A 72,089-nucleotide genomic window follows, 5' to 3' on the forward strand; every position below is an offset into this window, starting at 1 on the left:
TTCATCAGGTGATTGTGGAGGGCTCGAAATATGTTGAAGGTGTTAGCCCCCTGTGTTCTCTGTCTATGATTCTAATCTAAAAAGTGAGATAACAGAGTTTTACATAAATTCATGCAGTTTTTGAGCTCAGAGTTCTACGTGAATGTATGCTGTTTTTGTGCAAAGTGCAATGTAACTCTGCAAGTACAAATGCACCACACAAAATATGTGTGCATGTGGGTCTTTGTCTGTCTATGTGTGTGTCTGTCTGTCTGGAGTGGGGGTTGTGAGTGTGAGAAAGTGTGTGTGTGTGAGTGCAGTGTCTTAAGTCTGTGAAGGGGTGCATGTGTCTATAAGGGTGTGTGTGGGTGTCTGTATGCGCATCTGTGTACCTGTGTCATGTGTATGTGAGAGTGTGTGTGTATAGTGCAATGGTGATCACCTGTAATGTGACATGAAACCAAGGTCCCAGTTGAGGCCCTCCCTATGGGTACCGAACTTAGCTATCAGCCTCTGCTCGGCCATTTTCCTCTGCTTCCTGTCCTGAAGTCCAACTTGAAGGATGGTCATCTGAAGGTGCGAGGCTGAATGACCTGGACCACTGAAGTGTTCCCCAACTGGGAGGGCCACCCTCCTGTCTGTTGATTGATTGTTGTGCAGTGCCCATTCATCCATTGTCGTAGTCTTTGCTCGGTTTCCCTGTATCACTTTATTCTAACAGATGAAAGGCTTAACAGACAATCAATTTTTCAATGTATAATTTCAGTTACATCACACTGCAGATTTTTGCTATAAATTCTGTTACGATCGAGCCCTCCACAATCACCAGATGAAGGAGCATCGCTCCGAAAGCTTGTGTGCTTCCAATTAAACCTGGTGTTGTGTGCCTTTTTAACTTTGAAACTCCCGAATTACCATAGATATGGTGGACGAAGACAGATTGGCAATCCACTTTGCTGACAGGAACCTGAAGGTCCTGATTAATGTAATGATGCTGAGGAGGGCAGCCCTCTTCCCTCAGGACCAGCAGAGAAGAACATGCCACCAGATCCCGCTGAACTGGTCCAAGGCTCCCACTCAGGTTTCCATAGTCTGGAAGAACACATAGAATGTGCCATCCATGGTAAGTGCCACCATCTGCTCCCTGCAACCTCACACTCACTCAAAATTTGCAACTGCACCTACTTCCCACTGAGGCTCATGGTCTACCACTCTTACAATTCCATGTTCACTCATGCTCACCCACAAGACCACTAACCCTGCATGACCTTTGCACATTCTACTCACTTAGTTCACCTCACCAACTCCACCCCACCCCCTCCAGCATCATCACCCACCTGCTATAGCAGCACTGACAGCTGTGCTAGATGCTTCATCTCATGCAATCCCTTTATTTGCCTCATTCAAGGAGAAAACAGCTCTAATAACAATAGGGAAGAAAGAACCAAGATGGATGATCAGCTCCTCAACATTTGTCTTCTCACTTCCCATGAGGAGAGGATCCTTGCTCTAACTGATGAGTATGAATATTTCCAAATAAAAATCAAAGCCTGCTGCTGTGCAGCTCTTCCATTACTGCCCCCGTGAATGTACTCTTAACATGCCCAAACTTCTACCCCTTTTTGCAATGTATTTTCTCGCTAGTCTCTTGCAGGCATCAGTAGAAATTGCACAGCGTCCTAAGTCAAGAGGGGGGTCCCACTAAACATAACCATCCTCATAAAGAAGGCACAGATCACTCTGAGAATGTATCAGCAAGGCCACCTCCTACACCCTCCATCCACTCAGATATTGGCACCTCATTTGGTATTTTAGCTAGATTAGATTCAGGAGCATGGGCCAGTGAGCACATCACTTCCACAGACAGTCGAGGAAGAAACGCCCAGGTTGTTTGCACTTGGAGGACTGCAGGAGACCAGGCATCTATTCAGCCCCAGGCAATCAGCAACATCCTAGAAGCACAAGGAGACACAAAAGAAGCAGGCATGTTTGTTGGGGCACTGGGCAAACTGACTTAAAGGTTAGAGGTCTCTACCAGTGCTGTTTGTATTATCCTGTCTATGCCATATGAGCATCTGACTACCTCCATGGACAGGTTAGTAGCTGTCATTGGAGAGCCAGATCCAGCACCCTCAAGGTCTGCTGAATATATGTACAGACCTGCACTCCATTGTTCTAGCCAGTTCTCAGCACGAGAGGAGTTCAAACCAATGACAGTGAACCAATCTCTGAGCAGGAGAAAGTGAGGTCTGCAGATGCTGGAGATCAAAGTTGAAACTTTATTGCTGGAACAGCACAGCAGGTCAGGCAGCATCCAGGGAACAGGAGATTCGACGTTTCGGGCACAGGCCCTTCTTCAGGAATGAGCAGAGAGTGTTCAGCAGGAGAAGATAAAAGGTAGGGAGGAGGGACTTGGAGGAGGGGAGTTGGAAATGTCTTCTTCTTGACCTCTCCGCCTCCACCCTACTCCGACCTATCACCCTCACCTTGACCTCTTTCCACCTATCACATTTCCAACGCCCCTCCTCCAAGTCCCTCCTCCCTACCTTTTATCTTCTCCTGCTGAACACTCTCTGCTCATTCCTGAAGAAGGGCCTGTGCCCGAAACGTCGAATCTCCTGTTCCCTGGATGCTGCCTGACCTGCTGTGCTGTTCCAGCAATAAAGTTTCAACTTTGATATCCAAATGAATCCAACAAGAACTGGACCAAGCATATGTGGTACTCATAATCTTCTTCATCCTAAGTATACGCATGATTTTACTACAACTGCTAAGTATTTCATCAGTAATATTTTCAGCAACATAACACAAAACATCGCAGATAAGAAAAACTGCAGCATATTAACATGCCAAATTTCCCCTAAAGTAAATGCATTAAAATTCCATCAAATTTGACAATATTGTTATGTATTTGGCTTTAAGGGGTTAACACGTAGGGGGTTCCATACAACAGCCAAGCAGGGTGAGATCAATAGTTGTGATGTTGAGAAGATATGCTCTTCTTCATTAGGGTAAATAAAACCACAGAAAGTAGACAAAATCAAACACAAAATATTGCTGAGGAAAGGAGTGAACAAAGACAGAAATGGGAACTATTTAAATGTAAATCTATGATTCGCTCCAGTAATAATATCTAACAATATTCAATATCTAGGATCATACCAAAAGAGTACTTTGAAGTATTAAAGGGATTTTCTGCTATCTAGTGATCTCTGAGGCATGAAGTTTCCCTTTCTTGATATGTGCAAGATCAAGACAAACACTAGGCATACAGTAACAGTGATATCACCGCAGGGAGTTGGCAGCCAATTACACTGAAGTATTCTCAAACAGCAAATCAGAAAGTAAAATGCAGTAAAATCTTCTACTCAATTAAAATTTCCACAGAGTAAATACAAATCATCAGTGATACACATGGGATTAAAGTAGCTGAAATATCATAACTTTTTTTTAAATTTGAAAAAAACATTATTGCCATAATAATGGCAAAAAAGCATCCCAGTGATATAACATTAGATTTCTATGAGTAACTATTGAGTTATTAAAATTAAATTGCATTTATATAGTAACTGTTATGGCCACAGAAAGATCCAAAATGCTTTACAGCCAATAAAGTACTTTGGAAGTACAGTCAGTGTTGACACATAGCAGGCAATTTACATGTAGCAAGCTCCCACAAAAAGAAATGCTGTACTAATTATTGAAAAAATATTGACTATGACACCTGGAACAACTTTCTCATCAGTGGTGAGGTTCTGGAACCCACGAGTTCAAAGGGTAATACAGGCAAAAACCATAATCACATTAAAACATGCGGTGGAACAGTCAATGGGTTTAGGAATCAAAATTTGGAGAGTGGGATTAGTGTGACGAGGTATTCATCGACTGGTATGGACATAATGTGCCAGACGACTACCTTCTGTGCATGAAATCTTACTGTGTTTTCTATGTATCTATAACTCTTATTAAAAATAGTGCCATTGGCTCTTCTATGTCTACATTAGAGGACAGACAGGCCTTCACTTAGTAGGCTCTCGTCAAAAAGATAGCAGCTTAAATCTTCCAACTTCCCTCACTGGATTGGAATGTGTTGCTGGAAAAGCGCAGCAGGTCAGGCAGCATCCAGGGAACAGGAGAATCGACGTTTCGGGCATAAACCCTTCTTCAGGAATGAGGAAAGTTTGTCCAGCAGGCTAAGATAAAAGGTAGGGAGGAGGGACTTGGGGGAGGGGCGTCGGAAATGTGATAGGTGGAAAGAGGTCAAGGTGAGGGTGATAGGCCAGACTGGGGTGGGGGCGGAGAGGTCGGGAAGAAGATTGCAGGTTAGGAAGGCGGTGCTGAGTTCGATGGATTTGACTGAGACAAGGTGGGAGGAGGGGAAATGAAATTTTCAGCTCTGATCTCCAGCATCTGCAGACCTCACTTTCTCCTAGCCATAGTGAAGCCACACAGTGTCTAACTCAATGACTCGTCTCTGGTAAATACGAACGTTGTTGATCTCCTCTTGTGTTGAAATCAGAAACAGACATGAAGGTGACAATTGGAAGCCACCCACCCTGCACTGAGACTGAAGCCAGCCGTCTCTGGTTTGATGTTTTCAAGAAAGACCTTTATATCTGCGATGGGAAGATTTGGGTGTCAATCTTACAAGGTAATGCAACAATATCATTAAGGTAGAGATGGATTGTTTGTAGTGCCACCCCTCAGTGAAGTTGTTAATGAATAAATAGAATACATAAAGAAAGAAAGTCACATTTGTATGAACCTCAGCAAGGCTCATTACGGTCAATGAAATTTTTTTTACTCAGCCAATGAAACAGGGCACAATAAGCTCCCACAAACAGCAATATGATAGTTGCCAAGTGACCTGCTTTTGCAATGTTGATTGGTCAGGACTCCAGGGTTAACTCCCTTACTATTCTTTAAAATTGTGCTATGGTATCTTCTCCCTCCACTTGAGAGGATAGAATCATAGAATCCCTACAGTGTGGAAACAGGCCCTTCAGCTCAACAAATCCACACCAATCTTCTGAAGATCCATTCCCCTATCCTATTATCCTATACTTACCCGTGACTAATGCACCTAACCTGAACATTATGACAATTTAGCATGACCAGTTCACGTACCCTGCATGTCTTTGGATTGTGGGAGGAAACCTGAGCACCCAGAGGAAACCCACACAGACATGGGGAGAATGTACTGTCGCCCAACGGTAGAATCAAATGCAATACCCTGGTGCTGTGAGACAGCAGTGCTAACCACTGAGCTACCATGCCAGATAGATGCGACCTTTTTTCTTAACAATTCGCCTCTGACTGCACACCCCTGCTCAGGACTACACTGGGGTATCAACCCAGATTAGAACTTTCTAAAGAGGCATTTTGCCCACAATATTGTAAATCAGCGTTCAGGGTTCAAGTAGTGAGTCACGCTAATTCAGAGTGCATCAGTGCTGAACGGTACTGTCTTCCATGTGCGTCAATGATCAGATAAAGGTCTCTGAGTGTTGAATAAATTATCCCCTCCCCACACAACACATACACACACACCCACTCTCTTTCTGTTTCACACACACACGTATACACACACACACACAGCAGATGCGGCGGGCCGCCTTCCTGACCTGCAGTCTTCTTCTTGTCCTCTCCGCCTCCATCCTACTCCGACCTATCACCCTCACCTTGACCTCTTTCCACCTATCACATTTCCAACGCCCCTCCTCCAAGTCCCTCCTCCCTACCTTTTATCTTCTCCTGCTGAACACTCTGCTCATTCCTGAAGAAGGGCCTGTGCCCGAAACGTCGAATCTCCTGTTCCCTGGATGCTGCCTGACCTGCTGTGCTGTTCCAGCAATAAAGTTTCAACTTCAATCTCTGAGCAGGAAATACTCAGCATGTTGGGTTCCTCTATTTACAGATGCCTGCAAAGGCTGCTTAACCAAAAATTAAAGGCCCATAGACTCTACTGTTTGGCAGGTTTCCTTTATCCCATTCACAAAGCCTTGGACTGCACTGCAATACAATGTAAGGGAAAGGACAAAAGACCTTTCTGAGGGAACATAGGCGGCACGGGCAAAACATTGTTCTAAACACCTTCTCACATTTATAAATATATGTTCACTTTTTAATGATCACCAATGTGAGCAAATGTCATTCTATCTATAACTACAAGAACAAACAGGGTAGCTATCCTTAGCATTACACAATATTTTATGTTCCAAGGTGTGAAGTGTGCAGCCCCTACACCATGTGCAGCCTATAGGACTGTTGCTTTGGCAACTGAGGTTGACCTTTTCAGACTGCAATACGTTACTTGTGTATCACACCAATAACGGGATTGATTTGTGATATCAGAGGATGTGGTCAAGGATCTGTACTCCACACAGTAGGTCAATGCTTAAGGTTCACATTCAGCATTTTGTAATCACAGATGTCTTCAGCTGTACTGTTTATCATACTATCCTTTGAAGGGCATCACATTGCACAAAACTGGAGCTCTATCCCTCAAAGGATGAAACGTGCTTATTTTGGTATTGGATAACAATGGAAGGAAATGATGATCGAACCTCAATGAGTCAATCAGCAACCTCTCAGTCTGTGATTCTACACCCCCCACCGATCTTCATATTCCCTTCTTAGTAGCCTCTGCCATAATCCCATCAGCTTCAATTTTCCCCACCTTCTCATCCTAACCATTTATTTAACTCCCCATCTCCACACTTTACCCTGCTGAGCCCCAGGCATATCACGTTGTCATGCAGACATAGGAGTGCACCATTCCCTCATCAAAACCAGAATGGTGGTGACAGTTGATGGGCCACCCCTTCCGAATTTCCCCTTTCTCTCCCATGTTCTATTCTCTCCCTCCACCTATATGTTGCCCCCATTCACAATTGTTATTGTTTTTGCATCCCAACATGCTGCCCCCATTCCCCACAATTGAGTTCCCAGCTTCCCTCACACATTAGTAGCCCCTAATAACTTTCACTCCTTGACCTTTAGTGGGAAGACCCCCAGAACTAACTGTGGGCCCAACCCCTTGACAAAATTTGACAAACAGCCCTGACTAATGATTGACACGATCCTTCTCTGATCTCAATGCAGCTTCCTGACTGACTTACCATGATTCCATAAACTGGTTACATTGCATTCAAACAGCTGACCCTCACTCACTCCATAGACTGCAGAGGGGTATGGAGCCTCTGACCCTGACTGCCCCAAATGACTGATTGGATACCTGTTCCTGCATGCAAAGTGGCCTGGCCTTCATTGCAATGAAAGGTGCCAGTTCATTCGAATTGGATCAGAGATGTGTCATGAGGGTGCAGTGAGGCTGATGCCAATATCTGAGGACAGGTGGTTCAGACTGTCACTGCCCATGGAGTGGGCCCTCAAATGCTGGTGACTGCTGTCCAAAATGGAGTGCGAGAGGAGCAAGCGGCAAACTGGATTCACCAGTTAATTTCTTCAAAATCCATGTTGGGAATTGTCGGTGTCTAGTTTCAATCTGATGGCAGTTTAATGGGAAACAACAGAATAATGAGGCAAGATTAGGTAATAGCATGCAAATGGAAGCAATAGGCCTCTAGCAAGATTCTTGTTTTGCTGTTCAACACTTGGTTGGAGAAGCAGACTTCAGCTCAAGAATTTCATTACTGCCGATCTCACACTATTTTCCCAACTTTCTCATCAATGCACACTTTATTCAGAAGCTAGGAAGAATCCATTCTAATGGTTCAGGTTGGTTCAGGTTAAGCCTCCAGGAATACAGAGCAATTGTTGAAAATGGATAAACAAAAATAATCAGTTGAAGGGTAGAAAACAATGAGTGCTTTTCAGTAGAATGATATGAAGATGGAGGTGAGTTTCTGAGTGAGGTACTCTGGGTCTCAATGTTATGAATATTTGACAAGCAGTCAAATACTCAGACATTTTCTCCTTTGGCTCCATTCAGATTTGCACTGTTGTTTCCATTCAACTTTGTACATTCAAATTGTCATTCTTCACGTAATTGTGGTGATAGTTTGCAGAATATCCAATTTTATATCCTTCATATATTCCACATGTTCTAATCTACTGCTGAAGAGAACATCAATTATAACCCAGTGGGTGTGATTCCACAGAGATAATCATTTGAATGACCATTTGTCAAAGTACTTGGGTTGGAGAATGACTGGCAACCGATGTCTTATATAACCAATTAAATTTGTGAACATTAGGAACATAGGAGCAGGAGAAGGGAAGTTAGCCTCTCAAGCCTGTTCCACCATTCAATGAGATCACGGCTGGCCCATGATTTAAATCCATATACTTGCTTTTGCCCCTCATTATTAATGCTTAAAGAGCACACGATATAGCTTTTGTACTGCTTTAAGTCTCAAAGAGGCAGCAATCATTGTATAAAACGAAGGCATTTTATTTCCATTTTTTTCCTAAGATCAAATTTAGTCAAAACAAGTAAACAAATAATGATCTTTCTGGTAGGATAATATTTGGTTACAAAGCAGACAGAATTAGTTGAAGTATAAAATCTTTTACGATCATGAGATAGGTATTGAACTTACAACATTACTACCTAAATTATAGTTTATCACAGGCTTTCTGACTGAAAGGTTAAAAAAAAGGAGGTAAAATATATAGCTTCTTCAGGAAGAAGGGCTTATGTTCCTTGGATGCTGCCTGACCTGCTGCGCTTTTCCAGCAACACATTTTCAACAGTTTCCTTTTGTTTACTAGTTTGCCTATTTTTCATTTTAAAGAGATATAAACTGATGCATGATGTTTATCTCAAAAATCTTCTGGCAGATCTGTGCCAGATAAACTATGGTCCATTTAGATAAAACCACCTTCTGTAACAGATGCATTTTGTATAGACAAACAAAAGTAGTTTATGTGATAGCCGGCATCCAGAGGTTCTTCAAAACTGGCAAGCTCTTCAATTCAATGATAAATTGACATGATTATAAAGAAACAGAAAGAGAACAACTCACTTCCAGTTCCTGTCCATACGATTGACTGAACAATATGGCACATTTATGAGCAGTCACAACTGTCATACATTGACAAAGTGTTTTGAATAATCATTCAAGTCATAGATTGATCATGCAAAGAGTCAATCAGTACCCTCTTATGTGGGAAGGAGTCCATATGGAATGGCTTTAGGCAAACAGTATGTGCTTTAAGTAATGGTTAAGTAATAGGTCTGACATTGAAGGTGTATGGTTCTTCTGTGGTTTAAACATGTCATCTTCTTATCTTGATTCCACATTTGGCAATAAGGAGCCAGTGAGAGAATTCAAAAAAGTAGAACAATGTTTTAAATTTATCAAACTGTTCAGAGAAACCAAATGTCAATTCCCCATTCTGCAGTTGGCCACTATGAGGCTAGTCCAACCAGTGCCCATTAAACTATATCTCTAAGTCTATTATTTGTAAGAACAGGTGACTATTAATAACAAAAAAACTTAACACTGACATTTCATTTAAAAAAAAAACTAGAATTAGGGCTATTAAAATAGAACGAAACTGTCCATATATAAAAAATGGTTAATTTTGCTCTTTCAACAGGCACATTGAGAAAATGATAACTAGTTTTATCCTCCCCCCAGGAAATGAGTCACCCCCTCAAAAGAAATGTAATTGTGTAGACTTGCTATAGGAAGGGAACAATAATTACATTATCACGTTGTTTTGTAAAGGTCCCAACATTAAAAGTAAAGTTAATTATTTATAAAGTAAATTTAATCTCACCACAAAAGAACTAGAGGATAAGCTTATGAGGTGAGATAAAGACAGTGAGCAAAGCTGTTGTGTTGAGAAGCCTTGGAAAATATGACTAACCACACAATGAGCTTTTAATAAACATTTCAAAAACAGATATAATGGCTTTATTGCTAAAACTAGGACTATATCTAAGAATGAGTGCACTTTAAAAGTGCTGTGCTCACTTTCACATAAAAAAAGAATGATTTATTGAGCTACAGGAACAAATTTTTAGATAGTTTCATTAAATATGGACAACACTCAAGCCATCAACTGAAAAGCCTGTAGCATGAATTTACGGATTGTATTTATTTATCTTGCCACATCAATCACAGCAACCTAATATCATTGGGCCTAGCATCCAAGAGCAATGTCTCCAGCCATGTTGAGTGATAAACAATAGCACATGGAGACCAATAATTGTGTTGCCAGCTGTGCATTCAGACTGACTGGCTAATTTGATGATCATTTAGAATCCTCAAGAATGCACAATGTGGGTGTGAGCTGTGGCTTGCAATGAGTAGCACTTTTGTCACAAAGTTACAGATTCTAATCCTTTTTTAGGGCTAGAGCACAAAAATCAGGAGCAATACTGTAGCATAGGACTGAGTGCTGCATTGTTGAAGGAGCCATTTTTCAAATGAGACATTGAATTGTTGAGTTTGTTGTAAAAGATTCAATTGTGTTATCCTGAAGAGAAGGAGAGATATCCCTGGGGTCCTGGCCAATAGTTAATCCAAGTATCAACTTCACAAAAATAGATTATCTGGTCATTATCAAATTTCAGTTCAGGGGAATTTACAGTGTGCAAATTGGCTGACATGATTCCTACGTTACAGCAGTGACTACACTTCAAACTCATTTAGTTGAATGCAAAGCTCATTGGAATGTCTGAGGGTTGTGTAATATGTTATATGAGTGCAATGTGTTACTATCAAAATGAAACTGAAATAGGGAATAATCAAAATGTCCATCTGTTTAATACTCCTCAGTAGTGAAAAAAATGAGCAGATACAGGATAAGATGCTCCAGGGAAAAGTCACACTTGGAATTTCCAAAGCAACTGCATATTTGGCATCCCACCCAACACCTTCAAAGTTGACTTCCTACACTGCTAACACAGTGTACCATCTACAAGACGTACTTTAGCAAGTCATCTTGAAAATACCTTTGAAGCCTGCAACCTCTACCACCTGGAAGGGCAAGGGCAGCAAATGCATAGGAACATCATCAACTGCAGGCTCTCTTCTCACTATCCTTCAATACAACTGAGTGAACATTCTGGTACTCCCTCCCTACAGCACTGTGGGTTTACCTACAGCACATCGACTGCAGCAGTTTATGCAACTCAAGGGCCAGTAGGGGGTGGGGGAACAAATGCTGACCCAGCAAATAACACCACATCCTGCAAAAGAATTTTTAAAAATTGAATGATTGGTTAGATAATTCCTTTTCCAAACTGAATGCTGTTCAAAATAGACTCAGCTTTGCCATTATTAGTTATGATAGAGCAGCAAATGTCTTATATGACCAGAGTCATATTTTGGGAACACAGAGCAATGGACAACTTTTTTTTTAAAAATTGGGCAACGAAGAAAAAAATAGAAGTTTGTAAAGCTAAGAAGAATAAGAATAATTTGACTTACATGTCAAATGAGGTAAATCAATAAATGAGGTAACAAGCACAAAATGTTAACTCTAATTTCTCTCCACAGATGTTGCCAGACCTCCTAAGATTTTCCAGCAATTTCTGCTTTTGTTTCAGATTTCTTGCATCTGCCGTTTTTTTGTCAGTTTTTTTTTGTCTCGTTATAATTAGCCATTTCACAAGTAACTCAAATTATTCTTATGACCAACTAATGAGTGCAAGGAATGTGTCCTGCACTGCTGACCAGTGTTGCTCAGGATTTACTACCACTCACATAGACAGCTTGGAACTGAGAGAAGAAATAATCGATGTTTAGATTGCTGGGAATGTTTGTACTCTGAGCTTCAGATCAAACAGAAAGGCTACACACATGAATTAAAGTGTCAGAGAGTAGTGAGCATACACTCTGATAGTTTAATCACTTGTACAGCTTTTCTGTTCAATCGAGAGCAGTACGCAGAAGCTGTTCATTTTTCAGCAAGCTATCACTCAACACAATAAGGCAAATTTACTGATTCGACAGTCCCAGCAGGGAGCTGCGATATTACTACCTTGGGCAATCCAACAGGATCTACTTCCTATTTCAAACACTTAGGACTGAGAAATTCTTTCACTTGATTTTCAGAATTCTATAATACAAAGGATACTCAAAAATGAGTATATTTAAGGCAGAGATCATCAGATTTTGGAACATTAAGGAAGTTAAGTGACAGGCAGTTATAGCAGGATATTAAGTTGAGGTAAATGATCAGACATAATTTTATTGAATGGTGCAGTAGGTTCAGATTGTTATATTCAAGATTAGTGTGGTGCACCATCTAAGCTGAAAGTTATATCTCTAACACAAGGAACCCATAGACAGTAGCTAAATTTCATTACTTATCATAACAATCGATGTGTTACGATGATGTCACAGAGATGTGCTTAAATCTACAGGGTACTGCATTCAAACTAGTATTACCCCATTAGACAAATCCAATAATTGCAATCTGTTTGAACAGACTACTCCTCAACATCATAACTATGTACAAGGTGCAAATATTAGCAGGTTTAATTTGATGCTAACTTGTTTTTAGAGTGTTTGTGTAAAGAAATTTATAAATGCTACTCATCTAACAGTGCTTCATTTGTTATTTTAAAATGTATATGTTATCTAAACTAGCACAAATAAATTTGAAATCCAAATGGTTAATTTGTTGCAGGATAAATTTTAGAATGTGTATTTTCTGACCGAGGAATATAAATTGATGGAGAGTGGTCAGCCTTTCTGCCTCTTAAAGAAAGGAAAATGTGCACTTATAACACAATTTTGACATCCTTATGTGCTTCACAATTATCTACCTTTGCTCTTTAGTTAATGTAGGCAAAATGAAGCCAAGTTGCACAAAGTAAGCTTCCTCAAGTAAAAATTTCCCTGCTTTTCTTTGAAATGTAGCTCTGAAATTTTGTATGTCCACCTGAACAAGTAGAAGGAGCCTTGACTGAACAACGTATTCCAAAAACAGTTCTTCGAGGACAATGCATTCCTTCAATACTGAATTGAATTGTTAGCCCAGATTATGTACTCATCTTTTGCAGCTTGGCTTGGTCGATCAAGTGTCTTTTGATTATGAAAAACCGCCAAATTCTAAACATACCATTGTTCAGAGCAAACTGCCTCAGCCTTCAGAGCAACATAGACCACAATACTGTACAACCATGTTATTGCAACCACTGCAAGAGTATCAGAGTGTCAACATGGATACCATCATTACCCGTAGGGACACCATCCACCATGTACGCTGCAGGTACTCCTGACTCGGCCAACATTATCTATTTCATACGCTACAGGCAAGGATGCCCCGAGGCATGGTACACTGGCGAGACCAAGCAGATGCTACGACATTGGATAAATGGACACCGCGCAACAATCAACAGACAGGGATGTTCCCTCCCACTTGGGAAACAGTTCAGTAGTCAGGGACATTCGGCCTCGGATCTTCGGGTGACCATTCTCCAGGGCAGACTTCAGGATATGCAACAACGCAGAGTGGCCAAATAAATGCTGAAAGCCAAGTTCAGTACCCATGAGGATGGCCTCATTTGGGACCTTGAGTTAATGTCACATGACAGGTGACCCCGCTACACTATACAGTCTCTTACACATACACACAAGCACACATACACACACACTTACTTACTCAGACACTCATGCAGACCCTTTCTCATACACACGCTCTCTCTCAGACACACACATACACCCCCCACACTCACCGATGCACACACCCTCTCACAGTCTTCTATTTTGTTACTCATGCATACACTCTACCAAGCATGTACACAATCTCACACGCAATTACACTCACACTGTCTCCCACACACACACTCTCTCTCCCTCACATGTACACACACACACACACACACATATAAATCTATGGGGTGAATTTGCATTGCAGAATTGTAATTGCAGATACATTCTATTTTGTTCAAAAAGCACAGAATCTGCAGGCAGTCAATCCATTTAACATGATATAAGTTCCTACTTTGGAAATAGATCCAGTCTGACACTTATAGGGTGGATGATGTTCCTACGTGTAATGGTGGTATCTGTGTCAACACTCTGACACGTTTTGCAGCTACTGCCATGACAGGGTTATATGGTGTTGTCCTGAAGGCCAGGCAGTTTGCTGCGAACAATGATCTGTTTCAGGTTTGGCGGTTGTTTAAAGGCGAGAAGTGGAGACGTGGGGAAGGTTTTGGTGAGGTGCTCATCCTCATCAATAATTTTTTGCAGGCTGCGAAGAACATGGCATTGTTTTTCAGCTCCCAGGAAGTACTGGACAACGAAGGGTACCCTATTAGTTTTAGCTCGTGTCTGTCTCCTGAGGAGGTCATTACGGTTCTCACTGTGGTATGTCAGAACTGGCGGTCGATGAGTTGAGCATTGTACTGCCAGTTCCGATGTGCCCACAGTGAGAAACTGTAATGACCTCCTCAGGAGACAGACATGAGCTGAAACCAATAGGGTACCCTTCGTTTGATTAGATTAGATTCCCTACAGTATGGAAACAGGCCCTTCAGCCCAACAAGTCCACACCAACCCTCCCAAGAGCAACCCACCTATTCCCCTAAATTTACCCATGACTAATCCATCTAACACTATGGGCAATTTAGCATGGCCAATTCACCTGACCTGCACATCTTTGGACTGTGGGAGGAAACCGGAGCACCCGGAGGAAACCCACGCTGACACGGGGAGAATGTGCAAACTCCACATCCAGTACTTCCCGGGAGCCGAAAAACTATGCCATGTTCTTTGCATTCTGTAACTCTCACTTTAGAAATAATATCAGTCTGACCTAACATTGTGTTATGGACTAGGCCAGACAGTTCAAACATTCTTGAGCAGGCAACCCAGACCATAACTTTGCAATTTGTTTAGGTTAGTGTACAGTGAAAGTTACCCAAGTAAGCTAGCTACATTGACTGCCAAGGTTTAAAACAGACAAAAAAATGTATTCACAAAATTACATAATGAAACACAAAGAACAGAATAAAGAACTCCTACAGAATTCAGACTATCCAGACCAGAATTAATTATGCTGTTCCGAATATACACATCAATCCCAATAAGTAAACCCCCTTAAAAACAGTAAAAAAAAGGAACAGATGCTTACAGGTTTGAAGTTAGAAGCGCAGAAGGCGAGAAAGAGTTTGTTTCCACACAACTCACTGTTGAACTCCTAACTAATTCTGGACTGAACTGCTCAGCTAGAGAGCTGACCGCTCCCCTTTCATTCTACAGGTCACTTCTAAAACACGACCACTTTAGCCTGAAGTCTCATCTGTTTACATATAAACAAAAAGGCCTCTCAATACTCTTTAATCTCCATACCAAACCAATCTAATCGGCACTGGGAGCGTTTATGACCTCTCTGAAAAAAAAGCAAGGACACAGTACCCTTGGGAAAAGGAACCAGCTTTGTGACAATTGGGACATAGACAAAGTTTAACTTCACACCTTCAATGCATTATTTGAGCTGAGAAGACACGTAATGTTAAAGCTATCTTGAACACGTAACTTTAAAAAAATTCTGGGATTTACATATGAAGAAACCAAAACTAACATGGTCATTCTAAAACATGAAAGATGTAAGCTAAATTTATTTGACATTAGACTTTATAGCAACAGGATTGCAGTGTATGTCTTATGATTCTTCTCCATAACCACCTGATGAAGAAGCAGCACATCGAAAGCTAGTGATTCCAAATAAAGCTGCTGGACTATAACCTGGTGTGATTTTTAATTTGGGATCCATGCCAGTTCAACACCGGCACCTCCAAATCTTGAATTACATCAACATTCTTCCTGTATCTCATTTTGCATCATTGGATCTAAGTACGAATTTATACAAGGAAAATGAAATCTACCCACGTGGAAAGGGGTTTCTTCACTGGCACAATTTATCCAGCTAACATGTGGCACCTATTCTGACAATTTTCAGTCATGTAGTGCCCCCCTGTGGCTGCTGTTGTGTTTTGAAAATTACAATCAGTATCTCCACTGTCCTTCAGTATTAGTTTGGGTTTCTTAATTTTTATAGCATGAGCTTCTCCTTCAAAAAAAATAAGGTGAAAGGTGTCTGTTTTCTCATCCAGAGCAAAGAATACAAGTAGGAATTAGAAAATGGTTTTGAAGGAGTGAATGCTTAGATTTATTGAGCCTACAGCTCAAAATGCAAACCAATCAGTTGATGTTTATGCCCCGTGCAAAGCATGTCTTATTCCAATTTGTCAAACTGTATTGGAATCTATTGACTGTACTTTCATAAATACATTTTTACAATAAATTGCTAATACTATTGTACAGTTCTATTCACAACATTCAAGATAATGAAGTAGTCTGAGCTTGTAAGCAACAAGAGCTGAGCAACATTTAGCTTAAGTTAATAAGTGACAAGTAACAGTTACACTACAAAAGATACAAGCAATAATTATCTCCAATAATAGAGAATCTGATCACTTCCCCTCAAAATTCAATGGCATAACCTTCATCAAATTGCCCACCACCAATATCCTCAGAGTGGGGTGGCACGGTGGCTCAGTGGTTAGCACTGCTACCTCACAGCGCCAGGGGCCCAGGTTCAATTCCCGCCTTGGGCAACTATCTGTGTGGAGTTTGCGCATTCTCCCCATGTCTACGTGGGTTTCCTCCGGGTGCTCTGGTTTCCTCCCACAATCCAAAGATGTGCAGGTTAGGTGAATTGTCCATGCTAAATTGCCCGCAGAGTTAGGTGTAGGTGAATGGGTCTGGGTGGGTTGCTCTTCAGAGAGTCAGTGTGGACTTGTTGGACCGAAGGGCCTGTTTCCACACTGTTGGGGAATCCAATCCAATCTAAATATTGCCCAAAACATTAACTGGACCATCCATTACAAATACTATGGAAACAAGAGCAAGCCAGGGCTGGAATTTTGCGGGATCTGACTTCCTGACTTTCAAAGCTTGTGCACCACCCACAAGTCTGGAGTGTGGTGGAATAATTGCCATTTGCCTCGTTGAGTGCAGCTCCCACAACATTCAAGAAGGTTGACACCATCCAAGACAAAGCAGCCCGCTTTCTCAGGACTCCATAACTATCTTGAACGTTTTCTCCTTCTGCCACCAGCACGCAGTACAGCCAAGTGTGCCATCTGCAAGATCCACAGTAACAATTCGCCAAGGCATCCTCACTGGACTTCTATATTTGGGGTTCCATATCCATTAGTCTGCCAACTAGAAGGAAGGGCAGTTGGTGCACTGGAACTCCCCTATCTCCAAAGGTCCCCTCCGAAGCACACATCATAACTTGTTGCTGTTTCTTCATTGCCACTGGACCAACGTCTAGAGCTCTGCAACCAGTGACAGCAGCAGTTAGAGAAAGCAGCGCACCACCAATTTCATTCAGGAAAAGCAATAAATTCCAGCCTTGCTAGTGATGTACACATTCCATTAATGAAAAACAACTTCATATTCTTAGAGAGCTCTTTTCTGTCACAGTTGATTGTTGAAATAGAATCCTAATGGTTCTCTTAAAATTAAATTTGCTGCTTAAATAAGAGGATCACTAAAGTGTACAGATAGTTTGTATGACCAGGTCAGGTGGCTTATATGGAGAGAAGTGATAGTTCAAACTTGTCTAGTCAATATCATCAACTTGCTTGACATCCCATTAAGCCCTTAAATATTTTCTCCACACTGGAACAAGGTTGCTGCAGTGTGGTAGACTTTCACAAGGGTGACTATTGCTCATAGTGAAACCAAACATAGCGTCTTTTAACATTGGCTGGCTATTGTGCTGCAGTTATCACATAGTTCTGACTGACCAGCAATCTTATACTCTTACAGCCTGCCAAAAGCATATTAGAGAGATGTTACAGATTGATAATCATCCTGTTTGATGAGGTGGCCATCAACATCTGAGGTGGCATTTGAAACTATTGTTGCAAGACTGCCACAAGATCTCCCGCACTGTAATGTGTGGCATCTACAGGATGCTGACCTGCTCTTGTAGTTACAGTACTTAGGTGGTTGGTCCAGTTAATATTTTGACCAACAGGTGACCATACAGTGTTGATGGTGAGGGATGTTGATGATTGTAATGTAATTGAACGTCAAGGTAAAATGATTAGACTGTCTCGATGGAGTTGGTGATTGATGATATCAATGTTACTTGTCATTTATCAGGTGAAGACTAATGCTGTCTGCCTTGCTGCATGTATGTTGTAATATTCTTATTCTGCTCCATTGTTCCTCCTAGTAGCTGGAAATTAAAATATGAATGAATATATTTTCCTTTGTAGAAACATTTTAATGAAAAAGAAGCAAATATTCCCTGTAACAGATATTTACTGAAATTAATCACCCCCCAAAACTTCATATTTTCTAGCTATACTCATAATTGCAGTATGTGTGACTAATAAATTTAGTGCTACAGAAAATAACCATTTCAAAAAACAACAAAGCACAATAGCTTTCAGTTTCTTTCAAGTCAGATATGGCACCATTTGGAAAATAGAAATAACCTTACATATTCCCATGAAGACATTTAAACACAAACCTAAAAAAAAATACCTAACTTCATCAGAAGAGGTTTTGGACTTTTTCCACAATGCATATTCCAAAGATCTGAGCTAAACTGATATGTTATTACCAATCAATGAAACTTTTGCAGGTGCTTGTCCACTGTGCTTTCAACTCGGTATACTTGGTCCATTTAATAGAAGAGAGCTCATCCTGGGAATTGATTTTGAAATGAAGAGAAAGCACCTGTTTCCTCTGTGCCACCCAACCTCCCCATATTTTCTAATCTCTTGAAATGTGAGTGGACAGATCATACAAAACCAAATTTACTGATTATCTGAATACTTTTAAATCACTTTTACATTGGAATACATTAAAGAACTGTTACATATTGGCATCAGATCCTGAATGGTTTGAAGTAATGAGGTATATGAGCAAAAATAACCAATTATTTACAAGTTTTAATGGAAGCTTTCCAATTTGGCTGATAATTTGCAGTTAGCAAAAATATAGTTTTAAATTTGCTAAATGCAATAGTGTTGTTAATCAGGTCTCGTATGCAGAGACCCTGTGCCCACCACAGTCATCAATAATTTGAGGCATGTCTACTCAGGTAGCTGTCTATTTATTTCTTTATTAAGTGATTTGCTGCTAAAAGCTTGTCTGCATTTAGTTTCATTTGTCATGTTATTGAAGCTTAGGGTGGCATTGGGTTAATTCACTGTTTAGACCAGAAGGATATTGTTTGATGATAGAATACTAAACCACAGCTGACAAACACACACTTAGAGGTTTGTAATTGCTACACTTCATCTGTTTACTGCTTAATATGATAGAATTTGCTTTCCCTCACTGAAAGATAGCCTTAAAAGGTACTAATGGATGGCTGTAAAAGTGACAAGTAAACTGAAATAAGGATTTGATCACAACTGGTGTCTCAATAAATCATATAAAGTGCCAAGTATAATTGAGCAATGAATCAACATTTAATGGATAACTGGTTTATCACTTTTCAAATTATTTGAGTTTCATTGAAGGCATTTTGTTTATACAAAATTGCAGGAGAACTTTCTATGGTGAGTTGTTTATAGGTACATCTAATCATTTTTGGAGCTTTCTTTGAACTGCTTTCAGCAACTGATTGTGGACTGATTAAATTGTTTAATTGCAATTTACTATTTGAAATTAACAGTTAAAGTGTAAACCCATGGGAACCAAGATCACCTTCTAAATTGGATTATTAATTGGCTAGCAAGAAGTTATCAATTATAAGAATTTTAATCAACAGCTGTAATGGAGGTATCCTCTAGGAATTGGTCTTATAACCCCATCTATTCAATAAATTAACATGTTTTTAAATGAAGTAGAATGTCATAAATATAGAAAAAGTGCAAAATTCTAAGGATGCTCAGAAGCATTATATACTGCATGAGGTGACCAGATTAAAAGCAGTCCAGGAATAGGTGATTATTAGTGAAATAAAGTCTGAATGAAAATTAGCATTTTTAACATTTTGTATGCACTCCAAAGAGTGACAGGAGCAGTTTTGTGGAGTTAGAGCTCAAGGAAAATTTCAGAGAATGGGATTTTTCAACTTCAATGCTCCTGATACACCAATGGTAATTTCTGCATTTGCTCAGAATAGCCCAGTCTTTGAAACATTAATCATAAATATTGAGTTACAGCACAGAACTATGGGACATGGGTTTAAATCATAAAATCTCTGAATATAAAATAAAGAAGATTGATACTGTGTGAGTACTCCAAACAAGTGTTTGGAAAAACACATGATTGGCAATGGCTTTTGGCACTAGGACTAGTCCTTTTAGGATAAATATAGATTTTGGAAAGTCAAAGATCATGTAAAGTTTCCTATACTGCTGTGGTCAGTGATGGAACCATCATGTAAGACCAGGAATGAATGATGGCAAAGTTGTGGAGTTCTGCTTGATTGATTTTGAGGAACAGAAATCAATTATATAAGACTTTCTATCAAGGAATTTTATGTTGTTTGGAAGAAACAGGTGACGTCATGGATTGAATGTTCTTTACTTGGTTCATTCTTTATATCCTAATGCACCACCTTATGAATACAGAGTCTTGTACCCCTTCTGAATTGAAGGAAGGACAATGACTCAAAGTTGTGTTTGGGGAGATAGTTTCCCAAATCCATTGATTTTTCTCCCTCAGAACAGAGAGAATTTATATTATCTTCAGGCCAGATGCACTTTTGTGCATTTTGATCTGCTAACAATGGTAAATGTAATGAAGACATAATTGGTGGCAGTGCCAACATAACCATCATATTATAAATACTGCCCTAAACATTGAAATTTTGTTATTTTGTCCTATTCAATGTATAGATGCTCCTTATGAATGGAAATGTGTTGTTGCAATTTGGTGGTTGTAATTTGTGTGAACACAATGAGAGGTAGCTCAAGAATGCTCTTTAGTTATGATATCCAATCTTGAAGTTGAACCCTTCAAATGTTCACACTAAATCTGGAAACACCTTCACAGATGCTGAGGTTTGATACGAACTGGAGAATATCCAGGTTTCATGGGAGTCTCATCATTATCTTTTAAAGATTTTATAATCTGCAACTAATATATTTTGAATGTCATTGTGGTTCTGTTCGCCGAGCTGGGAATTTATGTTGCAGACGTTTCGTCCCCTATCTAGGTGACATCCTCAGTGCTTGGGAGCCTCCTGTGAAGCGCTTCTGTGATCTTTCCTCCGGCATTTGTAGTGGTTTGGTACATCAAGAACATTTCCAAACTGACAGCCAGACTACTGCGACCACTAGGACTCATAACAGCACACAAACCAACAACCACTCTCAGACAACAATTATGAACACCAACTAGCCACGCAACGACACGACGCAGATGACAAGCAACATGAATTCGACTGGGACAACACTACTATTATAGGATAAGCCAAACAGAGAATAGCCAGGGAATTCCTAGAGGCATGGCACTCATCCACAGATTCAATCAATAAGCACATCGACCTGGACCCAATATACCGGCCACTGCAACGGACAGCTCCCAGGAGGCTCCCAAGCACTTAGGATGTCACCTAGACAGGGGACAAAACATCTGCAACACAAATTCCCAGCTCGGCGAACAGAACCACAACAACGAGCACCCGAACTACAAATTTTCTCACAAACTTTGAATTTTGAATGTCAATTTATAAATGTTTTACTTGATCAAAGTAATGATGTGCTTAACTAAGGTGTGAATTTATTTCACATGCTTGAATTAAATATCATGTCAATTTTTGATTCCCCTCACTCCCACCCCAGTGTTAATTCCAAAGTAATCATGCCCAACTGCCTATTTTGGGTCGTTCCAGATTTCTAGCATCCACATTATTTTCCCTTTATTTTAGTTATCCCTTACATCACTCACATCCTACAACAAGGAATTCCAAGACTGTATTATATTCCACCACAGGACCCCATCCTCATTAGTTTTGTTATTTTATATTTCATTACAGAAGAGAAAGGAACATTTCTCCATCAAAACAAAAATGATCAAGATTACTATTATACTAGTCTTTAAACTTGAGAATTCCTGAGACTTGTGATGTTTTGTGTTTAGGATTTACCTGACCTCTTTTAAGAATATTCATCACCCACAAAACATCTTCTTGTATTTATTTGATATCAATTGTATCACTTAAAAGACATAAAATAAAGACCGAATACTGGTTTCATCCAGTAAACATAACTACTGCAGGTCACAGTTGCAATATATTTGTTGATGATCAATAGTGGACAGTGATGAGATTTGTGTCTCTGGGTTGCTATTACACTCATTATTGCCAATATATTTTCAAGACAGCCTTATGTATAGACTTATACACATAATTACTGGACAATTCATCTAACTTTCAAATAAAAAGCACAAACAAACCTTTTAACCATTAATCGTCGTTGATGTGACATCACACAAGTTGCTGCTGCTCACCACAGCCCTCCACACTACACTTTCCCCAAATACACCTTTAAAGTTAATAATATTACAACTGACTGATGTGCCACACAATGAACAAATAATCATTTACTTAGCATGATCTATCAGAATCAAATTTTCAGACTAATTCTTTTTTATTTGTGGTGCAGTTATTTTAAAAATTGTTATAAAAATGTAATTGTCAGTCAGCCCCACTTGAATTTTGTTTGATTCCTGTGCAAGAATAATGAACTACGATTGTAACTGTGTCAGTTCTTAACAGGAGAGAAGAAACATTTCTTTCCCCAAGTAGGATATCTCTTCTGTTTTCACAAAAGTAGAAAGTAGCTCTTTCTGAAAGTGATCAAATTGGTGAAATGACTCACTACCCCAGACTCCATCATGCTTAAAGACTATTGAACTTAAGTAAAAGTGTGCTGTTGAATGTTTGAACTATTTGGTACATATATTTATGAATAACACTTGGACTGATTGTGTAATTCTTCAGAATACAAATTCCTGTCCAATGGTTTTGTAGTCTTGCAACTTTATGATGTGGTCTGACTTTGTGCATTAGAACATAGAATGTTACAGCGCAGTACAGGCCCTTCGGCCCTTGATGTTGCACAACCTGTGAAATTAATCTGATGCCCACCTAACCTACACCATTCCATTATTATGCATATGTATGTTCAATGCCCATTTAAATGCCCTTAATGATAGTGAGTCTACTACTGTTGCAGGCAGGCCATTCATATCAATCTTTGTTTCCAAGATGATTTCCAAAAGATTATGAAGGAACCAGAGTTGCAGGAATTTGATTAAACCGAAGAGAGCACACTGCTGCTGGTGACAGTGTCAGACAGCCTATTGATGGGTTGCTTCACCTATGTTTATGTAAACAGCACTGAATCTGTACAATGATTACATACTGACCGTTCACTGAATTTTCTTACAAAAGGGATTTATCACTGTCTTCAGCAAAAACTCTCCTTCCTAACAGTAAATTTTGATTTATATTTCAACATGCTTTTCTTCCAATTTCTACAGGTGAGTGATTTATTTATAGACACGAAGGTAATACACAAAAATTAAGCATGTAAGTGAAGCTCCAGTGAGTTGACATCCTGTTTATATTCTTTCTCAGTCTACACTGAAATCACACTATTAACCTCTATCCTCCTGTAAGAGTATGAGAATATGGAAATCATTACCTCAAAAAGTAACTGAGGTGACCAGGTAGACTCATTTAAGGGAAGGTAGATGAACACACAAGAGAGAAAGGAATAGAAAGGTAGGCTGACAAAGCCAGATGAAACAAGGTGTGAGAACGCTTGTGTGAACATACAGCTGTTTGCTGCCAAGGTTATTTCTGTGTAACTATGCATCTGCAGGATTGTGCTCTCATACGGAATCATCATGCAACAATACAAATTCACGGTTACTCCCTGTCCGCCAGCTTGAAAACAACACTGTTATCCATTGGCAATGTGTTCAATCATGCCAACTTACTAGCTTAAAAGGTTCAGAGAGAAATGTGGGGTAGCTCTTCTCCCCACAGATTAGTCAAAGTTTAAGAGGACAGCTGTAGAAAACCAATTTAAACATAAAGTGAAACCATTTTTAGGCCAAAGAATGCCGCCGAGACAAGGCCGCATCTGGTTTCTGAAACTAATTTACTACAAACGTACAGTCAACGTCAACTGCAATTTGATCCTCAATATTTACACAACTGTGATCTTTGTACTGGACAAAACCATCAGCACAACTGGTAGGTCAAAGTCCAGATTTAACATTAAACATGATTATGTTAAAATGTTCCTATGAACTTATAATACTAGCTCAAAAACGTTGACTCGGACAATCTCGCCTGCCTTATAAAGATTGAATTCATGGAACAAACATTTAAGCTTACATGAGAGAGGACTGATGCTCGAAAAGAGGCCAGACCTCTGAATCTAAGAACAGGTTTGGCTCATCAGTTAAAGACCCTTTAGGGAGGACATGAAGGAACCTCTCTCAAAAATTATTAAAACCAGTGCATTAACATAGTCACCAGCCGAAAAGAGGTAGAGGGATTCAAGTATCACAACAGAAAATAAAGAGACAAAAAGATAATGGCAAAAAAATTTATTCACACAAAATGCTGCTAGCGCAGCCTGCATTGAGTCCAGCGAGGCAGGTAGTACCATGAGCTGCTACACGCTACAGCCCACACAGAGTTCTTCAGTAATGTCAACGAAGCAGCACTACATGCACAGATTCCTACTCCACTGCGTAGACTGTTGATGTAAGAGAATGCTACATTCAGACTAGCAGGTAAGGAGTACCCATGAACTTGTATTGCCCCATAATAATTCAGTAAAAGGGTGAAATCTACACTCACTTCAACCCAAACCTTCCAATTAGTCCAGTGAACTGCTGGGTCCAATGCTGGTCAAACAGAAAACTACCCACTTACCCGGATGCAACTTTCCCCAGCCAAAATTCCAATGCAGGATTCTGAGTGCAGTGCAGAGAATCAGCCCAGAATCAATGCCCTTTTTGATACCACTGCCTGCTGTAATATGGTAAGGGTTTAAAGGTCCCAAAGCTTCTCATATGTTAGTGAATGAGCGTATGCAAATAGTGAGCAAGTGAATCTGTAGGTTTGTAAGGGTGGTCAGTGGGCACGGTAGTAGGTGATTAGAGTGGTCAGGCAGGTCAGGATTCCTGATGAAGGGCTTTTGCCCGAAACATTGACTTTTCTGCTCCTCGGATGCTGCCTGAACTGCTATGCTTTTCCAGCATCACTCTAATCTAGACTTTGAGCTCCAGCATCTGCAGTCCTCACTTTCACCTACTGTAGTAGGTGAGTCAGAGGATAGTTGAGTTGGGTTGGCAGGGCAGGGCAGGGGTTGTCAGGTCAGGGACTAGTCAAATTAGCAAGTCAATGGGTGGAGACTAGTCAGGTTGACTCAGGGATAATTGGATGGTGGGGATAGTTAGATTAGCAAGAACTGGTTGAGTTTGGTCAGGATATCATCACATGGTGAGGGCTAGTTATGGTTGATCAGGAGTTTGGGGCTAATTGAGTCAACTCAGAGGGATAGTTCTGACAAATGGATGGATGACAGGAGGTGGGGTTTCTCTGAGTTGTTACCCAGGTGTTAAAACTAGGATTTTACTCTCTACCACTTTCTGGTTAGCCAGCTGGATAAGTTTAGTGTCAGAGGATTTGCTCGTCACAAATCTCCTGGGCAATTTCAATGGGACTCTGCAGATTGGGACTTCAGTGAATCGCAACTTGGGTCATACATTCATATATCCAACAGTCCCAGATCTGGGCCATAATTCCACAAATTCACTGGCAGTACAAAGTATTGAGAGCAGAGGAACAGACTATTGGATCCAACAGGGTTCTGCCAGAGTTTGTGCCCAATTCAAGCCTTCTCCCATCTGCTTCATGTCCGTGTTCCACTCATGAACATGCAACCTCCCTTCCAGATATCTGCTCCTGTACAATGTTACCACTTCATAGAATACATACAATTCTTTATGGATACTGCATCCGAAAATCTAAACAAATCTGGCATTGCTAAAACCCTTTCAACATGTATCTGAAAGAGAATAAATAATTCATGACCAGATTTTTTTAAGTAATAAAAATGATACTGTTTAAGACATTAATCTAAACATTACTGTTACATAAAGTGCTCAAAAATGTTTCACAATCATTTCCATTTACGCTACAATCCGTGCAAATACAGTAATTACTGTTTTATGGTCATTAAGCAAATTAACAGCAGCACTGGGAGCAGATGCTGTTATAATGAAAAGCAGAACTGAAGATCTGGCCACCAGAAGCAAATGGGCAAGTCTCACTAAATCTGATCAACTCACCGGGAAAGGTTCCAAAAGATGCTGAGTTCTAGTGGTGAATCAAAGAGCAAGCAACACAGAATAGAAGGGAAATTGCTGCATTTTCAATATTTACTGATATACACACATTCATCAGAAGAAATCACCCTAATGCCCGTAACATGCCCTTGGAAAGTAAAGTTTCTGTGATCATGGGTTTTATTTTACAGTCTTGGTACAAACAGCAGAAAGTGATTGTCAGGCACTATTAGTGAGATTATGGGAGGGAGAGGGTGGGAGCTTGCAGGACGCAATTTTGTGCGAGGATTAGGAAGCTGATGTTGAGTATTGCCACTGGAGGATGGTGCTGGGGTAATACAAGCCACACGTTATAGATGTGTTAGTGGTGAGCAATGGAGAGGGGATGCTTATGGATAGGTGGGGTGAGTTCAATTGTTGCTCTTACTGAAATTGAGTGACAGCTGACATCACACAAAAAGATTCAGAGAGGTTATGACTACTTGAAAAAAAAATAACCACAAGTAGCGACGTATGGGGCGGTGGGGGAGAGCAGATCACTATTAATAGGAGCAGTGTCTCTCTTCTGACACCTATTGCATTGAGTTGTTGGCTGAGATGGGAAGTCTCAAAAGTAGCACATCATCTTTTACTTCATTGCTGCAATCTGGGAAGCCAGGTTCTCCTGAAGATAGTACAGCAAATACAGTTCATAATGTTCACCAGACTCTGGAACACGAATACTGTGCCGCTCCTGGGGATACACCTTGAAAGAGTTGCAAAACCTTAATTAAAAAGTATACAGGTTATCCTTCTTTAAAATTGAACAGTCTTCCATTTTAAATATTGGTGTTTGTCTTGATTTCTTCTCAGTTTAAACACTTGGGTTTTCCCCTGTTTGCCTAAATTGGGTTTCTTAACTCAATGCCAGTAAATTTTTAATACCAGTACCATGCAAGCAGCTTGGAACTAATCTATTTACCATAGCGATGGAATCTGTTAGTCTGTAAATGATGGGGATGAGGCCATAATAGGAGCAGAAGATGAACGTGACACCTCAAACTTTTCGACCATTCAATACAATCATAGGTGATCGTCTGCTTTAACACTATTTTCCTGTCCATTCCCTGTATCTCTTTGTTCCCTGAGTGTTAGTATTAAATAAACTCAATGAATGCACATTCACAGCTCCCCGAGATTCAGCATACCAAACATTCACATTTCTCTTCATCTCAATCCTAATGATCGAGCTGTAATCACAAGGGGTTGCTTCTAATTCTAATTCTATCCTATCTCAGATTCTTAAAGCAAAGGAGGATATTGTAACTAATCCGGCAAAAAAAGAATGTCTCTTAGATCAATCCATTCTTCGAAAACGCAAGACCTTATTAACACAGCAATTTATTTACTTGCGGTGTAACTTTACCTGCAAGTCATACGGCCTCCCTGCTCGAACGAGGAAGCTAAGCAGTACTGTAGTATGAGAAAAATGAACATTTTCATCGAGGAACCCATGTAAGAGCAGCAACCGATTGGGGCTACAGGTGGGAAAGAGAGAAGGAAACGTGATCACTGTTCATTTTCTGGAACAGTTTGCTTTAAGCAGTACCTTTAGTGTTGTGTTGTGACAGTCACTGTTGACTAGGGTTCTTGCTGATCTCAAGACTGATTTTCACAGAACAATTTCTATTGCAAAGGCCAGCAATGTTCTTCTCCCTGTTTGTGGTATGAGTGCAACACCGCCAATACTAATCTGCATGTACTTTTTTTCAAACCTAATTACCCAAAACATCAAAGTCAGATAATTGGAACTGAAGCATCGTTCAGGTAAATTTAGATCAGAGATGCATCAGATTCAGCTCAGCAATTCACCACAGTTGTTTGGTTCAATAACTGTACAACACATTAGTCATCTTGTTCAACACATCTTGCTTGAATTAAATATTCTGGTTGATAACTTGAACTTTCATTAGCTTTCTGTGTCTGTCACCCTTAGCAGTCACTGCCAGTGACATTCACAGTTACCAGGCCACACAGCTTTACTTAACTGAAGTTACGAAACTCAATTGAAAACAAATCCTCCAATTAACTCAAGCTAGATATCTAACTTATTTTTCCACAAAATTAAATTTATGTTTGTAATTTAAAGTTTACAATTACCAAAGGATTCTTAACGCTCAGAAATGAAAAGTGTGCACAGATAAGACTCAATTGTCTAACATTTGTGTTAGATAACTAAAGTGAACATGGTTCCAATTTTGAATGTACTTTGGGTTGGAATGTGAAAACTGCTCACCGCAACAGACATAGCAATGAGGTGGTACTTACTCAAGGGGAAACCGGTCAACTTGCATTGCTGCTGATCCAATATCATAGCCACTCTCATTTTTATCTGGGAAACCCATGTAGCGTTCTGTGTATCCAGTATCATAGAAGATCCACAGTGTCACAGGGGCTCCAGCTATGGCTACCTGCACACAAGGTGACCAATTATAGCATTAGCGTCCACATTCAGCAACAAAGCCACAAAGGCCTGAACCAGGCAACAGGAAAAGGGATCAGAGTGTTTTATCCAATATCCAGCTTTCCTCCAGCAAAACATTGGAAAGATCGATGGCATCATCTTTGATCCTCATCACAAACATCATATGCTTGTTACCGATTCCAACCCTATCTCAGGCCAGACCAGATTATTTTTGTAATGTCAACATCCTATTTGTTCTTGAGTCATGCTTCCAATTCCAGTACAAAGATTTGGCCACTTTTACCAAATAACAATGTCCTCCTCTGTCTTTCTCGTAGCCCATCATTCACTGAAACCTTCACCTTCTGTCTATATCACCTCCTGGTTGGACTTTTCTGTTCTGCCTGCCATAAACTCTACATCCTGTATTTAATTCCACACTAAGTCTGACTTGCCCATGTGTTTGCTGACTTATGCTGGCTTCTGATGCCAAAACATCAAAGCTAAAAGTCATGCCCTGAAATTTAACCCCTTCATGACCTCAAACATATCATCTCTATAACCTCCTCAAATTTAGGAGAGGTGATGGTCTAGTGGTAATTTTACTAGACTATAGGTACAGAAAGAAGGAGAAAGTGAGGACTGCAGATGCTGGAGATCAGAGCTGAAAATGTGTTGCTGGAAAAGCGCAGCAGGTCAGATACAGAAACTCAGCTAAGGTTTGGGGGACAGAGTTCAAATCTCATGCAATTTGAATTCAATAAAAAAAATCTGAAATTAAGCTACTGATAGCCATGTGGCTCAAGACGACAGCGCAAGGGCAACGAGAGACAGGCAATAAATGCTGGCCCAGCTGGAATCCCATGAATGGATAAAAAGAAATCTTAGGATCTTGAGGTAATCCTTCCTCCATTCAAAGTGCACTGAAGCCTTCAGCTGCCTTGGCTCCTTTGAAACTCTTATATCTGTCTACCTTCATCTCCATCCTTTTTGAAATCCATCTCTTAGAGAAAACATTTGTTTACTTCTTCCTCTGGATCAGTGTCCTGTTCTTTATTATGCCATTGCAAAGTGACTAAGTTGTTTTAATGTTATGAAAGATTGTGATTGAGTGCAGAGGGAAACAGTAATGTTCCTAATGATCAGTTGGAGGTTAGGTTGATAAATTTAACTTGTCATGGGATTGAGGGAAGAGGTTCAGAGAAATGTTTTATCCATTGAATTGTCCAAGCATGGAAACCTTTGCCACAGAAGGTAGTTGAATATGAGATCATCATAATTTTTAAGGGAAGTGTGGATAAATCTTTAAAACAGAGGGCATTTTAGTACTGTAAAAGAGAATGGACAGTAAGCTTCAGTTTGATGGGTTTGGCAAATGGTTGGCACAGACTTAATCAGTTGAAAGGCTTCCTTTTCTGCTGTTAATATCGAGGAATCAGCGGCAAGGTAACAACCAAGAGATAATGAAAGTTGCTTCCAAATGGTCCATATAACAACTAAAACAAAAGGTATCCAAAAACAATGAGTTTTAATTTACCAGCTGTAGAAGTATCACACAACAGTGGGTTTAGAGGAAGTGAAAGTGGATTTTATCTGGTACAGTGGTAGTGTCCTACCTCTGAGTCAAGAGACCTGGGTTCAAGTCCCACCTGCTCTAGAGGTGTGTAATAACATTTCTGAACAGATCGATATAGAAAATTTGTAATACACAAAATGAAGAAAAGGATGGTCATTTTAAATTTTGTTATTACATTTAAATACAGATGATCCATTCACATACTCCATCCTCAGGTGATCTGTAGGCCTCCTTATCATAAACACACAAGGAGTCACTTTCCTAATTTTCTTAATGAAAGAGCCAAGTGAATGAGAATAGGTTATCATACAAACCTTAAATATTTCTGGTCTCCTCACTAGACCCATAAGCGACAGATAACCTCCATATGACCAGCCATGAATTGCAACACGTTTCATGTCAACAAAGCTATACTTGGCAGCCAAATACTGTAGCCCTTCCACCTGGTCTTCAATTTCTACTTGACCCTGTTAAGAAATCCACTAATTAGAATGTTAAAAGCATTTGTGAATAGCATTGCATGATTAATATAAATCAACACCAAACCATACTAGGCACATGTACAGTTGGTCAAAATATTTCAGTGTGTAAGCTCCAGGTTTACAAGAGTTCCAATTATAACTTGGAAGCTCACATTTTACTTCAGCTGAAAACCTATATGCATTTGCAGAGAATAACATCTTAGAAGCAGTTGGATCTATGTATAGAGGGGCGTGAAATACTGAGTGAGTGACGGAAGTGCATATGAGAGTGAATATGACACTCAGTGAAAGTGACTAAGTTGTAAGTAGTTTGCTCCTTATTCTGAAACTCTGTATAGAAAGGTGCTCAGTCTGTTCACTCTGAGAGCTGGCTATGAGGGAGCTGGATCAGTGTCAAAGAGTGAAGGACTCTGCTCTTTAAAGAGGAGACTGATTTTTTTTTGTTGGTGTCTTTGCATTAAGGAGGAGTTTATTTTGAAGTTCTTTGGCTTTTCTTTATGTAAACAAAAAAAGGGAAAAAAAAAAAGAAAGGTGCTCAGCTTCTCCTCACGGTTCTGTAGCTGAGATCAGCAATTTAGCAAAGAGAGACGACTAGACCCATTTCATAGAAATTCAAAGGTTTTTCCCTATATTATCAAATTATATATTATGCTGTTATCTTCTAGTCTCACAATAAAAGGAACACGAAGTATAAAGCTTTCCACCTACCATCTTGTACTTCAAGGCACCTTCAAATTTAAGGCCTCTGTGACAGGATCCCCTGGAATCGATGACGACTACAACATAACCAAGCTCTGCCAGAGTGTTCAGGCGCAGATATTTAACTCCCTTAAAGCGATTGTTTACCAACTGCACCTATGTGATTAAAAAAAAAAGACTTTTGTCTATTGCATCATATTTTTGACAATCTTTTGTCCAAATTACTTTCACTATGAAGTAAATACTCAGGTGGATCAATGTTATGACATCAGATAGGGCACAGAAAATCATCATCACCAGGGATGAGGAGCTGCAGTTAGGTAGACAGATTGGAGGAACTGGGTAAACACAAAGCACTGTGGCTACTGGAGATCTGAAATAAAAACAGAAAGTGTTGGAGAAATACAACAGGTCTAGCAGTATCTGCAGGGAAAGAAACAGAGTTAATGTTTTAAGACCAATGTGACTCTTCATCCGAATTCAAGTTCCTCAAGTTCTTTTTTTCCTCCCCTCACAGATGCTGCCAGCACTTTCTGTTTTTATTGGAAATGTTGGGACTGTTTTTATTGGTGAAGGCTGCGAGGAGAATCAATAAGAGATATTCAAAACCATGATGGGGACTGGGCAGTGTAGACAGGAATAAAACTATTCTCATTGGTGGAAGGATGGAGAAGACAATGCAGATGGCATAAGAACCAACTGAAATAGGAGGAAAAGTTTTCCCATATTGTGAGAGATAAGGATCTGCCTCAGAATATGTTCAATCAAGGCCATGCAGGAGGGAATTCGATTATTATCTGAAAAGGAAGAATACATGCAGGATTATAGGGAGAAGGCAGTGAAGTGGCACGAGGTGGAATGCCCTTCAGAGAGCCAGCACACATACAATGAGCTGAATGGCCTACTGTTGTGTAACTATTCTGTGATTCTGTGGGAGAAACCATATTAAAGGTTATAATTAATTGTCCTTTACAGCTGGTCTTCGATTTCATGCGTTGGTGATCTCCACATCATCATTAATCTGAGCAAGAATCAGCACTTTCCCACAGGGAAGGTCATAGTCTTTTCCAGCTACTCCCGATGCCCCAGCAGACAACTACTCTGCAACTGAGGCCTGGATACAGCATCTCAATCTGTGCATTCCTTTTGGTGTGGAGAATACACGAGGTGGGGGAGCAATCACAAGTCAATAAAGAGAAAACATTCAGAAAAACTTTAAAGAGTGACATTTGGTCTCCAAGAAACATGTATTAGAAATCTTCAAAAGAATTATTTCTCATTCATCTGGAAAAGATTGATTAAAAGAGACTGCAAGTGGCAAAATACACCACAAAAAAGTTAAAGGAATAACACAACTAAATGTTTATAATATCAGAAGAAATAAGAGTGAACAAATAGGAAGGAAGAGGTAGCACACAAGAGAAGGACTATTCTGCTAACCTCAACAGGGATTCGACTAGCTCTTTTGACTCTGCCAGAAACCACAGGCAGGGGCACTAAGTTAACAGACTGTTGAATGAATTTCAGCATGGAGAACCAGAGGTTGAGAGTCAGCTCAGCAGATTCCACTGCTAGTACATGGATCTGATCAGTCCTAAAAGCAGCTCAAGCCCTGTTCTGGAGATTGTCAAAGGGCCCGCCTCCTTGCCCCTAATTATAATTTAAAACGTCACGGCACTTTGCTGTGGTCCAGTGAAAACCCTGCCACCAGATACAGTGAGGTAATATGTTTTGGTAAGAAAATTAAAGAGGTAAAATACTATTGGAAAATAAGAACTGAAATTGTGTAGAGGAGCATAGAGATCTGAGGGCTGAAATGCAAAAATCACTGAAATTGCAAAGTTGGCTAATAAGGCCAAAAAAACCAAAGAAACCAAGCACTAGTGTTTAACAGATAGAACTGAAAAGCAGAGAAGTTATCCTACTTGTACTGACATTTGATTGTACCAAATGGGCTCTACGGTGTAGTGGTCATGTCCTTACCCCTGTGTCCCAGGTTCAAGTACCACCTACTCCATCAGCAAACATCTACAATTATGACGGTCTTGATTATAAGAAGGATTTCGAGGCAATGGAGAAGGTGAATAGAATGACTTACAAGAACATACAGGAAGTACTAGCTTTCTTTACCAGAAGATAAATAGGCCGGTCCCTCTCCTCTCAAAAAGAGAAGGCTGAGGTGTGACGAAACAGGAATCAGTAAAATTATGAAATTTGGTAAGAGCAGACACGCTCAGAAAGTTAGAGGTTTTCAATATAAGTTGGTCACAAATAAATCAAATAGGGATTTGGAAGAAATTGCTTTAGAATTCTAACATAGCCCATTAACTCCATCAGAAAGTGGGAACAGGGGAATAACACCAATTGCATCTGCCCCAGTAGAGGCAGAGCAGCAAGCCATCTCTTTGTCAGCCTTTGAGAATGTAGATATGGTACAAGACACACAAAAGGAGTGGAGATAAAGAAATACCGAGTGAAGTGTTCGGGGAATTGGGGGAAATAATCCTACCTGAGGGCCACCATACGTGTAAAGCAGGGTGGGGTATTTTTTTCTGGGTTGTAGATTATGTGGTTTGAACATCATTCCATATAATATATACCCGGACTTGCTGTGAAAACTGAACATCTCTGGAGGAATGTAATCTGGAGGACAACCTGTAATACAACCAGTAGAATTTCAGGAAAAGAAAGCTTGAATCAATTTGTAATGGAGTCCATTTCAATAAACAGGTGGTGGATTACAAATTTTGCATGACCAGAGAACTATCAGCTGAGCAGGATCCAAGTAATAGTGAGACCTGAGTGCATGTCTGTCTATGATAAGACTTTTAGCACACCTCAGAATCTATTGCCATCCCATGTATCTCTATGCCCTCTGCAAGTATCCAGGCATTAATATTTGTAAGATCCCATGGCTCAGAAAGCCTTGAAGGATATTCACAGGAGCATAGGAGGTTGACAGGCGACCTTATGGAAGTTTATAAAATAATGAGGGGTATAGGTGGAGTTAATGGTAGTTGTCTTTTCCCTAGGAGGGGGGATTTCAAGACTAGACAGCATATTTGTAAGGTGAGAGGAGAGAGATTTAGAAAAAACATGAGGGGCAAATGTTTTACACAGAGGGTGGTTCGCATGTGGAATAAACTTCCTCAGGAAGTGGTGGATATGCTTAGAATTCCAACATTTAAAAGACATTAGTATAAGTACATGAAAATGAAGGTTTTGGAGGGATATGGGCCAGGAGCAGGCAGATGGGAGTAGTTTAGTTTGGGATTATGTTCGGCATGGACTGTTTGGACCAAAGTACAGATCGTTCTGCTATAACGCACATTTCATCCACACGAATTGGCTATAACGCGATTGGTGAATTATGGATGATATTTGTACTTTCTACTGAATGAATACAGCGATGTTCTCTGGCGATTTTCTACAGTGTGATTTCCTATAGCATGGGATTGCAGAGGAACGTAACTGTCAGGTTATAGTAGAACGACCTGTACCTGTTTCCATGCTGTATGACTCTGTCAGGCAGCTTTCTGGATGCTATGGCACAAGGGAGGTTTACTCCATGACCACTTAATAAGAAGTGACAATACCTGGAGACTCCAGCATTGTGGCCCAGAACTCTCCCTGTTTGTGAAGAGCGGCTTCTTCTGATCCAGTCAGTCGGAAGACACGTACACAGTGTGGATGGTCCTGGTTGCTGTACTTGCTGACAAACATATCAAAGTTCTACAAGTGAACAGGAGATGTAAATTGTAACTCTTTTGCACTATCAATTAGCATGAGTTGGGCACTAATTAAAATACTCACAGAGCCAGTACAGATATAACAGACCAAATGGCCTCCTTCTGCATTGAAACAAATCTGTTATTCTGTGAGAAACAGGTGTATTGATCTGGCATAGTTGATATTGTTTCCCATAATATCCATCATATCAGCAAACAAGGCTGACATCAGTATGTGTAAAACTCCACATGCTAAAATAATCACTATGTTGTCAAACTTTATTCAACATCTTCCAAATGAAGATCTCACTGAGAAGGGGTATGGAAATAAATTTTCTCCAGCTGGATCTATGGTATTCATTTTGTGAAGTAGATATATGCAGTGAGTGGAAGCCTTACCTGGCTAACAAAACAGTTATGAGAGTAGCCTAACTGTGTCAGTCGTACAATCTCCATGGGACATTCGTAGCTCACTACATAAAGGTGGTGCTCCAAAGGTGTGTCTTTAGTACCTTGAAAATACACCAAGTGGGTAGCTTCATTGACCCATATCTGTCAAAAATGCAAGATTTGAGAAAATATCATTCAGTTTGCATCAACTGTGTTATGCAATTACTAGCACAGTTGCTATGTAAAGCAGAGCCTTTTTGTTACCAGCGCCAACCCAAGGTTAAGATAACAAATGGTGGACAAAAGCATATGATTAGACATCTATTCCCATACAGACCTCGACTCTACAACACATGGTCCTGTTCAGCTCCACTCACCCATTTGCTGTTATTCATTTGCAAGTAAAATGGTTGGTGAGTTGTTCAACTGTGATGGTCATAAGAAGCAGGCTGATCGCCTTCTTATCCACCGTTCACTCACACATTTTTCACTGGCTGACAATCAAAAGCACAACTCCTGAGATTACCCCATCTCTTGACCAAGATATTAATGTCCCAGTTTTATTGCCAACATGCCTGAAATCTAAATGAAGGACAACATTGTTTTGGCGTCAGTGAGTATTTTATACATCCGAGAAACTTTATCAGACAAACTGACGGCATTCAGTAAACAACTGGGAATGAGACTTATGTTTACTTTCCCCAAAAACTTCCCCATGAGTTTCAATCAAATCTTCGAGTACTGTTCTTCAGCCAAAAAGACAAGTAGGGACTATGTCCCAGACTTTTCTCACAGCCACTCTGGGACACAACACCCAATCAGTTTGCAGCCTTTTGTTTCAACTTGTTGTTTAAGAGATTGAGTGCTTGATCATCCTATTCTACTGGCTGTCCACTGCAAAGTTAAAAGTCTACTGCTACCCAATAATAGTTTGAACACAGTTTCAGTGTCATGTTACCACAAAAGCTCAAAATTGCAAAGGTTGGAAGCTCATCCCATGTCTACTGCATGGAAACTGACAACATTTTCTTGAAGCACAAAACGTACGTACCGTAGAGCCATGTCTCCCGAGCACTTCCCAGTCTCCACCCGTCAAAGGTAATTCTTCTTTAATTGGGCATTTAAAATCATCTGTGGAAGATATCACATGGATTAGTAAGAAAGGAAAAAATCTGAAAGAATTGAATTTTAATAATATCCTTCAGGACCACCAAAAATCTCCATGTGCTTACAGACAACGTATAATCATTACAGTATTGTAGAAAATCTTGCATCAAATTTATTAAAATAAGACAAGAAGTCCAAGCTTTTCATTTTTCACTCATGAGGACTTGGATGCAAAAAGCCAAACTTGAAAAAGAAACACCACGTGGGCGGCACGGTGGCACAGTGGTTAGCACTGCTGCCTCACAGCGCCAGAGACCCGGGTTCAATTCCCGACTCAGGCGACTGACTGTGTGGAGTTTGCACATTCTCCCCGTGTCTGCGTGGGTTTCCTCCCACAATCCAAAGATGTGCGGGTCAGGTGAATTGGCCATGCTAAATTGCCCGTAGTGTTAGGTTAAAGGGGTAAATGTAGGGGTATGGGTGGGTTGCGCTTCGGCGGGTCGGTGTGGACTTGTTGGGCCGAAGGGTCTGTTTCCACACTGTAAGTAATCTAATCTAATCTAATCTATACAACATGGGAAGAGGGTGCTGACTGGCTGGAACATGGTTGGCAGGAAGATGCGGCAAAATCTGTTAACTATAATACAGGAATATATAGGACCATTCAAAATAAATCTGACCAATCCCAAAATTTGAAATGTAACATAAATCTCTCTATCTCTCTTATATTTCCATTACTTTCACTGCCAAATATTAAACCAGTTCCCACATGAATCTGAAATATATTTTCTAAATCTCCAATTCTGATTCCTAAACAATAGGAACACTACACATAAAGCTTTTCTTACTTACAATATTCATTGAATAATAGAATATTTTAACTGGTCAGTACTTTATCTTTTGTGAAATTAATAACATGGTTTTCCAACTTCAAGAGAAGTTTTCCTATGTGTTACCTGCAGAAGGGTAGCCTCCACAGGACCGTTTATACTTGCACTCCTCCAAAATGGTTGTAATTTTGTAAAGGTGTCGAAAACCAGTCTTACACTCAGAGGCAAAAATGAACTGAATCTCATTCTCTTTCACCTGAGGAAATATGTGCAGTATGTCGTGCACCTACAAAAAAAGTTACTGTTGTATTAAAGGCAATGGACTTCCACTCAGCAAATTCCAACAAACAGTGAAGCAATAATGATTAGATAATGTGTGTTTTTGTGATGTTGCTTGAGAGGGACACCAGGTAAACTTCCCTGCTCTTCAAGATAATGTCATGGAATCTTCTAGAAGGCAGATAAGGGCTTACATTAACTTCTTATCCAAAAGATGCACCTCTACCTGTGCACAAATTCCTTGGAGTGTCAGCCCTAATTTTTGTGCTAAGAACCTTGGGTGGGATTTGAACCCAGGACCTTATGACTCAGCTGACACACAGCAAGAATGTGGAAGTTTCATTTTGAACCATTCATCAACTTGTTTTGGATCAGCAACCATGTGTCTACAATGTGAGAAAGTTAACGTTACAATGAATGTTAACGTTACAATCACTCACAACATGAATGAGAATCGCAACTGGTTTATAAATTTAAGGAAGGGAATGTTACATACATTTATCCAAATGTCTGTTGTTTCCTCATAGATAATCAATGGCATTACACTATCAGGCACAGATTCCACAAGTTTCTGCCGTTTCACTGGATCATCCACCACTGGGATAAACAAAGCAGGTGGAATCAGAACAATCTGGAGCCTGGTCTGGGGTCTATCCAACAGGATGGCCCATGCACTACAAGAAAATCAAAATTTAAAAATAAATGTCTCGTACACTTGAATAAAATATTAAACTGAATAGAAGAGACCTCAGGCGAATTATTCAGAACACATCTAATTCTTGTGTAAAAGTTAACATGCTTAAAATTATTGTCAGGGGAAATTTTCAGCCCTAAGGTTTGACTACCTGCACAAATCGTACAGATATAGATTTACCGCCTTAAGATATTCGTCCCAGAGATACCCTCAGAATATAACAATATTTAAAAACATGGCACATTCCTACTGCAGTTAGTGACTATTCAATATTACATGAATAAAGATAGCTGCTGGTATCTGAGTACATGCATTTTACAATCTCTGAACATCAAGTATCTGACGACAGTACAATCTTAAATCTAATTCAGGTTTCTTTGCTTTCTCATTTGTGCTTATAATGACAGATGAAAAACAGACAGATCCTGCCAGGGACTAGTGACATTCGTACTATTTTCCTTCTCGAGTCCATCCAACCCGTGCAATGTACTCCGTTCCAATAAAAAGAACCTCAAATGGTTGGACCAATTCCATGTCGATGACATTCGCAATCTGGAGAAGATAATGGCTATTGTTATTGTCGTTAGTAACTTAGTTTATTTGAAATTTGGTGACTATTATAGGTGCTCACCCTTCCATTAGCATTTATTGTTACTTCGGACACCTTGAAAGTTATTTTTGGATTTAGAGTTCCTGCAATATCAAAAAAAAAGAAATGTCAGCAATTTGCATCAATTCAGAATTCAATAACAGTTAAAGTTCAAAGGTACAACACCTTCACCTTATTTACCAGTACCAAAGGGAGAGAAAATGGTTAACAGAAATAAATTATTACTATTACATTAGATTTGCTTTAATAGAATTTCTCTACTTCAGTCAATTTGAACTGTGAATTTTTATTTTTGGATTGACACCAATATCCCTTGCTCCAAGTCTGACAGTCACAACATTAGCAGTTGCTTAAGTGTTATATTAAAGTGAGGTATATTTACACTATATTAATATTGCCAATAAACAGTCATGGACTCCACATTCACAAAGGTTATTGATTGTATGATGTGACCTGCCTATGAGAAATGTACATTAGGTTAAAGCACAGAGGGAATGGGTACTACATTCCTGCTGTGAAGAGGCATAGTGGGACATGTCATAGAGTGAGAGAGATGTACGGCATGGAAACAGACCCTTCAGTCCAACTCGTCTATGCCGATCAGATATCCCAATCCAATCTAGTCCCACATACCAGCATCCAGCCCATATCCTCCAAATGCTTCCTATTCACATACGCATCCAGATGCCTTTTAAATGTTGTCATTGTACCAGCCTCCACCACTTCCTCTGGAAACTCATTTTATACATGTACTACCCTCTTGCCCCTCTCACACTAAACCTATGCCCTCTAGTTCTGGACTCCCCCACCCCAGGGAAAAGACCTTGCCTATTTATCCTATCCATGCCCCTCATGATTTTATAAACCTCTATAAGGTCACCCCTCAGCCTCTGACGCTCCAAAGAAAACAGCCCCAGCATATTCAACCTCTTCCTCTAGCTCAAATCCTCCAACCCTGGTGACATCCATGTCTGCCAAGTTTTAACAAAGTGAATATGGAATGTCAATGTACTTCATCTGTACAATACACGAGTGACTCACCATGAGAAATATAGGGGGCTGTGTTTTTGGCAGCAGGAACAAGTTATCGTTACAGTGTCTTCACGAATGGGATTCTGGCATGAGGAGCTTTAATTTGCACAAAAACATGAGGTTATAGATAGACTGGGCTGGCAGCAAAGGACCTGCTGATAAGGAGATTAGGACAAATAGTGCAGTTACATTTGCATTCCTCGAGAGGGTAAATTTCACAAATCATTGCTGGGCTGTTTGGGGATGATTAAAAACGGACCTGAAAGCATTATACTGAACTCCTGGGACAGTAACCAAGAAACGCATGAATTGTGCTTGTACAGCTGTTTGAAAGTTAAGCTACTCATTCTTCCATAAAAGGATAACATGGGCATGGCAACTAATCAAGTAAGGAAAGATAACAACAAAAACTTTGAGAGGAAACAGGTCCAAAGCCTACAGTACTTTCAACAGATTAAACCTGACGCTGAAAAGTTTACACTCAAATACAGAGATTAGGAAATGGCGACAGCATTGCTTGTTAACTGACATGATGCATAAGCCCCACTGTTGTCTGGGTATCAAATCAAACTGCTCTGTGTCCCACTGCTGCTGTCCTGGATCTTTCAAGTGGAGAGACATAGCCTTTGTGTCAACCAATATACGTCAGCTGGCAAGGCTGACACTGCAAGAATTATTCACATCTGGTCAGCTACTCTAATTATATTTTCCATATCGACAGGTGAGTCCAACAATTAACCCACATTTGGGAGACTGGTCTCACAGGTCTGTTCCTTACTGTTGAATCTTACAGATCCCAATCTTCATTGTGGGAAGGCTGTTTCACAGATTTCTCCAAGCTCCATAGAATTATTGATTCCTATCACTAGGGCTCACAGTTAGTCTGATTTCTTAAATCATAAGTGAAATTTTAGCTCAGCCAAGACTACCACTTGATACAGTTAAAAGTAGACCCTATGTAACATATATGTGAGCACATTTCTCTATTTTTCTGTGTAATATGAATAATAAGAACTTAAATACAAAGCTATATGTAAGAAAACATACTGGAATTGGTGAAGGATACACCACTCCTATATTGAGCAGTACTGAATGATCCTGTCAATGTATGAATGAATTTATATTGAATTAGAGAGTCCAAAGCGGCCATTCTGGGATTAGTGAAGCAAATTAGATATTATCACTATGCAAAATTCCCAGTAATGCATATACAATACAATTTCATAAATACATCAAAACCACCACAAATCCTTTAAAATGGAGCAGTGGTCAAACCAAAGAGAACTTTTGTGTACAAAAGGAATAGCTGAGGAATTCCACAGTTAATATCACTTTCAGCCTGCCACAGACTGCAGAAATGCAAAACAAAGATAACCCCAGTGGCTAAAACAGTATGTGTAGTACCCTGTTCCTTTTCTCATGTTAATGATCACAGCATTTTATGAACTTTCCTGCCCTCTAGTATTGCTTCCCTACATCTCCAACTCATGGTGTTTTCATCTTACTTTTCTTAGAGTTATATAGATGGACAGCATGGAAACAGACCATTCAGTCCAACTCGTCCATGCTGATGTGATACTCTAAACTGATCTAGTCCCATTTGTCAGCGCTTGGAACTCTCCTTAAACCACTGCTTTGACCAAATGTCTAGTCACCATCCCTTATTTGTCTCGGCATTGATTATGCTTATGTGAAATACTCGAGGACATTTTCCTGGTATATAAATATAAGTTGTTGTGCTGGAGAAAATGGTATCAATAATTCTGAACACCATACAGTGCATAGGAGATTTCACACTGTGTAAGACAGGATTTCAGCAAGTTGCAAATTATTTCCCCTAATCTAAATCAATGTTCTACTATCTAAATATAGAAATATAATTCAAAAGATCTAGAGCAAGGAAATCTTTTTATAACTTTTTTGCTCAGCAATTAATTGTGAATTCACTTGAGCCTAAAACTGTACAGCCCAAAATTGTTACCTGAGGACAAATACCAATGTATCCATTGTGCAACTTACATTCAGACACTGATTTATGATTCTCTTCTATTTTTGAAAATCTTTTCCTTGTATGATTTTTCTATGACTTTCTTAAAAGTTGCCTTCTGTTCCTCAGATATTCTTCACTGCCATTTCTCTAAGGGAGTACATTCCTAACCTGGTACAAGTGGTTTTCATTGTCACCTCAAGTGTTTTTGGCCACCAGTCCCAGTCACTTGATGGTTCCTTGTCCTAAATCAATGCATCCATTCCAGAATTGAGAATTTTTTGTTGTACTTTACTTAATATAATTGGACAATTGCAATTGCTACACTGCAGTTCTTATTCTGTATATTAATCCTGGACATCACAGAGATCTCAAAATGCCCAACTGACATGAGGCCGATGTAACAAAATAGAAGGCTTACCCGTTCGTGGATACCTGTATGAATCACACCTTCGTGTTTCAAGCATGGGTGAAGTCACGTGGATAATTTCAACATTTGACTCATCATTTTCTTCATAAAGTATCCTGAAGATCTTTCCCCCATCTGGAGCTGGGAAAGAGTTTCAATTTCAGCTTGAATAAAATCAACATCAGCATTAAAGTGATTAAGTTTGAATTTATACTTCTTTATCTGTTGGAGTGTTAGGAGAAAAACTTAAAACACTGAGCATCCTTGAAATAATTTTCCCGTGGGTAATCACTTCATAAACGAATTAGTAAGTTCTAACAACTCCAGTAGTGATAAATATGAGCAGTCCATTTGAAAAAGATCAGCCTGGATTTTGGCCTTTAGTTTGAAACTACACAAACCTGCCATTCTAAGTCTCACCAGTAAAGGCATAACTAATGCCATATCTTTATTCACACATCCAATTTTCAATCAATTTTTCCCGCAGTCGTGCAAGTAGTTGGGTATCAATGGCTAATTCTAAAACCTCACCATATTGTTACACAAAGAAGCTAGGAAGTTAAATAGTGTCAGTTTAATATCACTGGCCCATTGATATGGTTTGTGTTTGGAAAACATACCATCATTGCTGTGTGACATGTCATCAAACGTGGAGATTGACGTTCTTAAAATAGGCAACTGAAAAATTCTAAAGAATTGCCAACATAAGCTCCAGCTAAGTCACTACCAAGACTTAAATTATCCCTTACTGTTGATAAGGTGTAAATGTGCTGTTTTCAAATCTCTCCATATCTTTATCCCTCCAAATCTCTTTGGCTTCCCCCAATACGATAAACCTTCAGACCTTTACACTCCCTCGATTCTAGCCTCTCTGTATGTCCCCAATTTTAATCAACTCAACATTTGTGGTCATGCTTTCAGCTGACAGGGCCCTAATCTCCACAATACCTCCTCCCAACCCACAGCCTAAATCTCTCCCCTCTTTACTTTGTTCACTTCCTTGAAATGTTCTTTTAAACCTCTCTTGAGCAAGTTTTTGACTATGTTCGATGATATCCCCTTATGTAGATCAGTAGTATTTCTCGTTTGATAATGCTCTTGTAAAAAGCCCTGAAAAATGTTACTATTACATAAATGTAAGTTCCTATTATTTTATGTAATTAGTTATGTAATAATTATTGAATACTCCACAGTGGACCTAATACATTAAACTGCACCAAGTAATTACTAATATAATTGTTTCAACGAGTCAACAATCATGGTGACAGACCTCTATTACCTTGTTCAAGTGGCCCGTCTACTAATTGATTATGTAAGACACCATAGATAAATCCGACATAGTTTTCCTGTAACCCCACAAACTAAGAAACTGGATTACTGACAGACGCCTTTCTTTCCCTGCTCAGAATCACAGATCCTAAATTGTAGTTTCCCAGAGGAGATTAGCTAACAATAGATTATGAATATAACCCGACAGTTCCTAAGAAGCATCATATTGGATTTGAAATATTAACTATGTCTTTCCCTCCACAGATGCTGCCAGACATGCTGAGTTTCTCCAGCAGGCTCTGTTTTTATTTCAGATCTCCAGCATCTGCAGTATTTTACTTTTATCTTTCTCTTCTGTGTGGCTAGGTACCACACTGCATATTGGAAAGGGGCTGATTTTAATATCATTTAATTCAGTGTAATCTCATACATTCACTTTACGAATATACTTACTGTCCTCAGCCAAAGGACACCACCAGTACCCTGTGTACCGGTCAAACTCTTCCTGGAGTACAAAACTGGAGATTCCTGCAGATTTGGGATCATCCTCTAAGTTGGGCAAACCTTAATGACAAAAATCAGAAAAAACAAATATCCAAATGTATAAATTAAATGAAAAACTGCTATTCTGAAACAAAATGAAGGAAATGCCACAATGTCATCCTGATATGCTCATTTGGAGAATCAGCACACACAGTGGGCCAAATGGTTTATTGGATTCTGTTCTTTTCTTCCACAGGCACTTGTTTACTAATAGGCATTTTTTGTCAGATTGTAAGGGCTAAGACATAGTTTAGTTAAATCCAAAAAACTGAAGTTTTATTCCTGGTTAACAATTCCTAATTTTGGTTTGAAATTGCCGATGGCTGTTGTAAGTTTGACAAACGTTGGATGCAGACTGCAAACTATAGTAGTTTTGTAAAGGCTATGGAGACAGAATTTGTAAGGTCAGCATTGTGTTGTGAAAACCCTGACATCTACTTCTACCTGGAAATGTTGAGATATGATTTTCTTTTCCTGTTATTCACTTTGCACCATCTCATTTTCATTTTTGTCCATGTTGTGTTTTATTTTCTTCTCTTCAGGCAGTATTGCCTTCAATTCAATTTATTCTGCATTATCTGTCAAGTGTTACTGATTAATACTGACATGACCTACGTGTGACTATTAACTCCATCACTATCAATTCCCACTTTGTCACGACATTGGACTTCATCTGAAATTTCTTCTCTTGCTATTCTTGATTTGTGAAAGGCTACAAAACTTTTGTCTATGTGAAAAATTCCTAGATCATGGGGTGGCGGAGTCCAGAACTCGAGGGCATAGGTTTAGAGTGAGAGGGGAAAGATTTAAAAGGGACCGTTTTCACGCAGAGGATAGTGGGTGTATGGAATGAGCCGCCAGGGGAACTGGTGGATGCTGGTACAATTATAACATTCAAAACGCATCTGGATGGGTATATGAATAGGAAGGGTTTAGAGGGATATGGTCAAGTGCTGGCAATTGGGACTAGATTAGGTTAGGATATCTGGTCTGTTGGACTGAACGGTCTGTTTCCATGCTGTACATCTCTATGACTCTACGTCCCTGTAGTCATCAGATAAGTCTGTCAGTCACAGCTATTCTATTATTTATTATCACGTAATTTCAGTAACTGGATACTGTGAAAAAAAGGTGATAATATTAATTCTTTTCAATTTGATGACATTATCCTGAGCAAATTAGGAAATGTATATTTCGCAGGGAATTCTCCAAAGGAGAAGTAGTTGAAAACTATTGATAAAAATGTACATGCACATCACTTGCAAAACAATCCTGAATGAGTTAGGAATTACACAAATAACTAACTTAACCATTATCATTTGGGTTCACAATGGGGCTTAAACATGCTTGGGAGAAACATGGAAGTCCTTTTATGCCCAGAGCTCTGCCCTCTGCAGGCAAAAGGAACACATCCAGGTATTGCATCTTTTCTGAACTAGACAAAAGCATGGATGAAAATAGGCCCCTGTTACTGCCTCAGCAAATCAGAGCCAACTTGACATTGAATGAGTACCCCTTTCTCATGCAGTATAGATTATTGCTCTTTTTAAAATGTGGTATTCTTGCATCTGTCCTGATGAGTGCAAGATTAAAAGGCACAGTAGAACAGCATGCACGTCATATTTTCAGCAATACTCGTGTAAATAAATTGTTCACAAACCTCATTCATAGGGCGAGGTTGTAGATTTGTTTAATTATTTCTGGTAGATGTCCAGGATTGCAGACAAAAATCATAGAAATCTTTCCCTGTTTGGTACTGCAGAACATTTACCTACTATTATTCTCAATATCATATTATCCACACACACAATTTATCATTAAGGATAGAAGCCAGTCATTGGCAGATTTCATTTGCTGTCAAACTATTTGAGATTCCTAAGGATGTAAAAGATGCTATAAAAATGCAAATCTTTCTTTTCCTGACTAAATTCCATATACAGAGGAACCTCGCTTATCCAAAGGATATGTGCGGGCAGTATTTCGTTCAGTTAATTGAATTCCAGATAACATAGTTTAGCCGGGTATCGGGACCTTGTGATCTTGCCAGATAATCCGATATTCGGATAATTGAATGCCGGATAATCGAGGTTCCTCTGTATCCCTTTGCATGTAAGGCTATCAGAACAGATTCCATATCTCACTGAAGTACAGAGGGCCATTAGGAGAGCTTCCCTAAAACCGTGGATACAGGTTTGAGCAAACATAGCATTTTTGTAAGCCTTATCAGTACCTTTATGTGCAAATGTTAGTCGTCTTTCTTCCCCTGTTTCAATGTTAGAGATCCACAAATCATTGCTGTGGATGAATGAAATCCAAGATGGATCAGCAGGACATATTTTGGGATCCATCCTAATGTTGGAACAGCTTGTTTTCACCGGTGAAGGATTTAATGGCTCATTCTGGAAAATAAAACAGCCAAGACATTTACTGAAACCTTTATGTTGTTGTGTCATCTCAAAGCACTTCAATTATTTTGCTTCTTTCTCTCTGAAATGGTGTCATCACCCATCAGCTATATCAAAGTGTTGTAAAAAACAAAACACTGAGAGTGTGTCTGTACCACAGGGACTGCAAACTGGCATCTCCCAACAACTTCCACAAAAGCTTTTAGAGATGGCCAATAAATAATGCCCCTTCATAAGCCTCAACTCATTAGTGTACCAAAAATCAATCACAGATTCGATGACCCAGCCTCCACTATCTTCTGGAAAATAAAATTTCACAGCCTCTGAGAAATAAAAATTCTCATCTTCCCCATAAGAAGGAATCTGTGACTTTGCCTTTATTGTGCATCACTTTAACATGTAATGTAAAGGCCATTTAACTATTGGCCTTCAACTAATCCTCCAACTCACTTTGTTAACACAACCTTTACTCAGTGACAACAACTACCTATATCTATATGGCACCATTAACTTAATAACCTGGCCTAAAGTGTTCCACAGAAGTTTTATAAGGTAAAATAATGCACAAAAAGACAGATCAGTGCACTTCATGAGGGCAGATGACTAAAAGCTTTTTCAAAGAGGATGGTTTTAAGAAGAAATTTGAAGGAGGAGTGAGATAGATGAGTAGGGAGATTTAGACAGGCAATTCCTCAACCAAGAAGTCCAGGCAATTGAACACGCACCCACCAAGGGCTAACAATTAAAATGGGGATGCGGAACAGGCTGGAAATGGAAATGCACAGATATCTTAGAGCAATGTAGGACTGAAGGAGAATACAGAGATAGGGAGGTACCAGACCATGGAAGAATTTGAAAGCAACGATGAGAATTTTAACATTAAGGTGTTGCTTAACTGGAAACCAGGGTACGTCTGCAAACATGGGGTAATAGGCAAATGGGAATTAATGTGAGCTGGGACATGGACAGCTGATATTTAGATGACCTCAGGTTTGTAGGAGATTTGAGGAGGGGGAAGCTGTAGGCCTTGAATCCATTACAATAGTCAAGTCTGTAGGTAACAAAGGGATCAATGAGAATTTCAATAGCAGAAAAGTTCAGACAGGAAGGGGATAATTTGGTGTTGGAATAGTAGGTGGTTTCAGTGACAGAGCCAATATCTAGTTGAAAGCTCACTTGCGATCAGATATGACTCTGAAGTCATATACAGAATGGTTCAGCCTCAGGCAGTAATCAGTGGAGTTGGTGATGAGGGAGCAAGGTTTGGGGCAGGAACCAAGGACAAGACTCCCAAGATTAATAGATCTTCCCAAGACAAAATTTCTGCTCAATCACGAACAGAATGCCAGACATGCAGTCTGATAATTTAGAGATGGTGGTGTGATCAAAATGATCAACAGTGCAGAGTGTAAAGTGTCATTGATTTTTCAGAGGATGCTATATGTAAACAAGAAATAGGAAGTGATTAGGGATGGATCCTTGGTGGACAACTCTCAGACTGTCAGACTATGTGACTTTGGACATTCAGTGTCACATGCTTTCCTGTAGGAAGGTAACATCAGAAGGCGAACCAGCTTTCAGCTGTTGCTCACTTTGCAGAATGACCCTGAATAGGTCCCCTAATGAACAACGTTCCCTCTAAACTGTGCCCACTCGGAGGTTCCACACATCGACTTCTCATTTCAGACATCAATGCCATGCACGGACATTGGGGGGGGGGGGGTCACACTCTGGAAAGAAAGTCAAAGGGTGTATTGCCAATGAGATTTATGACATCTTAACCAAAGAACAGCCCTAGCAAGGTGAAGTGAAAGAGGAGAAAAGTAACTCAACTTGTAAGGATGGAAATAAACAACGTGACTCACAGTGAAGCCTGAGTTACCACCGTCCACCGCGAAATAGATCTTGTTGCTCGCCTGGAACAGGAACATTCCACTTTCTTTGTGGAAATCGTACGATGCAATTCCAATTGTTCCAATTCTCTTCCTTTCCCGTAACAGCTCTTCTTCACGGCAATAAATTCCATAGTCAGGAACAGACTGGGGTCAGACACAAAACCAAAATAGATCATTCAACATTTATACTAGTGATCAGTAAAACATCTATTATTACACTATTTCCCATACCTGAAAATAGTCTAGCAGAGGTTTCCATGACAGCAGCAGGACAGAATCCTTATTTATCTCATGAGGAATTTCAGAGTAGAACAATCGATTTTCCCGGTTTTCATTTGACATGGCTATAAAGAAATCACATATTAAATCAATTACATACACTGGACTGATTCACAGAAACATTATCTCACAGGACCTCTGAGATAATCAATTTAATGGACAATAAAATATTTGGCTTGGTACTTGGCACTAGTTTTGTATAGCATCCCACAGAGTAAACATATAGATCTATGTGCTTCCTATCAACAAATAAACATGCCTTACATTAGCATTTAGACATAACATATATACATTAGCAACCACAGCAAAATATTGGTTAGACTACAGTTACATTATCTGAAAGATATCTTGGAGTCATGGAAAAGGTGCAGTGAAAACTGACTGAGAATGATAACAAGACATATCCACGATGAAAGAATTGATTCACTGGAGCAACAGGATGGATTCAGAAAGCTGACAATCAATGGTGAGCAACTCCAAGAATTTAGGAAGGAATTAGATAATACTTGAAGAAAATACATATTACAATTGAGAAAAAGCAGGAAAATGAATGGATAGATTCAATCTGCAACCAGATGTCGTGAAAATACAGGTACCACAGACCAAATTGTTCCTTTCTGCGCTGAAATCTCTATGATTATAAATGATCAGCAAATATATACATTGCACAAAATGATTCTAATTACCCAACTTCACAAATTAATACATCCATAAACTGCATATCTTCTACACCTGCCATCAATGTACAAATTACATATTATCTACATTAATTTAACAAATATTGTTGCACACTCCTTATTCTAATGTTCAAATTAAGTAATTCTTGCAGAAGTTAACAAACAAATTATATATTTCTGTGCTTTAGCTTCACTGCTATGATGAGGGCAATGCTGGGAAGGGAAGCTTTTATTGTCCATACTTAGACCCCCACCCCCCCTCCTTAATTTGATGGAACTGTGTGGCTTTCTCATTATTTTCAGACAGTTCAGATTCAAGTCCAAAACTTCAGTGTGGGTCAGAAGTCAAGCAGACTGGGTAAGAGTGGAAGATTTCACTCCCTAAAAGGCATTTGTGAACTCGTTGGCTTTGGAGGTCAATCCTTCGGCTTTCGCGTCACGTGAACACTGATAGAAATCTTTAAATCAAGATTTTGTTTTTAACTAAACTCAAATTCTCACACTGCCATGGTGGGTTCTGCAGTCACGTTTTTGAATTGTTACTCCACCAACAGAACCATAAATATAGAAAAGGTAAAGCTCTGTGTACCATATGTCAAAAGTGTACATTACGTATATATTTTTTATCATTTAGCTGGATAAGTAGGTCTATTACTATGCTTTTTACTATCACTTGGATAAGTGTTATGTTTTAAGGTGATGCACCATCCTTTTTATTTCTTTGTCCTTAAGTTTTCTTTTTATTTTGTTTATTCCCACAGAAACTTTAGAAACTTGTATAAAACTTACAATATCACAGAACTTACAATATCCAAAGAGATATATGGTACAGAAACAGACCATTCAGTCCAACTCATCCATGCTGACCAGATATTGAATGAATCTAGTCCATTGCCAGCATTTGGCTCATATCCCTCCAAACCCTTCCTTTTCATGTACCCATCCAGATGCCTTTCAAATGTTGTAATTGTACCAGCCTTCATCACCTACTCTGGCATGTCATTCCATTATGCACCACCCTCTGCACGAAAAAGTTGCCCCTCTCGTCCCTTTTATATCTTTTCCCTCTGACCCTAAACCTATACCCTCTCGTTTTGGACTCCCCTATCCTTGGGAAAAATCCCTGACTATTCACTCTATCCATGGCCCTCATGATTTTATAAACCTCTATAAAGTCACCCACCAGCCTCTGATGCTTCAGGCAGAATAGCTCCAGCCTATTCAGCATCTCTCTGTAGCTCAAACCCTCTAACCCTGGCAACATCCTTATAAAGCTTTCCGAACCCTTTCTCCCATAGAAGGGAGACCAGTATTGAATGCAGTATTCCAAAACTGGCCTCACTAATCTCCTGGTACAGCTGCAACATGATCTCCCAACACCTATACTTAATGTACTTAGAATAAAGGCTAGCGAACCAAAAGCCATCTTCACTACCCTGTCTACCTGCAACTCCACTTTCAAGGAACTATGAACCAGCATTCCAAGGTTTCTTTGTTCGGCAACACTCCCCAGGACCTTTCTATTAAGTGTATAAGTCCTGTTCTGATTTGCCTTATCAAAATTAGCACCTCACATTCATCTAGATTAAACTCTATCCTCCACTCCTTAGCCCAATGGCCCATCCCACCAATTTAAAAGTTGTTAATTTTTCATGAGTAGGCTTAAAATTTTGTTGTACATTACAGAATGGCAAGTCGCAACGCACTTCCCATTTAAGATCTTTTCTATCCAATTTTTGCATGTTTCCTCTGTTACAACTTCATTTTAGTTTCCCAAAACTGCACAGATTGCCTTTGAAGTATTTCCATATCACCATGGCTTAATTTTCTTCGAGTGGCGGGAGGGTTGAGAGGAGAAAGCAGCTCTCTCCCCACAACAACAGTGATTTGATAACATACAAACTAGAAATAAATTCCATGGTGGAAAGATGGTGGTTGACAGTGTCTTAGCAAGCCATGCAAGAAAACATTTAAGGAAAGGGGAGAGTTAGGTTGGAAAAGAAAAAGGTGAGCAAGGAGTGAAACAAACAGGATTTAATTCTCAAGGCTGTTCCTAGACTTGACTTTATTCATATATTGACAGCTAATTAAAGAGACATCAGTATCTCCCAATGCTCTGCTGGTAATGAGATATGAATGCTGTAGTGTGTATTGTGCTAGCTTGGTTACAGAATTGTCACAGGATGGAGTATAGTGTTTCTCAATGTAATTGTGAGAGTACGGTATTTATCGTAAGTACTTTTTTTGTGAATGTACTGTCCATATATAATATGAATTTTTAGGTGTTTAACATCGAGTATTTGTGTAGACAACTTATATGAGATGCACAATGCCTGTGATTATGCACTACAATATCACCAGCGTGGCTGTGTATACCAAACATTTAGGTGAAGGAAACCTGCTTGCATATGACATTGATAACAGCTTGCTGCACAAAGAGGAAATCTGCCAATGTATTTGCTCCATCCCAAACAATTGGACCCTCACAAAATTCTGAGGAATGGAACATTGTTTTTTTCTGCAGTCTGAGTTCATACCCCAACAGCCATTGTCACAAGGAGTAGAACAGTGATCTCAGTCGGGATAAAAAGGATATATTTAAACTTAGTACTCACTCTAGAGTGAGTGAGCATCCCCATTGCTGGTGACTGTCTAATGCGCCCTACATGAATCAGATTCAAAAACATTTCAGGTAAAATCTGAACAGTTTGCTGTGGTATACATCATAGCCAGAAACCCATAAAATAGGGTCAAATCTGATGGTGGAAGACGAAGAATTGATTACCATAGAATGAATAGGAAAATAGACAAACAATACCAGCCTGTGTTTTCAGAAGGAACAAACATTTTCTGTCCAAGATTTAGTGATGCAAATGGGGGACAAGAATTAACTGTGACAAGTTATGCAAGATGGTGGATGATGTGCTTCTTAAAGGGATACCCTTTGAGTCACAATGCGGCAATTAAAGAATGAAGAGTGACCTGATTGTTCTTTTCGCAAAAGCCAGGTTGTTATACACATCAAATGTAATTCTGGAACCACAAGCAGGCAGACACATCCAGACATAAAACAGACATAATCAGGTATGGACAAAATGATACTGATGCAACTACCATTCCTGTAGAATAAGCTGTGAATTGTAACAGATGAAACTGCAGGCCTGCGACAGGTGGGAGACCGAGGCTGCTCACCTAGATAATAGACCCTATCTGAATGAGGCCCTTCAGGATCATTTTTCTTTACAAAATAAAAATCATGAGGAGGTTTTGCCATCATGTGCCCATGCAGCTTCCTGCTGTCAGTGATTAACTTCCTTAAGCGACTCCAGGAGTACCTCTCCACATAGTATGGCTCAAACTCCTCCGAGTCTTCAATGTCCACAGCAGCACTTGCAGCAGCAGTTTCAAAGACCTCAATGTTAGGTTGCTCAGTTTCCATCGCTGCAGCCATCACCACCCCTTCTAAAAAGATGAGGACACAGAATGAAATACAAACAGCAAAGGTGCAACAATCGGACAGCATTACCATAACAACCGTAGCATCATGTATTGGAAGATCAACACCCTAACCTTCTATGCCCATAGAATATAGTATCACAAAATGTATTTCCTGCCAAAAGCTGTTTTGTTTACAGATGAAAGTATGGCAGGCACATATTGTCTAATCGGAGTTAACGTCTTGTTGAAATCGTAAGAGATTTTCACTGAGTGATTGATGGAAATCAAGAAGAGTGACATAACTGAAGGTCACGCAGTTTTAATAAAAAGGAGCAAAATCATAAATTGCTGGAAAAGCTCAGCAGGTCAGGCAGCAACGATGGAGAGAAAGCAGGGTTTACCATTCTGAAGAAGAGTCATTGGACCTGAAATGTTAACTCTGCTTTCCCTCCACAGATGCTGCCTGACCTGCTTTCTCTCCATCGTTGCTGCCTGACCTGCTGAATTTTTCTAGCAACTGCTGATTTTCTGAATCCGCAGTTCTTTGGACTATTTTTGTTTAAAAAAATTGATTCAAAATTTGGCAGTGTACCTGACAGTGCTTTTGGTAGCACAGTATTAGTTCAGGTCAGGTGTCACTCTAAAATTGCTTTCTTTTCTTTTATTTTACAATTTTCAAACTGACAGTTCGTGTAGAACCAAATATATACACAAAATAAACTGGTGCAATCTGTTAACCAGAAACAACTCTGCTTAAAACAAGCATCGTCACTTCCTTAACAAAAACAAAACAGTGCAGATGGTATATTCTGTCGCTTAATCAAATCAAAAACCAAAAAAAAGATAATCAATTGATTTCAGATAGCTCCGATTTGATTTTTTTTTCTGAAAACTTCCGATAGGACAGAGAAAGTAAAACAAACCTGACAACAGAATATCTTACATTCCTGCTTCATAATTCAAATTTTCCAAACAGCCAAATCAAAATATCCAGCAAAGAATAAGAAGTTAGGGTTTGGTAGGAACTTAAAAGAGAAAAAAAAATGAAAATGCAAAAAATAAGTGAAAAAATTGAAATTAAATCAAGGTCCCTATTGTCATAAAGAAAAACTAAAGCTCTCAAAGGTTTGAGCTAATCCCGGGATGGGAACAAATCGAATTTCGTTCAGGTTTTGTCGAAGAAAATTATTTTTGGAAAATTCCAGATCTCGAGCAATTCTGAACAAGTGATTCCTGAAGAAATCCTGACAATGATACAATGGTGAAGAAAACGCTGATTTCAATTTGTAAACTACAAATACATATAACATTTTATTTAAGCTCTGTGCTTTATTTCACAGTAAAAATGCAATTCTAATGATGTTTATTCCCCCTCAATTCTCACCCGCACACTGGAACTCCCTCACGCTCTTCCGGACTCTTTATACACTTCCGCTATCCCCCACTTCCGCTGCCAATGATATATCAGATGGAGACAGGATGGACAGCCACCCCCAGCTCCTGGCCTTTCAACCTCCAGCTGCAGAAACCCCTGCAGTTGCAGTAATCGCAGACCTCCACACACAGCGCCACCTCCGGTTAATACTCCTGGCAGACTGCGTTGACCTTATGGTGATTGACACCACCTACACACATGGTAGATTCCCATGGAATGACCATGGCAACAGGCCACTGTGGCAATGTTGTTGTGTTGTGCGTTATTACAAATCCCACTCAGTCCAAGGTGGCCACAGCTATGTGCTTGTTGAAGTCTGGAGCTATGCATATTATTGGGAAGGGGAAGGGCTTTTGCCCAAAACGTTGATTTTTCCTACTCTTTGGATGCTGCTTTTCCAGCACCGCTCTAATCTTGACTCTAATCTTCAACATCTGCAGCACCCACTTCTGCTTGGTCCTGTTGGACTGTTGAGCTGCTCTCTCATTAGAGAGAAACAGGTGGTGGTTAAACCTGAGGGTCTCAGGTCAGGCTAGAGATTGAGAAGGACTGTCTTTCATGGTAACCTCAGCCAGAGCAGGAATTGAAACCACGGTCTTGGTATCACTCTGCATCGCAAACCAGCCATCCAGCCAACTGAGATAACCAACCCCCAGTGATGGTAGAAATGAAACACTTTTTCCATCATGTGGCTGTCTAAAAATCTTTTACACTCTTACATTACTGTATATTGTCAGGATTGGAGGCTTTGACACAACTTGTTTGACCACATTATGAATGCACCTTTCCTTAGCCATCAAATCCCAGGGACTCAGAAAAAAAACAGGCTGTGTAAATTATTTAATGTTCCACCACCAGGAAAAAATACCCAGGTGGCCAGGGAGGCACACTTGATTTTTTTCTTCTTTTTATTATTTTTTTAAAATTTAACCCCCACACTACCGCCTAACTGCGGTAGTGCTTATTTGATGTCCTCTTTTATTTTTTCTTTTAATTTAACCCTCACTACCACCTAAGTGCAATAGTGCTTATTTTTTCCCCAGCACCCATGGTGTGTGTGTGCAGGTGTGAGACACAGTGAAAGACACAAAGTGCACACTTGATTTTATCTGACAGCCAGAATTCCCTGATTGGACCAGGTTAACAGCCACAATCAGGGAGCTCATATTCTGTGCCATTCACCTGGCTGACCTCGTTCCAATCAGTACAATGGTGTTCCCATTCATCTGCTGCTCTCGCCCTTCTAGATAGTAGAGATTGGAGAGAAGGTGATTTCAGAGGAGCATTGGTAAATCATTGCAGTGTTTCTTGTAGATAATACATACTGCTGCCACTGTGCTTTTGTGCTGAAAAATAAGCATGTTAGAGGTTGTGGATGGGATAATGTTAAACTTTGTGATTGTTGTTTTGAGCTGCACTCATCCAGGCCATTGAAGAGTAGCCCATCTTGCTTCAATTGTCTAAGAGCTTGGTCAGATCACATCTGGAGTACTATATGCAGTTTAGGTGAAAGGGTAAATGTAGGGGAATGGGTCTGGGTGGGTTGCTCTTTGGAGGGTCTGTGTGGACTTATTGGGCTGAAGGGCCTGTTTCCACACTGTAAGTAATCTAATCTTAGGAAAGATATTATTGCTAGAGAGTGAATATAGTAAAGACCCACCAGACCTATTCCTAGGATGGCAGGCTATCCTATGAAGAGAAATTGGACAAACTGGGTCTTTATTCTCAAGAATTTCAAATAATAAGAGGTGATCTCAATGAAACTTACAAAATACTTCAAGAGATAGACAGGGTAGTTATGAGTTAGCTGTTTCCCCTGGTTGGGAAGTCGAGAACCAGATATACAATTGAAAAATAAGTGGGATGCTACTTAGGTTCAAGATGAGGACAATATTTTGTTTAGAGGGGAATGAGCCTTTGGAATTCTCTACCACTGATGACTGTGGAGTTTTTGTCTTTGAGTATATTTAAGGTAGATATTGACAGCTTTCAGATTGTCAGTGGCATACAGGGCTTTGGGGATGGGGTGAGTAAAAGACATTGAAATGTTCGTTCAGCCATAATCATACTGAATGGTGGGTAAGCTGAATGGGCTGAATGGCCTATTGCTATTTGAAGGATATTATTAAGCTGGAGAGGGTTCAGAAAATATTTACCAAGACGTTGCCTGGAATGGAGGGTTGAGTTATAAGAAGAGGCTAAATACGCTGGAACTTTTCTCATTGGAGTGTAGGACATTGAGGGGTGATCTTATAGAGGTTTATAAAATCATGAGGGGTATAGATACCATTAATTGCCAGTGGCTTTTCCCTAGGGTGAGGGATTTCACGACTAGGGGGCATATTTTAAGGTGAGAGTCATAGAGATGTACAGCACGGAAACAGACCCTTCGCTCCAATTCATCCATGCCGATCGGACATCCCAACCCAATCTAGTCCCACTTGCCAGCACCTGGCCCATATCCCTCCAAACCCTTTCTATTCATATACCCATCCAGATGCCTTTTAAATGTTGCAATTGTATTAGCTTCCACCACTTCCTCTGGCAGCCCTTTCCACACATGCACCACCCTCTGCGTGAAAAGGTTGCTCCTTAGGTCTCTTTTATAACTTTCCCGTCTCACCCTAAACCTAGGCCCTCTAGTTGTAGGACCCCCCACCCCATGGAAAAGACCTTGTCTATTTACCCTAATCATGCCCCTCATGATTTTATAAACATCTGTAAGGTCACCCCTCAGCTTCCAACGTTCCAGAGAAAACAGGCCTAGCCTATTCAACCTCTCCCTATAGCTCAAATCCTCCAACCCGGGCAACATCCTTCTAAATCTTTTCTGAACTATTTCAAGTTTCACAACATCTTTCCGAAAGGAAGGAAACCAGAATTGCACGCAACATTCCAACAGTGGCCTAACCAATGTTCTGTACAGCTGCAACATGACCTCCCAACTCTTGGACTCAATACTTTGACCTTAAAGGAAAGCATACCAAACACCTTCTTCACTATCCTATCTACCCGTGAGTCTACTTTTAAGGAGCTATGAACCTGCACTCCAAGATATCTTTGTTCAGCAACACCCTCTAGGATCCTACCATTAAGTGTATAAGTCCTGCTAAGACTTGCTTTCCCAAAATGCAGCACCTTGCATTTATCTAAATTAAACTTCATCTGCCACTCCTTAGCCAATTGGCTCATCTGATCAAGATCCCGCTGTAATCCAAGGTAACCTTCTTCATTGTCCACTACACCTCCAATTTTGGTATCATCTGCAAACTTACTATACTTATTAAGCTCACATCCAAATCACTTATATAAATGATGAAAAGTAGTGGACCCAGCACCAATCCTTGTGGCACTCCACTGGTCATAGGCCTCCAGTCTGAAAACAACCCTCCACCATCACTCTCTGCCTTCTACAGTCGAGCCAGTTCTGTATCCACATGGCTAGTTCTCCCTGTATTCCATGAGATCTAAACTTGCTAACCAGTCTCCCATGGAGAACCTTGTCGAACGCCTTACTGAAGTCCACATAGATCACGTCTACCACTCTGCCCTCATCAATCCTCTTTGTTACTTCTTTAAAAAACTCAATCAAGTTTGTGAGGAGGAGAAAGTTTAAAGAAAGACATGGGGGAATTTTTTTATACAGAGTGGTTTGTTTTGTGGAATGAGCTTCCAGAGGAAGTGGTGGATGCAGATAAAGTTACAACATTTAAAAGACATTTGGATTAGTACATAAATAAGAAATGTTTGGAGGGATATCGACCAAGCACAGGCAAGTGGGACTAGTTTAGTTTGGGATTATGGTCAACATGGATTGGTTGAACCAAAGTATGACTCAAAGAATCAATGATTCTATTCCTGTGTTCCTATCACACTATTGACTTGTGATTTGTAGATGTGGACAGACACTGGGGAGACAGGAGGCGTGTTACTTGCCACAAAATTCCCAGACTATGACCAACTCTTGTAGCCATAGTTTTTGTATGGCTGATTCAGTTTAGCTTCTGGTCACTGAGTGAGATTCCCACTCTTCAATATATGCAGCCCACACTACTAATGGGCCAGTCTGGGTATTTGCTGAGAAGGTATAGCTCAGCTCCTGGCTTGGAAGTCGAGATTGCAACCTCTGAATACAGGGTTAGATATCTAGGACTGAGTTGAGGAAAATTTCTTAATTCAAACATTCGTGAGCCTTTGGATTCCCTTCCCTAGGGAGCCATGGATGTTCCTATTTAGAGTATGCAAGACAAATGTTGAGAAAACTTTGGATCTAAATGAATTACAGAACATGGGAGAGTGAAGGAAGTCACTAATGGAAGATCAGTCATGGTCTTATGGGCAAAATGGCCTTATCCAGTTCCTGTTTCTTAGGTTCTTATTTCTGATGTGACAGGAGGGGTGTTTGGCTTATATTGTTCATTAAAAGATATGTTCAACAGCTTGTGCCTCAAATTGTAGAAAATCTATATTTCATCATGAGCCTATTGGCTCTGGTGGCCCTTTATAAATTACATTTCTACACAGCCAAACGTTCTTTGAGTGAATGAGTATGTGCTTTTATACTAGCTTTAACAACACTTTTTGGCTGCAGCCAAGGCCTAATGGATGCAGTAAGGGTGTTTTGATTAACTGTGATTTAAATGGTTTATTGTTAGCTACATCATATTGCAACCATCTTTTAGAGTTCTGATTTTTCTTTCTCATAACTTTAACAGCGAAGTATGGTATCAATATATCAGTAGTTTTAGAAGCATAGTGCTGCTGAATGTTATCATCACATGTTAAATGGTAAACTGCTGTCTCCATGTTCGGAGGCTCAGAAGTGGAAATGGGGATTCTGAGTTGCTGTTTCACAATGACCAGCCTACGGAGGTTCACACAAAATCACAGGTACAGAAGGAAGACATTTAGCCCATCATGTCTGCCCTCATTCTTCAGATCAGCAACATTATCTACAACAAATTACTCACCTTTCCCCATACCCTTGCACATTTTTTGGAGAGCACTGCAAAATGGAGCACTGTGCATCAGGAGAGCCAACAGCTTCTTGAAGTAATATTAACAGATCAAATCAAATCCAATAGCATTGAATCTATTTTTGATCAAGAACTAAATTGATACCAAGCATAGAGAGTCACATTTCTCCAATCACCTTGTGCACTCAGCCAACTATTTGAAGAAACACAATAAAAATTCCAGCTGGGATAAAGTCAAGGAATATCAATTTTAACAGAACATTTAACACGTTACTTGCAAGAACTTTCTGTGCCAGTATTTATTACTGCCTAAATTTTCCGAATGAGCTGAGAGTGTCTGTCCACTTTATACATGTTTTCCTTTCTTACAAGTGTAAAGGATCACAAACTCCAATAATCTGTCTTCTCCTTTACTTTCTCTGGCACCATCTTTTCTTCTAAGCTTGCCTCTTGTGTAAATAGCTGAAAATGTGTTGCTGGAAAAGCACAGCAGGTCAGGCAGCATCCAAGGAACAGGAGAATCGACATTTTGGGCATAAGCCCTTCTTCAGGAATCTTGTGTAAATAGCCTGCAATCCTCCCTCACTGACCCTGAGTGATATGTCCTTAGCTATCTTTTGATTAGACACCAATGAGTTTAACAGATTCAGAATGTAATCACAGACTCAAATTATTTCCTTTGCTTATTAACATTATTTTTTCCCTCTTGTTGGATCACAATTATCTATTGTTTTTCCCAACCTTTCCTTTCCCCATCAACACTTCTATGTGTTTTTTACCTAATCACAGACGTTTCCTTTTTTAACCTTTGTTCAGTCTCCCCCAACCCACCGACACATCACTTGCTCAATTTCTAAATTTCTCCAGTTCTGATTAAAGGTCACAGACCTGAAAAGTTAATTCTGTTTCTCTCCCCACAAAGGCTGTCTGACTTGCAGAGTATTTCTATCATTGTCTGTCCTTATTTGTTGCTTTTGCTGCTGTTGCTGGTAGAGGTGTAAAAATAAATGCAAATTGTATGCCTCAGTATTATAGTGCAGTCTAGGAAATCTATAGTTCAGAAATGCTTTGAGCAGATCCAAGTACTCCCTCATTTTACTGGGAACAGAAACATGGAAGGTACAGTATTCGGATAAGCAAAACAATTTTATATCAGTTTTATAATGTTTCATCACTATTTATATATGTTCCAGGTAAAAAGTTATATCAATGGTGTATTATGGTTCTTAACCATGTAGTTAGCCATTCTAACATCATTCTGTAATCCAGAAAATTCTGAAGCTATCTGCTTAGAAACAGTTTCATAGGGCAGTCTAGACTTACTGGCAAAGTTTAAAAAATGAGTCTTGGAGATGAGGAGAAACTTTCTTCTCTCAAAGGCTCAATCATCTTTGAAATTCTCTTCCATAGAAACCTGTATAGGCTTGGTCATTGAATTTATTCAAAGCAGAGTCGCAGGCACTAAAGTGGGGGAGCGGCAAAAATTGAATTAAATGGTCGAGCTGACTCAAGACGCTAAATAGCCCACTGTGGCACTTATTGCTTAATCCAAGAATGGCTTGGTCTCAAGCATTTGAGCCTGGTCAAGGTATAGTCCAATACAGAATAAAATCAGATACACAGTGTGTAGCTTGGCCAATGCACATCAGTACTGGCTTAATTAAGGTTATCATGGACTTTGCCTCCTCAATCCTAGATCCTATCTGTCCAACAGCTCATTGATGGAACTGGATAATATCCAATTGTCAAGTTGTAAGGGGATGCTGTTTAATGCATGTAGTTCACCAGTCCCTCAAGCAGATCCCTCAAGCAAATTGATGCCAAATTTGGATATTTGAGCCTAAGGCTGTGCACACTATAGTTGCCAACTCTGATTAGATGGATCACATAATCTCCAGCCACACTGACTGATTAAAAGTCTCTTTTCTCCCCCACCTATAATGCTTTTATAATGAAAAGAGTTTAAAGAAAATGAAGTGACATGCATCTTTGAATGCCCCAGTGATTTTACTCCAGGGCTGCTCTCATCAACTCTCAAGGGATTAATGTTTAATTCCTGAAGTCTTCAAGACAATTCTGAAGATTTAGTGAGCTAGACTGGCACATGGTGCAAATGCTGCACCAATTTGCTGCCCGTCTTTGGTGCATGGTCAATTTCTTCCATTCTTACATGCTATCTGGCCTAGAATGTACAGGTCTCCCATTCTGGAATGGAACTGAATGAAAGAGAAGCTTATTGGAGTGTGACAGAAGAATTTAAAATTTGCTGCTACAGTTTTAAACTGGTTGACATTCTCTAACAACAGATTGAAATAACTCTAGAGAGGCCGTTATCCCGTCACCAAGCCACCCTTTATTTACACATGGAGAGTCCTTGACACTGATCCAGCTCCCTCAGAGCCAGCTTTCAGAGTGAACAGGATGTCTGACACTCCTGTTTATTTTTTTTGGGGAATTCCCTGTTTATTTTGGGTTTTTTTTAACCCCCACACTACCGTCTAACCGCAGTAGTGCTTATTTTTTTCCCCAGCACCCATGTTGTGTGTGTGCAGGTGTGAGACACAGAGTGCACGAATCTTACACTCTTGTTTTTTTTTACACTACAGGCAACTTAGTATGGTCAATCCGCCTAACCTGCACATCTTTGGACTGTGGGAGGAAACCGGAGCACCCGGAGGAAACCCACGCAGACACGGGGAGAACGTGCAACACTCTTGTTTATTTTTTTTTCTTTTTTATTCAATTTCCACCACCAGGAAGATAGGAAAACACCCGGGTGGCCAGTGACAAACACTGCCCTTCACATCAAAGGGCAGTGCTGTGTGATCAAAAACAGTGAAGGGGAAGGTAGGGACTAAATCAAAATAGAGTTGGAGGGAATAATCGCCTGTTTATTTTTTTTTTTTTTTTTTTTTTTTTAACCCCCACACTACCACCTAAGTGCGGTAATGCTTATTTTTTTTCCCCCAGCACCCATGGTGTGTGTGTACAGATGTGAGACACAGTGAAAGACAAAAAGTGCACGAATCTTTATTCAAATTCCACCACCAGGAAGAGAGGAAATCACCCGGGTGGCCAGTGACAAACACTGCCCTTCGCATCAAAGGACAGTGCTGTGTGATCAAAACAGTGAAGGGGAGGGTAGGGACTAAATCAAAATAGAATTGGAGGGAGAAATGATGCACTCCACTCCCTGCGGCGCCCACCTCTCCCTGAACAACTCCAGGGTGTTGGTCGACACCGCGTGCTCCTTCTCCAAGGACACCTGGGCTGACACTCCTGTTTATATCTGTCAGCCAGGGCTCCCTGATTGGACCAAGTTAACAGCCCCAATCAGTGAACTTATATTTTATGAGGTCCACCTAGCTGATCTCGTTACAATCCCTACATCCCTCCTGCTCGGAGTCTGAGGACATAGGTCGGTTCTTTTGTTTTTATAGCTCCTCCTGCAGTGTTTTAGCACCAGGTCAGGTTCCTCCAGCTCTGTCTTTAATACAGGTGGTGTGTCATGCACAGTAGCTTGCCTCTTGTGCCCAAAGCATCTCAGAAGAAATAAATTCTCCTCTTCAGGCAACAATGGACACATCCGCTGTGTCCATCTCAGATTCCAAGGTGTCTTCAACGATTGATGGAGAGGAAGAACCCAAGGGTCCCAGAACAGTTGGAAAAACTGTCATGGAGCCGGCTGCATTTTCATCCCGCACTGTTTGCGAATTTGAAGCTTTCATATAGTCCACACACTTGTTCAGGATTGCCGCACCCACCTGAAATTTACACGTCAATGGAGCTGATCTTGCATTGACCATGCCTGTTACCCATGGTTCCATTGCCATGGTTCCTACGCCAAACTTCGCCCCCTGAAGTAAACCGTCTTGTTTGCTTAACGGAGTCCTGTGACCAGAATTGGCATTCCTGATGCTGTTTCACCCTCCCCTCTAAGTCCAGGGAGATCAGATTTAACTTGATGTGGAGTCTTCTCCCCATTAGCAACTCTGCTGGAGCTATCCCTGTAGTTGCATGAGGGCTGGTTCAATAATCAAATAGAAACCGGAACCATTTGGTATTGACTGAAGCTGTAAGCTGTTCCTTTATGGCTGCCTTCACCGTTTGGGCTGCTCTTTCTGCCAGAACATTGGATGACAGATGGTATGGAGCTGTTCTTATATGTCGAATATCATTTAACTTTAGGAAGTACTCAAATTGTCTGGTGGTAAACGATGGCCTGGTTATCTGTAACCAACCCTTCCAGGATTGCAAAAGATGCACACAGGTTTTCTATCCTGTCCCCATGTTTGACAACTGAACTCTATGCATGTCCTGTCGCTTTGAGTGGGTGTCCACAATGACTAAGAACATTGAGCCCACGAAAGGTCAACATGGACCCAGCCATTCACACAAATGAAAGGGAACTGCTGGTGTAAATTTGGTCATTGTTGGCACTCTGGGCACTGCCCCACTAATGCAGCTATGGCTGCACCTAATCCTGGCCACCAGACATAACTGCCCCAAACAGGAAACTCATATTCCAAGAGATCCGCCTGGCTGACCTTGTTACTATCACTGCACTGATAAAAAAAGATTTCACTAAATTATCCTCGTAGATAAAAACTTTCTCAAGGCCGCGCAGTTCTGAAATCAGAGTTACATGAAAAAAATGACTCAGATAAATGAAAGGAACTCCAGAAGGCTAAAAAATGACAAGGAATCTGCTTAAAAGTACATTTTGGCAGCATGTATTAACAGTTTAAATTAAACATTAATGCCAAAAATATGCACAGCATTTAGCATACTCTGAGCTGAAACCCATCAGAAGAAATATTTTGCTTTTATGTTGTCTTATAAACACTCTCAACCATCTGTTGATGCTTCTGTAGAGAATTTGGCCCTTACGTGACAGCCATTATTTTAGAGCAATCTAAATCATTGTCTTAGCTCTGGCAATGAATACTTTGTTGGCAACACCTAAAGAGAATTACTCTTTAATTACGGCACTACAAGGAGTTATAGTTGATCTAAATTTCTGCGCCCTATATCCTGCTACACCCATTCCCTGCTCTCTCATCCCTGTCATCCTTGCTTTAATAATTTTTAACTTCATGTGCTCCATTTTAAATGCCTTTTTGGCCCTATCTTTCCAGTTCCTTGTTACATTCGCCAGCCCTAACTCCCTTTCACCCACTCCAAACTGGTCATTTGTTCCATCATGGACATCCATGTCTTCAATTGCCAATATACTCCACACTTTGGCAGTCCTGTCTGTTTGTTTCCCTCTCTTCTTTTAAAACCTTCCTTAAACGCTACAGCTGACTAAACCTTTGGAGATACTCCCTTCGTAAATTGTTTCTTATACTTTCTCAGATTTTAAATTATCAGGGCACATTTTAAAAGTCAATTTCTTAATTTTTCCAGAGAAGATATCATCAGGTATAAAATAAAGTGAAACAGGAATTCTCTCTTCACTCAGGATTATGTGAAATAATGTGATGTGATAGTTAATCAAATCTCCCCTCTGAGGTAAATAGCAGGTGGCAACCTGTTGTTTTGTTGCATTTTTTGCTTAAAGATAAAATACCTAAATTGCAATGCATTTAAAACATTTGATAAAAAAAAACAAAGTTGTGGTTAACCTCTGATCTGGAAGCTTCCAGAGCTGATTACTGAACTTACTTACTGTAATGTGATTTAACATATCAATCAAAGACAGCTAATCAAAGTTTAGTAATCTAAAGTGACCGAGTCACATTTGCCACCAGACCTTGTTAATTGTTTGGGCAGCTTTTGTTCATTTTTTGGGAATTGAGTAGCACTATGAGTAGCAGATTCTAACCCTGTTTAGAAATCACATTTGTGACTTTGCTAATTGTAATGCACAGAAGAAATCTTTCCCCCAGCAATGTCCAATCTCACCGCACCCTCGCTCCACCACCCCACCACACCCTATCCTTCCTGTGAACCAAACCCATGTTATCTTGAATAGGCACAATTACACTGTACAGTACAAACATTGTAGTACTATAGTTATAAAACAGGTCACATGCATGGATTGTTAAGGTGTAAGAGTGCACTGTACTCTTATGTCATAACACTGAGGGCATTCACCTATGCAAAGTAATTATATCGAAGGGGATTGCATAACCTTCAAAAATGCGATACCATGAGCTAATTTTGTATTTGGCTATGTTAACTGCCATGTCTTGGAGTCAGCATAATTAACCCACCTCATTTTGTGAGATCTCCGTCAAGTAAATGATGGTAAAGACATTGCAATCAGTTCAGTGTCAAAACCCCTGGATCTTGACATCTTTCGCTCTTCATGTCTGTCTAAGGTACAACACTGCCTCCCAAACTTTTCCCCACTGCGACCCAATTTGAAAATTGTCAGCCCCTTGGTGAAGCTGTGACTGGAGGTGGGGTTTGGGGAGTTTGCTGTAACAGCAGTGCATAGCTATTATTCCTGATTCCTGATGAAGGTCTATTGCCTGACACGTCGATTTTCCTGCTCCTCAGATGCTGCCTCACCTGCTGTGCTTTCTGGCACCACACTCTTGATTCTCCAGCATCTGCAGTCCTTACTTTGGTATAGCTGTTATAACTCTGTGAAAGTGCCAGAATGGCCATTGCTGCCTCAAAACTTTCAGCGACCCGCACTATGGGAAGCCCTGCACTATGAGCTTAAAACACTCCTTTATATAAAAAACATTTTGGGAATGTTTGAATTGTGTGGTGAAGACACGTGCGTGCAGATAGGTGTATGATTACATCTGTTTGAATTTAACATTGCAATGTCGAAATCATTGCTCTTTGGGAGGGGGGGGGGGGGGAGGGTCAGTGGAATCAGAAAGTGTTTGACTGAAACAGAATCTCAGATTGTTTAACTTCCAGCTTGCTCATTGGAACCATGTGTCATGTGATGGTTCATGCGGTATCCAGGAGAGATAGGCTTACCAGGGGTTGGTGGGGGGGTTGGGAATCGGCATAGTGCTAGCGCAGACGAATTTTCTCTCCATTGCTGTCATCCCCACCATGCCTTGCAATATCAGGCGTTTTGGTATTTACCATGAACCATTGAAACCAATTTTGCCCCACTCCCCTTTCCAAATATTCAAATACCCAGATGTTTTGTGTTGGTTCTGCTGGTTGGTTACATGAATAGGAGAGGTTTAGATGGATATGGGCCAAATGCTGGCAAATGGGACTATGTTAATTTCGGATATCTGGTTGGCATAGACTGGTTGGACTGAAGGGTCTGTGTCCGTGCTGTATAGCTCTCTGCCCCCCTTGTTAATAGATGTATGTTTCTGATGTATGAAGTGCAGGGGAATATAAGGCTTTCTTCCTCCAAAACTGGAGCTTTCAAAAGAACCTTTGAGATTCTTGTTTTTCAATACAAGGTATTGTTATTGCTTTACAGCCACTTTCATCAGAATGAAAATGGATGGTGCTGCATAAAGTGAAAGCTTTGATAGCTATCTCACAACGCCCACTTGTTACTCTTTACTCCCAGTTCAGTTCCCCATTTGCCCTTGGATTATTTCTAAGGTTGTTGCTTAACAGATAATCAGTTCTTCAAAAACACCATTGTTGCGTTCTTGTGCAACCCCGCATGATTGAAAAATCATGTTTTAGAAACATTGCTTATAGTATTGGTGATGTCATCACATTACAGCTAACACACATTTCAAAAGTTCGTGCTTTAGAAAGTGTCCCCAAAGGGTCAGTGCTGGGTCCACTACTTTTTGTCATTTATATAAATGATTTGGATGTGAGCATAAGAGGTATAGTTAGTAAGTTTGCATATGACACCAAAATTGGAGGTGTAGTGGACAGTGAAGAAGGTTACCTCAGATTACAACAGGATCTTGATTAGATGGGCCAATGGACTGAGAAGTGGCAGATGGAGTTTAATTCAGATAAATGCATTTTGGGAAAGCAAATCTTAGCAGGACTTATACACTTAATGGTAAGGTCCTAGAGATTTTGCTGAACAAAGAGACCTTGGAGTGCAGGTTCATAGCTCCTTGAAAGTGGAGTCACAGGTAGATAGAATAGTGAAGAAGGCGTTTGGTATGCTTTCCTTTATTGGCCAGAGTATTGAGTACAGAAGTTGGGAGGTCATGTTGTGGCTGTACAGGACATTGGTTAGACCACCATCAGAATATTGCATGCAATTCTGGTCCCCTTCCTATCGGAAGGATGTTGTGAAACTTGAAAAGGTTCAGAAAAGATTTAGAAGGATGTTGTCAGGGTTGGAGGATTTGAGCTATAGGGAGAGGCTGAACAGGCTGTGGCTATTTTCACTGGAGGGTCATAGGCTGATGGGTGACCTTATAGAGGTTTACAAAATTATGAGGGACGTGGATAGGATAATTGACAAAGTCTTTTCCCTGGGGTGGGGGAGTCCAGAATAGAAGGCATAGGTTTAGGGTGAGAGGGAAAAGATATAAAAGAGACCTAAGGGGCAACTTTTTCACGCAGTGGGGGGTACGTGTGTGGGCTGAGCTGCCAGAGGAAGTGGTGGAGGCTGGTACAATTGCAACATTTAAGAGGCATTTGGATGGGTATGTGAATAGGAAGGGTTTGGAGGGATATGGGCCGGGTGCTGGCAGGTCGGACTAGATTGGGTTGGGATATCTGATCGGCATGGACGTGTTGGACCGAAGGGTTTGTTTCCATGCTGTACATCTCAATGACTCTATGTTAGAGTGAATTTGCATTAACAAAGCATGCATTATAGCAGAACGATCCGTAGTTTAACTTTTCAAAGTTGGCTACAACGATTTGTACCTGGCTTAATGCTCAGAATAACCACAGCTTTTTATTTCCTAAATCTGTTAACGGAACTGGGGTACCATTGGCTAGCACACACTTGATTTATTAGCCATCTCTAAATTACCCTTGAGAAGATTTGATTGATTTATTGTTATCAAATGTACTGAGATGCAGTGAAAAGTGTTGTTTTGCATGCATACTAGCAGATCATGACCAACAAAGTGCACCAGGGTCACAGAGCAGAGTGCAGAATACAGTGTTACAGCAGCAAAGGTGCAGAGAGAGAGAGATCAGAATTAACCTTTGAGAGGTCTGTTCAAAAGCCTGATAACAGTGGGGAAGAAGCTATTCTCGAATCTATTCAAACTTTCATATCCTCCGCCCATCTGAAGAGAGTGGAAGAGAATATAACTGGGATAGGAGGGGTCTTTGATTGTGTTGGTTGCTTTCTAAAGGCAGTGGAAAGTATAGGATGGAGTCAATGGATCGAAGGTGAGTTTACATAATGGACTGGGCACTATTCACAATTCTCTGTAATTTCTTGCGGTCCTGGGAAAAAACAGTTGCCATACTGTACTTTGATGCATCCAGATAGGTTGCTTTTTATGGTGCAACTGTAAAAATTGGTAAGAGTCCTTGTGGACATGCAGAATTTCCTTAGTCTCCTGAGGAAGTAGAGATGTTGTTGTGGATGAGCCACTTTGTTCAAACTCTCCAGTCCTCTGATGGGTCGATAGAGTCACAGTGCTGTAAGGGAGTAACTGAATGGGAATTGTATCAAGTGACAGAGAAGGAACAGTCATACATTTCCAAGACAGGATGCTGTGTGGCTCAGAGGGTAACCTGCAAGCGGTGGTGTTCCCATGTAACTGCTTTCTTGTCCTTCTAGGTGGTAATGATCATGGGTTTGGAAGATACTGTCAAAGTAACCTGGGCGAGTTTCAGCAGTGCATCTTGTAGATAGTGCATACTGCTGTTACAGATCATTGGTGGTGGAAGGAGTGAAGGTTGTAGTTAAGGTGCCATCAAGTGGGCTATTTTCTGTCAATCTTCTTGAGCATCTTTGCAGTTGCACTCATCCAGGGAAGTGGGGAGTATTCCTTCACATTCCTGAAACGTTTTCTCACCACTGACGCTGTCTGACTTGCTGCGTGCTTTCAACAATTTTTGTTTTTATTTCAGATTTCTAGCATCCACAGTATTACACTTCTGCATTAATACAATCAAAAGATACATAATATGTTTGCCTTTTATGCAGTGGATAACCCCCAGAGAAATAGAGGCAGGCAAAAATTGATATGGAGTTAAAGCGGGAGACATTAGACCAGATGATTAAACACTCGGACAAAGAGGCATATTTTAGGAGGCATCTTCTTAGAGGCTGGACAGAGGTGCTGATTTAAGGGTTGGAATTTCTGAGTGCTGGACCCAGGCAGTTCATGCTCAGTAACTAATGGTGGGACAATAGAAACCAGAAATGGAGAAAAGGCAAGAATGGAAGAAAGTTGAATTCTTCGACGGCTGTGGGGCTGGTGCAGATTATGGAGAAAGGGAGAGAGTGAGGCCATGAAGCAATTTGAATACTATGAGAATAAGTGCTTATTAGAATCATAGAATTGTACAATACAGCCTGTGGAGTTGGCACCAATTAAAACTACTCTCAATCTACACAAGTTCCACTTTCCAATACTTGGTTCATAGCCTTGAATGTATGACATCTAATGAGGTCATCAAAATACTTTTTAAAGAGTATGAATTTCCCACCTCAACTACCCTCCCAGGCAGAGAGTTCCAGATTCCCACCAAACTCTGGTGAAAGAACTTCCTCAAATCCCCTCTAAGCCTCCTGCCTTTCACCTTAAAATCATGCCTCCTCGTCATTGACCCTTCAACTAAGGGGAACAAGGAACTGAACAAGCTACTTTCTGTCCACCCTGTCCACGTTCCTCATAATATTGTACATCCCAATCAGGTCCCTTCATAGTCTTCGCTGCTCTAAAGAAAACAACGTATCCGGCCTCTCTTCATGGCAACATAACTCCATCCCAGGCAACATCCTGGTGAATCTTCTCTGGATTCCATCCAGTGCATTCACATCCTCTCTGTAGTTTGGTGACTAGAACAGCATACAATATTCCAGCTGTGACCTGTGCTCCAATATAATATCCCTGCTTTTATAATCTATAAAGGCTGGTGTCCTGTATGCCTTCTTAATGTATCCTATTAACTGGTCTTGCTTTCAAGGATTGGTGGACAAGATCCCTCTGTTCCTCTAAGTTTCCTAGTCTCCTCCCATTCGTTGAGTGCTCCCTTGTCTTGTTACCTCTTCCAAAGTGCATCACCTCACATTTAGAAAAGTTAAATTAGCTCAAGGATGTTTGTAGAGATATATGTTGAAAATTAGAGACATGTTGCGACTTAAGCTTGTACTCTTCAGGAGAATGAGCTGAAAATGTGGTGCTGGAAAAGCGCAGCAGGTCAGGGAGCACCAAGGAGCAGGAGAATCGATGTTTCGGGCATGAGCCCTTCTTCAGGAATGAGGAAAGGTATTCTTCAGGAGAATACCAAATTTTAAACAATTTTGTTATTTTCCTCATCAACATGTTCTGTGCTATTATGATGTACCTCTGGGAGTAGGTGGGACTTGACCCCAGGCCTCCTGGCTCAGAAATAGAGACACCAACACTGCACCACAAGATCCCCATCCCAGCACTGTGAATTACAATGGAAAGGGGGCTTAATTGGTTGACAACTCAACTCTGATTGGCCAAGTTGTTGCCATGGAGAAAATAGCAATGGACTTAGAAGCGCTGCAGTCAGTCAATAAAAAGGCACAGAGCTTGATCATGTTCTTTTCCTATTTGGAGGATGGTTCTTCGTGTGTGAATGTCTGTCACTTAGAGTAAATGTAACTCAGCCATGTTCCAAACTTGACTGGCGGTCTTAAATTAGCTGCTGATGTTGTGCTCAGTAAATGCTTCCCAATCCAGAAATACATTCAACAGGAGATAATGTGGCACCAGAGGAGGCCATTCTGCCCATTGAATTCATGCTGGCTGTCAGTCCTTTAGAGAGTACTCTGTGGAATGTAATGAAGGGAGATCCAGGTAATACCTTACAATAACTTGGACTGGAGAGGGACTTCCACCCAAATTTTAACTCACTCACTCATCTGAAATGTCAGAATTCCTGCCCTCAGCGCAGTGAAAGGCGGAAATGCCAGTTGGGAGTTTTCATTTCAGTGCAGAGCCGTGTCATGAAGTCATATCTCAGTCACTTGACAGGCGGCCCTCACTGGTAATGTCTAAAACAAACCAGGTTGTTGAGGAACAGCGAGAGGGGCACCGCGGGAAATCCATATTTCTGTGCTGAAGGTCACTGACACCGTCGGGAATAAATAGATGACCCATACGGCCGAGAAGGTTCACAGCCTGACGTTTCAAACCTCCCACAAACAGCAAATAAACCTCCCCCCCCCCGCCAAAAAAAAAGTTTTCTGAATTATTATTTACAGAAATATGAGAGAGACAAGAAATGGCAGGTTATTGATATCTGTGAGAGGTGGGGGACAGAGGAGGTAGGCGGTTGGGTAAAAGGAATGTCATGTCACAATCAAATCCATCTTTATGATCCTGTGAATGTTGAAACAAATTCGGCGAAAGGTCATATCGCTTTCTCAACACAGCGACCCCGCCACTTGTGGCATATCTGATGGGTTTTCAGTCTCCTCCCACTCCCTCCACGGTGCTGTGATCCTTCCCTTTGGTAAATGAGTTGCAGACTGAAGCCTGGGGAGAGGTTCGTCCAAAGTGGGGGAAGAGTCCGCATTTGGTTACGCACGAACATTTGGATCTTAACACCTGCCTC

General features: G+C 40.3%; 2 protein-coding genes across 10 annotated transcripts in view; one reads left to right on the top strand and one right to left on the bottom strand.

Moving 5' to 3' along the window:
• Positions 1–24,506: 24,506 nt before the first annotated feature.
• LOC122540962 (dipeptidyl peptidase 8-like) lies at positions 24,507–54,526 on the bottom strand. Of its 5 annotated transcripts, none has more exons than XM_043677327.1 (20): positions 54,427–54,526; positions 52,797–53,066; positions 48,880–48,992; positions 48,619–48,792; positions 46,579–46,747; positions 44,259–44,369; positions 42,549–42,677; positions 39,130–39,191; positions 38,950–39,050; positions 38,301–38,478; positions 37,652–37,811; positions 36,640–36,719; positions 35,598–35,750; positions 35,067–35,202; positions 33,980–34,125; positions 31,480–31,626; positions 30,604–30,756; positions 28,578–28,720; positions 27,676–27,787; positions 24,507–27,015 (listed from the first exon to the last, which is right to left on the bottom strand). In XM_043677327.1, the coding sequence occupies exons 2-20, from the start codon at positions 53,053–53,055 to the stop codon at positions 26,899–26,901; spliced, it is 2,643 nt and encodes an 880-aa protein (XP_043533262.1). In that variant the 5' UTR covers positions 53,056–53,066; positions 54,427–54,526; the 3' UTR covers positions 24,507–26,898. The 5 variants fall into 5 exon arrangements, with proteins under 5 accessions (XP_043533262.1, XP_043533260.1, XP_043533261.1 ...); XM_043677325.1 differs by having other exon boundaries at positions 52,719–53,066; XM_043677326.1 differs by lacking the exon at positions 54,427–54,526 and adding an exon at positions 53,966–54,407 and having other exon boundaries at positions 52,719–53,066.
• Positions 54,527–71,915: 17,389 nt separating this feature from the next.
• Positions 71,916–72,089, top strand: part of si:cabz01068815.1 (solute carrier family 51 subunit beta) — a 29,311-nt gene continuing 29,137 nt past the window's right edge. For 4 of the 5 annotated variants that reach the window (XM_043677334.1, XM_043677335.1, XM_043677337.1 and 1 more), the window contains exon 1: positions 71,916–72,089. This exon is cut by the window's right edge and continues 34 nt beyond it. The gene's annotated coding sequence lies outside the window, so the exon portion shown is untranslated. The other variant, XM_043677339.1, reaches the window with a different exon arrangement.

Source organism: Chiloscyllium plagiosum, chromosome 36 (assembly GCF_004010195.1).
Source record: "Chiloscyllium plagiosum isolate BGI_BamShark_2017 chromosome 36, ASM401019v2, whole genome shotgun sequence".
NCBI lineage: Eukaryota > Metazoa > Chordata > Chondrichthyes > Orectolobiformes > Hemiscylliidae > Chiloscyllium > Chiloscyllium plagiosum.

Coding starts and splice junctions, on each gene's coding strand:
- LOC122540962 (XM_043677325.1), bottom strand. CDS start 53,055: ATGGCTGCAGCGATGGAAACTGAGCAACCTAACATTGAGGTCTTTGAA. Junction 42,678..44,258: donor GTGTCCTTTGGCTGAGGACA/GTAAGTATATTC, acceptor ACTCTTTCCCAG/CTCCAGATGGGGGAAAGATC. Junction 27,016..27,675: donor GGAGGCCGTATGACTTGCAG/GTAAAGTTACAC, acceptor AACTCTTTCAAG/GTGTATCCCCAGGAGCGGCA.